At 39.8% G+C, this 72,089-nt stretch overlaps 3 protein-coding genes across 5 annotated transcripts; 1 reads left to right on the top strand and 2 right to left on the bottom strand.

Moving 5' to 3' along the window:
* Positions 1–3,277: 3,277 nt before the first annotated feature.
* Positions 3,278–33,195, bottom strand: septin7b (septin 7b). 3 transcript variants are annotated; one of them, XM_084384991.1, is made up of 14 exons: positions 33,099–33,195; positions 29,280–29,382; positions 25,045–25,151; positions 20,622–20,722; positions 19,904–20,038; positions 13,581–13,698; positions 12,545–12,637; positions 10,391–10,487; positions 9,520–9,571; positions 9,263–9,388; positions 7,126–7,146; positions 6,003–6,138; positions 4,632–4,765; positions 3,278–4,009 (listed from the first exon to the last, which is right to left on the bottom strand). In XM_084384991.1, the coding sequence occupies exons 2-14, from the start codon at positions 29,287–29,289 to the stop codon at positions 3,970–3,972; spliced, it is 1,170 nt and encodes a 389-aa protein (XP_084241117.1). In that variant the 5' UTR covers positions 29,290–29,382; positions 33,099–33,195; the 3' UTR covers positions 3,278–3,969. The 3 variants fall into 3 exon arrangements, with proteins under 3 accessions (XP_084241117.1, XP_084241116.1, XP_084241118.1); XM_084384990.1 differs by lacking the exon at positions 33,099–33,195 and having other exon boundaries at positions 29,280–29,413; XM_084384992.1 differs by lacking the exons at positions 7,126–7,146; positions 33,099–33,195 and having other exon boundaries at positions 29,280–29,413.
* A 1,047-nt stretch (positions 33,196–34,242) lies between these two features.
* On the top strand, positions 34,243–51,441 carry slc25a32b (solute carrier family 25 member 32b). The gene is made up of 8 exons (XM_084385493.1): positions 34,243–34,340; positions 34,481–34,646; positions 39,674–39,824; positions 41,504–41,589; positions 48,029–48,183; positions 49,306–49,419; positions 50,132–50,277; positions 51,031–51,441. Exons 2-8 carry the CDS (start codon positions 34,493–34,495, stop codon positions 51,155–51,157), a joined length of 933 nt encoding a protein of 310 aa, XP_084241619.1. The 5' UTR covers positions 34,243–34,340; positions 34,481–34,492; the 3' UTR covers positions 51,158–51,441.
* A 1,667-nt stretch (positions 51,442–53,108) lies between these two features.
* On the bottom strand, positions 53,109–67,355 carry cthrc1b (collagen triple helix repeat containing 1b). Its single transcript, XM_084385494.1, has 4 exons — positions 67,016–67,355; positions 60,363–60,581; positions 59,682–59,898; positions 53,109–54,206 (listed from the first exon to the last, which is right to left on the bottom strand). The coding sequence occupies exons 1-4, from the start codon at positions 67,130–67,132 to the stop codon at positions 54,058–54,060; spliced, it is 702 nt and encodes a 233-aa protein (XP_084241620.1). The 5' UTR covers positions 67,133–67,355; the 3' UTR covers positions 53,109–54,057.
* Positions 67,356–72,089: the final 4,734 nt, after the last annotated feature.

Here is a 72,089-nt window from a genome sequence, read left to right as displayed (position 1 = left end):
AATGTGATGATGGCTGATTAGTCATGGGCAAAGGATCATGGGAAATGTAGTTTGTGGATGTGTGGGGTTGGAGCGCCCTCTGATGGTTATCCCGGACACTGTCACTGGTGATCCTTACAGTTGTTTTAACCCGATTTTGGGTCAAACATGGACAAACCCAAACGTTGGATTAAAAATGCGATTTAAAAATTCAACCCGACGGCTGGGTTTGTCCATCTTTGACCCAACATTGGGTTAAAACAACCCAGCATAGTCGAACAACAGGATGTGACAAAAGATGCATGTCTGAGTTCACTGCACTCATGAGAAAAGTCCCGGGATGAGCAACTTCCGTGTGGATCCGATGGACACTTTATATCCCATGAGGCCACAGGAGAGGATTTATGCACTTTATATTACAGTGTTACTTGCCTAAAGCACTGGGGAATTTAAGGTACATGAGTTACGGTTAGATTCAGGGTTAGTATCCAGTTTTTACCCGGTTGTTGCAATTACTATAATAAGTACATCATGTACAGTCAAACCAAAAATTATTTAGACACCAGATATCATTTTTTATATTTTTTTACTAGTGTGTGCAGGACACTATAGTTCAGTAATGTAAGTGAGGAGAGCAGAATAAAGTAAACTGTGACATATTATACCCAATAACTCTTCATACAGAGACTACCTGTGGCATTTATAAAAATCTGGAACCAAAAATGATTCAGACTCTGTGACCTGATCATGTTTTGCTGAAGTGTTTTTTCTTACCTTAGCAACCTTCTAGCAACACCATAGCAACCACCCAAAACACCCTAGCAACCATCCAAAATACCCTAGCAACCACCTAGCAACAGCATAGCAATCACCCAGAACACCCTAGCAACCACCCAAGACACCCTAGCAACCACCCAGAATACCCTAGTAACCACCCAGAACACCTTAGCAACCCACTAGAAACACCCTAGCAACCGTGCCAAATTTTTCCACTGCAAGCACCACTCACATTTTCTTCAGGAAATGTACATTCTAGTTGCTAATGCTCTTTTCACACACAGACTGAACACAATGAAGCATTGCTTGGTGATTGGTTGAGCTAAACTGGTATTATCTAATTGTGTAGTTAAATTTAACAGCTGACAGATATTCAACATAATTCATGTGTGAGACAGTCTAACAGAAGGACGGACAAAACCAGTCAGATATCACCTGAGTTCTGCTCATATTTTATTACAGTTTTCTAAACTATAGCGAATAAACTGATGATGTGAGAAAAGTTAAAGGAGTCTGAATACATGTGTGTTTGACTGTATATGGGGAACAGGACTGTACTAAAGAAAATCATAATTATTCCAGACTTTAGTCCGGTTGTGCACGTGTGTGTAACAGTATGCACGCGTGTGTGTGTGTGTGTGTGTGTGTGTGTGTGTGTGTCTGATTGATTCACTGACGTAAGTGCTGGATCACAGTCTCAGAGGTTAAAGGTCAGATCGTTGCTTTCTCCTCACAGCAACACAGATAACATGAAGAGGCCAGTATAAGCTGGAGTTTAGAGAGTTTTTCCTAATCAGATCCATCAGACCTGCAAACTTGGCGTCCAATAATCAATGCATTTCAATAACTGTGACGTTTCTCAAAAAACAAAGTGGCTGAATCACGTATGAATCAAACCTGACCATGTGCATTTATCATATGGGAAACCAGAATGTGGCTGAACCAGGACAGTTTCTCATGCTAAATATTATGATATTCTGTCATAAACTTTCAATATACATTGACATATTTTCCTCTAGGAAAAATGTAAGCGCTGTGAGTCTGTGACTGATGAAGCTTTTCACAAGCAAACCCTTCTGGCCCGAAGAGTCCGGCTCAAACATCTGAAACAGAAATATATGAATAACGTGTCGCCATCTAGTGCTGAAGAATGGTTATAACTACACGCTGTTACACACTCCCATGATCTTTGTGCTCTTGTCCTCATTCGCTCTTTCCTGACAGGAATAAAACACTTTCTCTCTCAGGCTCTTTCACTTTCTAATGAAATGTTCAACAAAAGATGATTTTAAGATATAAAAGTGTGTTTTTAAAAGTTAAGAAATGACAGATGCAATTCTAATTGTAATAATTTGGACAATACTAATTATGAAATAATTAGTCTTTTAAATATGAAACGAACATTATTACATTAAAGCTCAACACTAGTAAAAGACTAGGGTTATTATCTAACCAAAGCTATTAAAAATAACAGTAAAAACATTTGTTAATTGAAATAAAGCGGAAATAAAATAAAATGTAAATATTAGAAACATTGCCTTGACAATAAACTGAAATAAGTTTAATTTGAAGCACTAAAATTATTAACTGGAAATAAATAAAAACTAAAACTGAAATAAAACAATTTAAACCTATAAAAAGCAATATTTAAAAAATAATAAAAATAAACAAAAATTAACATGAAACATAAAAATATAATAATAAAAGATAGTTCTAAATATTAATAAAATGAGAAAAAAACAGCACTAATTCATTTATAATTGTAATGTATACTTTTGCTTTACGCACATATTTTCCCTGACATTACCATATAAAGGTAAACAATATTTAGAAATGAGTTATTACAAATATTAGTAAGATCCATGCAAATGATTATTAATATGAATATGAATATAATAAATATTAAAGGTGACATTTGGCCCTCTAGCGGTAAAAACAAAACTGCATGCCTTCTGCGGAAGAACAATGAGTTCTCTCTCTCTCTCACACACACGCATTTTCTCTCTTTTACACACACACTTTCTCTCTCTCTCACACACACACACACACGCATTTTCTCTTTTACACACACACTTTCTCTCTCACACACACACAAACACACACTTTCTCTCTCCCTCTCTCACACACGGCAAAGCAGCCGGAACAACTTTCCTCGCGGATATGACGAGACACAGGCGAGTGACGCAGGCACGCAATTTCCCGCGAAAACCACCCCGTCTAAAACATAAACACTTATAATAGTCTCACCACAGCGAATCAGGGTCAGACAAAAACAGTGTTTAGAACAATAATTGCTTATGTATTATTTAAAATGTGTTCATTTTGAACAGAAAAGTTAGTCGATTAAAGTATTAAATCATTTACTCCTGAGATGTGAGCTTATGAGATACAGTAGGACAATGTGTGTAATATTAATCCAATATTATGATCTCTGGCTCTTGAACAAAAAGACAGTAGTTATATATTTTGTTTTAGTAGATTAGTAAGTTATAAAGACATATCTAGAGATGACCTCCACCTGTATCATCACAAGTTTATTAAGAGACTGTACAATACAAATGAAAAATAAAATTAAAAATACATAGATGGAGAACATAAGAAAGCAAGACGAGCTTTGGACTGGTTCTGGAAACCCTGTACAGCGACACACATGCTGGACCCAGAGCGCTCGAGTGATGGAGACGAGACACCAGTCTGCGTGTTCTAATAAACATACAAAAAATATTACGGTAGCTGTCTTGGTGTACGTATACATATTTATATATATATATATATATATTAAAAAAAACTGAAATAACATTAATGAAGTTATAGGAGGTGTTCAAGGATATTGACTAGACAGACACTATACTGTGGAGACACTTCTGCAATAAGAGAAAAACTAAATCATGAGCCAAATAAGCAAATAACATGTTTTCCATCCGCTCCAGACGTCGTGTGTGTGTGTGTGTGTGTGTGTGTGTGTGCATTACAGTATGATCTGGCCTCGGTACGCGCGATCCTTCAGGTTTACACATCTTTAACAGGGGAAATTAATAAAGCACAGCCTCGGTCTGTGACGAGGCTCATGTTACTCAGTAAAATAGAGATCTGGAGATCAACATCAGACATCAGCTGCGAGATCGGTGTGTGTTTGGCTTGACGTTCCTGACGGTCCACGAACCGGGAAGAGGATTGGCCAACGAGAACAACCTGGTCATCATCAACACCATCTTAGAAGATCTTCCCTTTCTTCTTATTCTTTTCCAAAGTCCTGTGTGGGAAACAGGATAATGATGTTTACTAGCACTGGGCAACCATTAATCACATCCCATATACATGCTTGTGTTTACATAATATACATATATGTGTGTGTGTGTACTGTATTATTATTTTGTGTTTATAAATACACACATATGCGTGTATACATGTATTTGTGTGAGTGAATGCAGCAGAATCATGAACATAAATGCACAACTTTAAAGGAGATTTCCTCAATGTTTTGATTTTAACACTAGTGTAGACGAACACTGACACCCTGTGGTGAAGTAATGCGTGTGTAATCTCCTCAGATCGGCTCGGGCTCGGGTTAAAACCTCATGTTCTGATGAGTTTGGGAACTTCTGCACACAGTGAACATGTTCTGCACCCTCAGATTCCAGGTTTTCAGATGGTTGTGTCTCGGCCAAATATTGTCATTTATCAACGGAAAACTTATTCATTCAGTTTTCAGATGATGTATAAATCTCAAATAAAAGAAAATGCCCCATGTGACTGGTTTTGTGGTCCAGGGTCACATATCGAAAGGTTAATTTTCCCACTAAACTGCCTCTTTTGGGTCAAACCGGACGTGACTGTAATATGCAGACGCAGTGAAAGCTGTGATGGCGACGTACATTTTCTGCTGCTCCAGGATCCTCTGCTGGGTCTCCCAGGTCGACCTCTCGTCCTCGAACTGGCGTCTCCTCTCCTCCAGCTCCTTGTGCTGAGCCTCCAGGTTCTTCTTCATCTGCTCGTGGCGTCGCTGGAGCTGCGGGTCACAGGAAGGGCTCGTTAGACGGCGCTTTCACAACACAGATCGGCTCAAGAGCAGCGTTACAGTTTTTCAGGGTTCGTATAAATTACAGGACTTTTCCAGCACTACTTTTGGGGTTTTCAAGAATTACAGTCAGAGATGGCACTTATCAAACATCTATAGCATTTTTCTAAGGATTTTTAAAACTCAAATTACAGATATAAGGCATCCAAAATACAACTTACCACGTATTTAACAATATATTAAATACAAATGTTTATAATGGCTATTATTGTTCAATAAATAATATTTTATATCATAATGTTGGGGTACTTCGTATCGAGAAAAGCTCTGATGGGGGTTCATCACACGGGCCGCAGTGTTACTTTGCATGAAAAGATTTCATTTATATATTACAAAAAAAAAGAATTCATATATATTGTATTTAAATAAGTCAAACACTTTAAGGTCATAAATATGGCTGTTCTCAAGGGTTTTCCAGGACTAACATTTCAAAGTCAAATCCAAGCACTTTAAGCACTTTGTACGAACCCTGGTTTTAATTAATATTTTTATATTGCTATTATTATACTATTTTTATTACATCATAAGTTTCAATAATTATGCTTTTTATTTGTTTTTAAATGTCTATAGTTTTTACTTTTTGTTTCAATTATTTTAGTACATTAATTTAAACTAAATGAAAATTAGAATTGTTGCCTTTGCAAACAGCTGAAATAAAAGTTTATTTTTATATTTTAAGTAATACATTTATTTTTTAGTTTTAGTTTACTATAATAACCCTGGTGTGCAAATATGCATTTTAGTGTATATAAAGGAATAAAATAATAAAAACATTAAAAAAAAAAAAAAAAATTGAAATGAAATAAAGTAATAAAAAAAATATATAAAAAAAGTTGATTAAAATTTTTTTAAAAAAATAAATAATAATAAATACATAAATTAAATCCAAGATCAAATATACAGAGTTTATATTATACTATTAAAATATAATACACTGAAAAATATATGGATATAATTAAATTTATAATTAATTAATAAAAATAAAATTTAATTAAACAAATAAACTATTAAATCCAAGAGAAAATATACTGAGTTTATATGATACTATTAAAATATAATATACTGAAAAACATAGGGATATAATTGATCGAGATTGATCACCGGAAGTCCAGGACCCGCTGTGTGTGTGTGTGTGTGTGTGTGTGTGTGTGTGTGTGTGTGTCACTACCTCTGCCTCTGAATCTTTCAGCTTCTGGATCTTCTCCTTGACCTTCATCTCGAAGACCTGCTCCATCTCCATCTCCATCTTCTTCATCTTGGCCACATGCTCTCGCCTCTCCTCCTCCATCTGAGCCAGGGGACTCCTGGGATACACACACACACACAATCAACAATCATCTCCCACAGCTCCCATCTCTGTGTGTGTGTGTGTGTGTGTGTGTGTGGGGGGGGGGGACACCCGTGACCACAGAACATCTCTGCGCTTCAGTCTTGCTCAGGCGGAGGAAAGAGGAGGAAGAACACACACACACACATCTTGATTCCAGAGGAACCTGAGAGCGGTTAAAGGCCGAAGCGCTTGTGCTGATCAGAGTTAGAGAGCGGTGCAGAGAAGCTGCGGAGAGGAGCGTGTGGAACATATCTGATTGAAATGATGATGCATCTCAATTTTTGCCACTCAAAACAATTAGTGGATTTTATTACAGTCCCTCCAGTTTTACGCCATCGCAGAATACAACGCAAAATCAACAAAATGACGCCTTTTTGGTGCGATCCTGCATAATCCGGCATTTCACCGCAAAATAAATAGCAAAAAATCATTTTAATCACAAAAATAAATAATATTATCTAATTGGATTATCCCTAATTTATTCAAAGCTGTAATGCATTATTTTCACGAGGATACAGACGTTGTGCACTTAATATGGTAAATGTGTTATTCTAATTATTAAAAATAAATAGTGCAAAATTGTCACACATTTCTGGAAATTGCGAGTCATTTTGATAAAAAAAAAAATAAAAAAAAATAAAATAAAATAAATTCACAAAATCCTGGAGGGACTGATATTATGAATGAAATATAAGCAGAATGAATTTCTTGTGCAAATTGTTGCATTGAATTGTTTTGCGAATCAAAGTCTGAGAAAGACTTGAGATGCATCAGTCGATCAATCATTCCCCACCCAGAGACTGATCCTGGATCATGTGTTTCACATCAGGAACATGAGGATCGTGATTAATCCCCGGGGAAAAACTGTTGGAAAAGGAGGGATGACGACAGACACTGTTCCCAGAGGAAGAGAGGATCCACACTACACAGGGATTCGGGAAGAATATAAATGACCACTTACATGCCGTCAACCGTGTCATCTCTAAAAAACAAGAACACACACACACTTAGCATGCTGCAAATCTCACACACTGAAGAGCAACATAATGTGTGAACAGAAGCAGACAGAAGTCTAGTCTGGATCAAAACACTTCAGTGTGGTTTCCTGTGAGTTAGATGTGACTGACGCGCGTGAACACACTCATGCATGTGTGTGTGTGTGTGTGTGTGTTAAGAGTTCGACTTCTTAAATTAGGAGTTATCGGCCACAGAAAACTGTGAAGCATCTCAAGCTCAGAGTCCACAAGAGGAACTGCATTTTTCAAGCTATTTAAGAGATCTGGAAAGTAAAAGTCAAAATACATATTATATTACATATTTTAATTTCTTATATTTTTCAAATCACACTTTTTAACTAGCAATTCTTGCTGGCAAATCAAATAAAGGGGAAACTTAACCTTTCTATGAAGCCCATGCTCAGCTCAATACTTATAAGTATTACTATTTTATAAATACAGACTCATTACGACCTATACTGCATTATCAGAACAATTACAGTTCTATTTATATTATTTTTTATCATTATAAGTCATGCATTTGTGTTTAATGCACATGCTCATAATCCATTATACACTGATTTGTAAGTATTAATTAGTCGTATGGTTCCAGTTAAAGCACTTATAAAGATGCAGCCTGCGTTGCTATAATGTTATTATATTATAGTTGCAATGACTTTAGTAATTCAGATTTATTTCTGTCAAATAAGTGAATATATTGTTATTAATATCCGTGTTGTGTTCTTATAAATAGTTATTGTGAGTGATAGTACAGTTACTAGCCTCTATAAATGAGGTACAAAACTGGAATCAAACCTTTTTCAATGTTAATACTAGCAAAACACTGCAACGATATTTCTTAAAGTATAATTTCAAACGGCTATAAGCAATATCACGCATATATGGCTGAGGAGATATAGATTTTAACAAATCATAATTACCATTCATGACCTGTAATGCAAACATTAGCCATTAAAGACATAATTGATAACTAATTTGTACAGGGAACAAGTTTCTCTGGAACTATTTCATATTTGATCATTTATAAATCAGTGTATGGATTATGAGTATGCGCACTGAAAAAACAAATGCATGACTTATAAGTAATTATAAAAAAATAATATAAATGTAACTATAAGTGTTCTTATAATGCAGTATAGGTCTTAAGTCTATATAAATATATTTATAGAATAGTAATACTTATAAGTAAGTATAAATGGGGCTATAAGTCATTCTAAGCTTCACAGAAAGTATTACCAAATATAGTATTGCTCTACATTTCCCCCTGAATGAATAATATCCGGTTCGACTTGTAAACGGCATGTTGATTTCCAGAACAGAAGTAGGTCGGCCACAGATGTGAGTATGGCGGTTTACAGTTTCTCTCCGCTCTATCAGGCAACAGGAAATGATGCAACATTAAATCTTACAATGCTGTTAGCCAACTGAGCATCACTTACATAAACCGATCTTAAACCTTAATAAAAATACACAAATGCAGGGAAATGAAGGGTCTCCATCAAAAAGCATGTGTCTCCCACTTTATAAATGTTCAGTTCATTAAAGTTAATACGGTAATATTGGGGTTATTTTCAGGCTTGACGCTTGCTTTTTTTTCCAGATTTTTTTTTTATATATTTTGAAAAATGTAGGAGCGCAATGAAAATGTACTAAATCATTTTAAATACAGAGAGTCATTTACTAGCATAATTACTTAATTTATTTGAATACAAAAACTACACCGGTTTTAAATATTTCTACTCCAAACTGTATTTATGTAATAATTATGTTTATTCTAAACATTGAATTAAATGCTACATAAATATTATTTTGTAATAATCATAACCAGAACAAAAAATAAATAAATTCTGCATAATGCAGGACTTTTAATTATCAAAAAGCCCAAAATACACCGGGACTCTTATTTTGAAATGTCTTCACTGCTTCCAGCTGCTCATTCTCACACACACGAGGGAGCTAAAATATGCTCTTACAACCATCTGAAATACAAACACCAAGGTGTACTAAACCATGTGCATGTTCTCGTATCAAACAGACACTGAGAACTGCTTAATTTCAGTGATATAGTATTGCTGAACTCACTTGGTGAGCTGGCCTTTGGTCCTGTTGTTCTCGATGCCGTTGCAGGTGACGGCCGCCAGCTTTCTGCTTCTGTAGTTCTCATAATGGACGTTATTCGTCACGTCCTTCAGGTCCTGCATGTGGGTTCTGACACAAACACATGGTTACTGCAAAACGCCTCATACTTTAAAACAGGAACATGACGCCACAGAGTATAAAGACAGTCCAGTCATGCGTGTCATTACTTTAGATACATGAAAGACATGTAAAGTTTGTACCTGATGAGCATATTCCTCACGAGTGTGAAATCACAGTGGTCTCCATTCTCAACTGGGCAGAAACAAACAAGAACCAAGTTTTAAACGCATCGAGATATTATTCAAATATTATTCATTTATAGTTGTTGACTGATGGCCAGATCGACCTCACAAACAGCAGTTTCAGCATATAATCATATCCAGGAAAAACACTAGCCTTCAAAAGTTTAGGGTCAGTACGGTTTTAATGCATTTATTAAAAAATAACAGTAAAATTTTTTAATGTAAATCATCTGTTGTCTATGTGAATATACAGTAAAGTGTAATTTATTCCTGTGATCAAAGCTGAACTGTCAGCATCATTACTCCAGTCTTCAGTGTCACATCATCCTTCAGGAATCACTCTAATATGAGGATTTGATGCTCAAGAAACATTTATGATTATTATCAGTGTTGGAAACAGTTCAGACTTTTTTTCTTTTTCTTTGATGAATCAAAAGAACAGCATTTATTTGAAACAGATTTTGAAATAGTCTTTACTGTGACCTTCGATCAATATAATGCATACTTGCTATAAAAAAAGTATTCATTTCTTTAGAATAAAAAAAAAAAAAAAAAAATTCATTCCCTGATTGGTGGAGTATATTCACTACGGGAACTCCAATGACTAAGATTATATATCCAGGAATTATTTCCTAATATTTACAGGTTTTCCATGGCCGTCGGAGCAGTTCCTCAAAATGAACTGATTCTTCACAAAAAGCAAAATTACAATTCATAGTTTTTTATGTATTTTCTTTTAACGTAACCTCCTGAACCGAGACGATTATTTTAATGTAACCTCTGAACCGAGACGATTGCACATTTGAGATTAAAACTGAAAGTCATGTACCTTCTGCCACTCCCCACGGGTACTGCCGTCCTCTAACCTTCTTCCCGTTCGCCTCGATGATAGTGTTGCTCCCAACCACAGCCAGGGGCAACCGATCCTGTGTGTGTGTGTGTGTGTGTGTGTGTGTGTGTGTGTGAGAGAGTGAGTGTGTGTGAGAGAGTGAGTGTGTGTGTGTGTGTGTGTGTGTGAGAGAGAGAGTGAGTGTGTGTGAGAGAGCGAGTGTGTGAGTGAGTGAGTGAGAGAGAGAGAGTGAGAGAGAGAGAGAGCGAGTGTGTGTGAGAGTGAGTGTGTGAGTGAGTGAGTGAGTGTGTGTGTGTGAGAGTGAGTGAGTGAGAGTGAGAGAGAGAGTGAGTGAGTGAGAGTGAGAGAGTGAGTGAGTGAGAGAGTGAGTGAGTGAGTGAGTGAGTGAGAGAGTGAGTGAGAGAGAGTGTGAGAGTGAGTGAGTGTGTGTGAGAGAGCGAGTGTGTGAGTGAGTGAGTGTGAGAGAGCGAGTGTGTGAGTGAGTGAGTGAGAGAGCGAGTGTGTGTGAGAGTGAGTGTGTGAGTGAGTGTGTGAGTGAGTGAGTGAGAGTGAGTGAGTGAGAGTGAGTGAGTGTGAGTGATTGAGTGAGTGAGAGAGAGAGAGAGAGTGAGTGAGAGTGAGAGAGAGTGAGTGAGTGAGAGTGTGTGAGTGAGTGAGTGAGAGTGAGTGAGAGAGTGTGTGAGTGAGTGAGTGTGTGAGTGAGTGAGAGTGAGAGAGAGAGTGAGAGAGAGAGAGTGAGTGAGAGAGTGAGTGAGAGTGAGAGAGTGAGTGAGTGAGAGAGAGAGTGAGAGAGTGAGTGAGAGTGAGAGAGAGAGTGAGAGAGTGAGAGAGAGAGAGTGAGTGCCTCATTACAACACCAAATACCTTCAGAAGTGATAAGATCATCCACATGTTTGTGATAAGCATAATCAATCAATATTCTTGCTTGCAACATGTTTGAAAACACAGAAACTACATTCTGCTCAAAAGTTTGTTCAACTTTCTCTTTCCTACTTCTATAAAGAGCCCATTCTGCTCGGCCTAAACCAGAATCCAACAACTGACATACAAATCTTTTTTTCAACACATTTAAAACCAGAAATAAATTACACCGTAGAAAAAGTGTCATTACACCTCTGAGTGTTACACCTCTGACAAACACTTCCTAAAGACAGAAATAAAGGCTCTAATCGAGCGCAATTTACAAATGCATGAAAATGGGAACTTTTCTCTCAGTGCCATTAACTTTATTTTTGGTTAAAATGAGTGACACAACACTTACACAAAGCTTTCCCAGCACTAGAAACACGTCTAGAGAGAGAGAGAGACTCATGGATGGCTGTACACAAGGAATCCGTGTGCTAAAGCAACACAAGCCTGGCAGCCTTTCAACGTTCAGATTCAGATCTTCACCACGATCACATTCGAGGACACACTTTATCCTGCTATTCCAACAGCATTTCAAGGGGACAGAAAACTGAATATTTCTTATTTTTCTTCTGAAATAAGTGTGTTTGATGTACAGAGTACAACACGGGACTCCTCCTTCCGCACATTTAATGAAACTAAGCCGCAAAAACAATGTTTAGAACTGATTTTGTTTATGATTTCACAAACATTTGAACATCAGCATGTTCCAGATACTGAATTAAATGCCAGATAAAGTTACTTTTTAGCTGAAAAACTAATAATAACCAAGAAAAAAATTAAATGTCTGGTCTCTTACAACCATCTGAAACATATTCCAATACAAACACCAAGAACATAATTTCATATTTGATGCAAGTCATAATTCATCAACAGTGGATCATTAATAAATTGGCATTAATGCGCGGTGATTATTGATTGTGAACTGCTCTTCGACTATGAATGTGCAGCGCTCATATTTATTATATGAAATCATCGCCAATAATCACATTTGGCTGAATCGTGACTTAAATATTTAAGTTTATGATCTTACTTTTTTTTACTTTTTAATTCACACACGTACTCCTAAACACATTTTACAGTTCACACACATCTATTTTTATTCTCAAATGAGTGTGAAATGCTTGCACTGTCTCGTCCTGATTACACACATGTTGTCAAAAGACTTCAATTATGATTGATTGTTTTCTTTGGGAAAGCATGCTTGCACAAGCGTGGAGCTCTTACTTTGATTTTCTTCACAATCTTGTTTTCTTCCTCATCATCCGTCTCTGGAAACTCGTAGATTTTGATCTTGTGCTCCAGGATTTCTCGCATAATCTAGAGAAACATAAAAACGTCACACAGTCTTTCAGAGGATCGCCAGGAGCGAGTGTTTAGGGTCGAGGAACATCCTCTGTTTATTTGTTGGTGCTCAAATCTGTTCATCTGATCTTTCCCGTCTGGGCGGCACTTCTGTGCTCCTGTTCCTGGTTCCTGCTGAGATAATGCCTCTGACAGATGGCAAAACACTCAAGACACACACACACACACACACACCCGGAGGCCTGAACTCCTGCTGTCTCTTCTTGCCTTTTCCTTAAAGGGATAGTTCTCCCAAAAATTTAAATTAGCCCATGATTTGTTCACCCTGAAGTTGTCCTAGGTGTGTATGAGATTCTTCTTTCAGACGAACACAATCTGAGTTATAGAAAAAAATGTCCTGGCTCTTCTAAGCTTTATAATGGCAGTGAATGGCCGTTTCGGTTTTTAAGTCCATAAAAGTTTATCTGTCATCACAAAAGTGCATCTGTCCATCATAAAAGTGCATCTGTCCATCATAAAAGTGCATCTATCCAATAAACTTAAGCTTAATAAAGGTCTTCTATATTGAATCGATGTGTTCGTGTAAGAAAAATATCCATATTTAAAACTTTATCGACTAAAATAACCAGCATCCGGCAGACGGCCTACGCAAGTCGACTTACGCCATAAGAGTAACACTTGAACTTGACGCACGACGTAATGACGAGCGCGGCTGCCCTGTGTGTTTGAACCGCGAGACGTCAAAGCTCACACTCCTACATCTACGTCTCACATCGTCAAGTGTTACTCTTGTGGCGTAAGGAGACTAGACTACTCGACTAGAGATAATACCCTGACAGATGGCAACACTCAAGACACATACACACACACACACACGGTGGCGGAGGAACTCCTGCTGGCTCTTCTTGCCTTTTCCTTAATCAGGAGTTTAGAGGACATGACTGGGCGGCCGACTGACCTGTTTCTTGAACTGTTGGCACTCTTCGGGGGTCAGAGTATCTGCTTTGGCAATCAGTGGGATGATGTTGACCTTCTCATGCAACCGTTTCATAAACTCGATGTCCAAAGGTTTCAGTCTGGAGTAAAAACATACAACACAACAGCATGATAATGATGACAGTTCACTCAGTGTCTTTAGTGGTGTTAAAGACTAATGCCAGAATCACTGAAACTACAGTGGGCAGAAGTGACGACATCATTCTTTAGTCAAATATTATAAAAAAATATATATTTAAGTCCCCCTGTAGTCAATAATTTGCGATTCATCCAAGTCTATAAGCAGGATCACAGTGAAAACTCTGATTTGCGTTAAGCGCTGCCGCTGATCCACAGAGAGCAGATGTCATGTACATTAATTCAGATTAAATCACAGAATGGCTGGGATAAAAGGTTATAGTTCAGATATAAACTAGAACAAATCAAAGTAGAGCAAATCGAACTGATGCTTCAGGTAAAGATTGTATCAAATGCATTGTTACACCTATAGGTGGCGACAAGTGACTTGTGTTTGTCATTGAATCATTCATTCAAGAGATTTGTTCAGAAACACAGATTCATCCAGTAATGAAACAAATGAAGAGTTTACGAGTGAGTCATTGAATCATTCAAGAGATTTGTTCAGAAACGCTGATTCATCCAGTAATGAAACAAGTGAAGACTTTACGAGTGAGTCATTGAATCATTCATTCAAGAGATTTGTTCAGAAACGCTGATTCATCCAGTAATGAAACAAATGAAGACTTTACGAGTGAGTCATTGAATCATTCAAGAGATTTGTTCAAAAATGCTGATTCATCCAGTAATGAAACAAATTAAGACTTTACGAGTGAGTCATTGAATCATTCAAGAGATTTGTTCAAAAATGCTGATTCATCCAGTAATGAAACAAATGAAGACTTTACGAGTGAGTCATTGAATCATTCAAGAGATTTGTTCAAAAATGCTGATTCATCCAGTAATGAAACAAATTAAGACTTTACGAGTGAGTCATTGAATCATTCAAGAGATTTGTTCAAAAATGCTGATTCATCCAGTAATGAAACAAATGAAGACTTTACGAGTGAGTCATTGAATCATTCAAGAGATTTGTTCAGAAACGCTGATTCATCCAGTAATGAAACAAGTGAAGACTTTACGAGTGAGTCATTGAATCATTCATTCAAGAGATTTGTTCAGAAACGCTGATTCATCCAGTAATGAAACAAATGAAGACTTTACGAGTGAGTCATTGAATCATTCAAGAGATTTGTTCAAAAATGCTGATTCATCCAGTAATGAAACAAATTAAGACTTTACGAGTGAGTCATTGAATCATTCAAGAGATTTGTTCAAAAATGCTGATTCATCCAGTAATGAAACAAATGAAGACTTTACGAGTGAGTCATTGAATCATTCAAGAGATTTGTTCAAAAATGCTGATTCATCCAGTAATGAAACAAATTAAGACTTTACGAGTGAGTCATTGAATCATTCAAGAGATTTGTTCAAAAATGCTGATTCATCCAGTAATGAAACAAATGAAGACTTTACGAGTGAGTCATTGAATCATTCAAGAGATTTGTTCAAAAATGCTGATTCATCCAGTAATGAAACAAATTAAGACTTTACGAGTGAGTCATTGAATCATTCAAGAGATTTGTTCAAAAATGCTGATTCATCCAGTAATGAAACAAATTAAGACTTTACGAGTGAGTCATTGAATCATTCAAGAGATTTGTTCAAAAATGCTGATTCATCCAGTAATGAAACAAATTAAGACTTTACGAGTGAGTCATTGAATCATTCAAGAGATTTGTTCAAAAATGCTGATTCATTCAGTAATGAAACAAATGAAGACTTTACGAGTGAGTCATTGAATCATTCAAGAGATTTGTTCAAAAATGCTGATTCATCCAGTAATGAAACAAATGAAGACTTTACGAGTGAGTCATTGAATCATTCAAGAGATTTGTTCAAAAATGCTGATTCATCCAGTAATGAAACAAATGAAGACTTTACGAGTGAGTCATTGAATCATTCAAGAGATTTGTTCAAAAATGCTGATTCATCCAGTAATGAAACAAATGAAGACTTTACGAGTGAGTCATTGAATCATTCAAGAGATTTGTTCAAAAATGCTGATTCATCCAGTAATGAAACAAATTAAGACTTTACGAGTGAGTCATTGAATCATTCAAGAGATTTGTTCAAAAATGCTGATTCATCCAGTAATGAAACAAATGAAGACTTTACGAGTGAGTCATTGAATCATTCAAGAGATTTGTTCAAAAATGCTGATTCATCCAGTAATGAAACAAATTAAGACTTTACGAGTGAGTCATTGAATCATTCAAGAGATTTGTTCAGAAACGCTGATTCATCCAGTAATGAAACAAATGAAGACTTTACGAGTGAGTCATTGAATCATTCAAGAGATTTGTTCAAAAATGCTGATTCATCCAGTAATGAAACAAATTAAGACTTTACGAGTGAGTCATTGAATCATTCAAGAGATTTGTTCAAAAATGCTGATTCATCCAGTAATTAAACAAGTGAAGACTTTACGAGTGAGTCATTGAATCATTCAAGAGATTTGTTCAAAAATGCTGATTCATCCAGTAATGAAACAAATTAAGACTTTACGAGTGAGTCATTGAATCATTCAAGAGATTTGTTCAAAAATGCTGATTCATCCAGTAATTAAACAAGTGAAGACTTTACGAGTGAGTCATTGAATCATTCAAGAGATGTTCAAAAATGCTGATTCATCCAGTAATTAAACAAGTGAAGACTTTACGAGTGAGTCATTGAATCATTCAAGAGATTTGTTCAAAAATGCTGATTCATCCAGTAATGAAACAAATGAAGACTTTACGAGTGAGTCATTGAATCATTCAAGAGATTTGTTCAGAAACGCTGATTCATCCAGTAATGAAACAAGTGTCATTGAATCATTCACAAAAAATGAGTAGTTCAAAGTAATCAAAAAGCACTTTTTTTTTTAATGGACTGTTTTGTCAGAACCTCCAGTAAATTACATGTTATTTTATTTAGTGGTTTATTCAGAATCATGGGAGAATCGTGACCTCTAATTTAAACGAATTTTTTTTGATTTTCAATGTATACAGAATCGAGCAGCTTTAACGCAATAAAACATGCTAAACTGTGCTGGCATAAAAAGCTACTAGTGGTTGTGTGTTATAGAGCTTTAACAGTTCAATTGGTTTCCGTTTTGAATCATGGTTAACAACACCCATCAAGATATTGACTGTGTGCCACACTTCAGCTCTGATCATCATCAGGCTTGTGCTCCTGTGTCTTCACTGCATCGGCGCACAGATCCGCTACTGTCTGAGGACAGCTGTGACAGTCATTCTCCTGTTTTCTCTGACTAAGAGGAGAATCACAGCTACATGAAACCCATTTTAAATCCTCTAAACAGAAAAAAAAAAAACCCTGACAAACATAAGGGGAAAGAATAAACAGAGGTATACTACACATGCATCTCTTCTGCTCACCGAGGCTGCATTTATTTGATCTAAAACACAGTAAAATTTTTGAAATATTATTCTAATGTAAAATATCTGTTTTCTATATGAATATATAGTAGAGTGTAATTTATTCCTGTGATTTTCAGCATCATTACTCCAGTCTTCGGTGTCACATGATCCACATAATATGATGATTTGATGCACAGGAAACATTTATGATTATTATTAATGTTGAAAACAGTTTCATATTTATGTGGATATTTATGAATAAACTCAGTATTACACTTAATTAATGATGCTCAGTTGGAAGTCTACATATCACTGGTCATGTTTTTCTTCCTATTATCAAAGAGGACATACTCTGTGTGTAATGCTGTGTGATCATGAAGAAGCTCCAGTTCTTCTCTATATCAGAGTCAGTGTTCCTGAACTCCTGAAACGCCTCCACTGTAGTCTTGAGTTTCTCCCGGGAACGAACACGTCACAATATTCCTCATTATAATAATTCATACGCAGAATAAAGGGGCGGGGCCTGGTTGAGTTAGTTAGTAGTGTGTTAAACTGGCGGTTATGGTAAGGGGCGGGACATTTCCCAAACACGCTCGACCAATCACAACACACTGATCCAGCCGACCAATCAGAGCACAGTGTGCTTTTCAGAAGGAGGAGCTTTATCAGGGTACCCCCAGGATCCTCCAACTTAAATTCAAGGCTTTTTAAGACCTTTTTAATACCATTTCAAATGAAATTCAATGCCAACTTCGTACCAATTCCGACAGAAGTATGAGGGGAAAATGTAAAATCTGTATACATTTTAAACCCTAAAAAAATAATTATGTACAAGTAGACTATTTCAATTAAATAAAACATTTTATTTAAATTATCAGTCATATTTAATACATATGCCTTTCATAGTTTTAGTTGACGAAATGTGTTTGCATTTTTTGTCAACGTTTAGTCATTACTTTTAGTCAAACTGCAGTTACTTTAATTTTGGTAACTATTTTATATGTAGTCTTTAGACAGAAAATGTCATAATTATTCTCTCTAGGCCAATTCGATTAAGCTTGTGAGAAATTAAAATTAAGCTAACAGGCTGTATTGACATTGCACTCTTTAGCAGTAGCACTTGTGCAATTCTACATATCCCTTTTCCTTAGTTCTCCAATTTTTTAGAGTGCCGTACCCCCTCTCTTCCACGACTGCAGTCACATCTTTCCATTAAGGGACAATATTTGCCCCATTTAATCGATTTTTCCATTTCATTTTTCACCTTTATAATACTTTTAAAAATAAATAATGCTTTAAATAAAACAATGTTCAATAAATATTCAATGTTAAAAAACGTTTATTATTAATAAAAATATGATATTAAAATCGCCAGTAGGTGGCGGTAACTCATTGTCTTTGTCAAAGCCACAGATTTTGTTGCAAAATAGAGCAATAAGCCTGTTTAAAATTTAGTACATCACTTAATGTTACCCTTTTTTTTTTAACTTTTTTTTTTTACTGTTGTATAAAATCAATGTCACATTTGAAATCGTGTGGATAGTTGGGAAACATTGCATTCTTGCTCGCATAATGATCAACATTAAAAACACTGCTGTATATCAGCCTGCATTTTGATCGCAGATTTAGTCGCACAAACAGCGCAAGCAGCTCGTGACAGATATTCTCAAATGAAGATCGCTGAACTCCAGATTGTTTGTGTTTTCAGATCATCCGCGCTTCTTCAACAATGTAGAGAGAGCGCGCGTGGATGGTTGTGGCCAGATACTACTGAAAAGACCGGGTAGAAAACATGCTCTTTTAACAGAAAAGCTCTGATTAGTAACCATCGTAACGGGTGCGCGCGCTTTGCGCGACCTTTCGCGTGAAGCGCGAGGTGCACTCAACGTTACGCGACTAATTTTTAATTAGTCTACATTAGTAACAGCTAATTTTGTTACAGTTTGAATTTAATCATAGAAAAGGCAAACAAAAATTAAGACCTTTGTAACGAAATTCAAGACTTTGTATACCAAATTCAAGGCTTTTAAGGCCTTAATTTGAGATTATCAAATTTAAGACTTTTTCAATGCTTTTAAGACCCCGCGGGTACCCTGTTTATAGAGACAGAAAGTAAACAGAGCGTTACTGACAGACTGGGAAGAGAGGAGCCGCAACAATGGAGAATATGGGGAAAATAATGCATTCAAACCATAGACTGTAAATAAATATGAGCGTAGTGTGCGTGACGTCACCCGTAGTGCTTCTGAAGAGCATTTCTGAGGCCGAAAGTGGGCGGAGCCAGCGGTCGCCATCTTGGCAGCGTGTCACTCCCGGATAAACGAAAATGTGCGCTGAGGTGACGTGACGCTAACACACAGCAGACAAACGGCTAGTAGTGACATCAGCGGAAATCCACCTGTCACTCAAGTGGCCACGCCCTTAATTATGCACAACTTTCAGGCTTAACATAATTTAAACGGATGAGAAAAATATTCACCCCCCTCACAGTCGTCATGAAGGGCAACATTAGCTATATAGACCAAAACCACTTTTTGCACCAGACTGTAAACATGTATTTTTTTCTGCTGTAAAGTTGGGCATTTTAACATGAGGGTTTATGGGTAATGACTCTCTTCTGCAGCCGGCCTCTAGTGGCCAGTGGATGAACTGCAGTTTAATCACTTCAGTGTTAGATTCAAGAGAGAGACAGGAAGGTGTCAGCTTGATTCAAACCCATTAAAAACAAAAACAAAACCTTGTAAAAGGGCATCACAGGTCCTCTTTAAGAGTAATAAAGATCATTAGGTCTCTGATCCCTCACCCATGTCCTGACGGAGCGATGAAGTACAGGCAACAGTGAACTCTGCTGTCCGGCATCTGCCGTCTGTTCACACGGGACTCGGCGTTCAGGTAATCCTCAAACTTACTGTCGATGTGATCAATGACCGGCTGCCAGCTGGAGCAGAACACAGAGATTCAGGTCACGCTTTAGGTTCACAGGAACACCATCTAATTATATCAAGCAAACTGACATTAGGGCTGCACTATACATCGATATTATCGAAATATCGCAAATGTATATATCGGCTTACAATAACTGAACAGTAGACAGAAAATCACTCACTTCTCTTGGCTGAATAACTTTTGAATCAGTATATATTTAATTCATACAGTGAAAACTAAGCAGTGTTTATTTTTACATTTGTTTGTGTTGTTAAATAACCCTAATGTAGGATAACCTGACCCCTGACCCCCGTGGTTTACACTGATGTTAAAATAACACTTCTTATATACAGTAAAACACTGATGTTCACTGCCAGAAGCTGTAGGGATGTTTTCTTGTCACAAAAAGAATGTGAAACACGTATGTAGGTTATATCATTTTAAATATATTTTACAGATCATTTAAGTTTATTTTACACACTTTAAGCGCTATCGTATCGCATATCGAATATGGCATTTTTCTTCAATATTGTGCAGCCCTACATTAAACCATGCGGAGATAATAATATCTGGCACTCGACCGGAGTCGCTCTCACCAGTTGCTGTTGTCCACGGCGTCTCCAAACCCAGGCGTGTCCACTATGGTGAAGAGCAGCTGGACGCCGCCCTCCTTCATCAGCACCTTCGAGTGCTCCACCTGCGGTCACAGAGCATCTGAGTGACCTCACGAACGGCTGATGCGAACGCTAGGTGTCTGACACACACTGGCTATCAGTGGCGCGCGATCAAGGTCAGGAATCGACACTTGTTATAAAATAAAAATTTTCGATTCCACATCGATTCCTTTGTGAGCATTTCGATATGACTTCAAACAATTGAAGACACAGGCAGACAGACAGGGTGTGAGACAAGTAGAGAGAGAGACAGGGAGTGTGACAGGTATAGGGAGAGACAGGGTGTGAGACAAGTAGAGAGAGAGACAGGGAGTGAGACAGGTATAGGGAGAGACAGGGAGTGAGACAGGTATAGGGAGAGACAGGGTGTGAGACAGGTATATGGAGAGACAGGGAGTGAGACAAGTAGAGAGAGAGACAGGGAGTGAGACAGGTATAGGGAGAGACAGGGTGTGAGACAAGTAGAGAGAGAGACAGGGAGTGAGACAGGTATAGGGAGAGACAGGGTGTGAGACAGGTATAGGGAGAGACAGGGTGTGAGACAAGTAGAGAGAGAGACAGGGAGTGAGACAGGTATAGGGAGAGACAGGGTGTGAGACAAGTAGAGAGAGAGACAGGGAGTGAGACAGGTATAGGGAGAGACAGGGAGTGAGACAGGTATAGGGAGAGACAGGGTGTGAGACAAGTAGAGAGAGAGACAGGGAGTGAGACAGGTATAGGGAGAGACAGGGAGTGAGACAGGTATAGGGAGACAGGGTGTGAGACAAGTAGAGAGAGAGACAGGGAGAGAGACAGGTAAAGAGAGAGACAGACAGACAGGGAGTGAGACAGGTATAGAGAGAGACAGACAGACAGACAGGGAGAGAGACAGGTAAAGAGAGAGACAGACAGACAGGGAGAGAGACAGGTAAAGAGAGAGACAGACAGGGAGTGAGACAGGTATAGAGACAGACAGACAGACAGGGAGTGAGACAGGTATAGAGAGAGACAGGGTGTGAGACAAGTAGAGAGAGAGACAGGGAGAGAGACAGGTAAAGAGAGAGACAGACAGACAGGGAGTGAGACAGGTATAGAGAGAGACAGACAGACAGACAGGGAGAGGGACAGGTAAAGAGAGAGACAGACAGACAGGGAGAGAGACAGGTAAAGAGAGAGACAGACAGGGAGTGAGACAGGTATAGAGAGAGACAGACAGACAGACAGGGAGAGGGACAGGTAAAGAGAGAGACAGACAGACAGGGAGAGAGACAGGTAAAGAGAGAGACAGACAGGGAGTGAGACAGGTATAGAGAGAGACAGACAGACAGGGAGTGAGACAGGTATAGAGAGAGACAGGGTGTGAGACAAGTAGAGAGAGAGACAGGGAGTGAGACCGTTAAAGAGAGAGAGAGACAGACAGACAGGGAGTGAGACAGGTAGAGAGAGAGAGAGAGACAGACAGACAGGGAGAGAGACAGGTATAGAGAGAGACAGGGTGTGAGACAAGTAGAGAGAGAGACAGGGAGTGAGACCAGTAAAGAGAGAGACAGACAGACAGGGAGTGAGACAGGTATAGAGAGAGACAGACAGGGAGTGAGACAGGTATAGAGAGAGACAGACAGGGAGAGAGACAGGTAAAGAGAGAGACAGACAGGGAGTGAGACAGGTATAGAGAGAGACAGACAGACAGACAGGGAGTGAGACAGGTATAGAGAGAGACAGACAGGGAGAGAGACAGATATAGAGAGAGACAGACAGGGAGAGAGACAGGTAAAGAGAGAGACAGACAGGGAGTGAGACAGGTATAGAGAGAGACAGACAGACAGGGAGTGAGACAGGTATAGAGAGAGACAGACAGACAGGGAGTGAGACAGGTATAGAGAGAGACAGACAGACAGGGAGTGAGACAGGTATAGAGAGAGACAGGGTGTGAGACAAGTAGAGAGAGAGACAGGGAGTGAGACCGGTAAAGAGAGAGACAGACAGGTAGAGAGTGAGACAGGTAGAGAGTGAGACAGGTAGAGAGTGAGACAGGTATCAGTGGCGTGTGATGCAGAGAAACTCCTCATGAAGCTGTAATGCTGAGAGAGGCTCTAAAGCTGCAGGTTCAGACATGCAGGAGCACAGCTGTTACTGGAGGAGGACGGAGGAATGCTGGAGAACTGCACGAGTTATGATCTTATCAAGGCCTTCTCATAACCTTTATAGCTTGTTTCCACTGAGCAGTACAGTACAGTACAGTATGCAATTATTTCCATTTCCACTGTCAAACGTTGTAAATGGTACCAAAATGCCGAACCGTACCGTACTCACTGCAGAACACTGATTGGTTGACAGAGTATCATCACTTGAGCGTGCTACAGTGGGAATGACAACATAAGCGCCATTTTTTAATATACAGTTGAAATATAATACTACTGTTATTGTGTCACGAAATGTAGTTTTAAGAGTTTTTCAGGCGAGAATGTAATTGTTTAAAGCTCAAATCTGTGGTTTATTTATAAAGATTTCTGAATGTTTGATCCAGGCGATCACCGGGCGCTCGGCGCTCACGTACCCGGCCTGGGGCAGCCTGTCCTCGGCTAGTCCTTCTGACTCTGACGTCTCAGCAGTGGTTAAACATGAGATATAATTCATCTTGTGTAGATCTAACGGGCGACATTTGGTCTCGTGAATCTATAATTTGTTCCCTGGCCAATGGTTTAGGCTGAGGGCTTAGTGAAGTTTCATAACGCTATATATTTAAGCCATTTAACTTCACCGTTGTAAGGTTAGACAAGAGCGCTGACTTTGTATGTTTGACTGAATTGTTTGCTTCTTGTACCTTTTACTTATACTTTTATAAATGGCTAATATTGATAAAACTGAAATTTAACAAAAAGAGACTGGGTTGAGTTTTGTCATTTTTAATTGTATTACAGTGAAGATGATCACTAATGTTGTTTACTGCAACATCTGTTGTTTAGTACAAATGCACATATTGCCATATTAAAATGTTTAATATTTTTATATTATATTTAAACGAAAAGAGGCAGGGTTGAGTTTTACATTTCGTTTTGTTATAAATAGGCTAACGTTATGCATGCAGTGAATATAATATACGTAGCCTGAACCACATTTGTGTGGCTATAATGTTTAAGGCGTTTGAAAACGTATATTTGTCTCTCGGTTCTGGCCTTCTGTGTGGACACCAGGGCTCGAGACTAACTAAAGTTAACTTAACTAAATTAAACTAACTAACTAAAGTTAGTCTGGAGCCCTGGTGGACACACTGAGACGGCGGTTTATTAATGAAAACAAAGCTTTATGAGAACGCTCTCCAAAGCGGATGCATTTGCAAACGCTGTTTTCGCGTTAAACCGGAGGGATTTAAAAACGATGACGTAAATTTAGTCATGTGACGCATATTGTACCAATAGATATTCATGTTTATACCAGTATGCACACTCTTCATATCACAGTCCTGCAGAGGTGACAGAACTTACTCACATCTGCTGTCCTGCGGCGCGACGAGAGCAGGCGCGTTCCAGACCAAACAGTGAATCGTGAGATATTTTTCTAAATAAAATGATCCTGTCAGAAGAATTGCGCGATAACTTCATTATTTATTTATTTCCCATCTGAATCATCTCAGTGATCTTTTGTGGGTTTTTACGCATGCGCAAGTAAAGGTGCATTTAGCGTTTTCAGGCGTTTTTCAAAAGTTTCTCATCCGCACTGAAACGTCCGAGAACGCCTGGAAACGCTCGCGTGGACGGAGAGCGTTTATAAACGAAAACACCGTTCTCAAATGTATCCCGATTAATGTAGACGCAGCCTAAGATTTCTTTAAATGAAAATGAAAAGAGGCAGTGTGGTGTTTTATAACATATTTCGGTTTATTGTTGCCTAAAATATACACACAGAGATAAGCGGAGTAGCAGAGCGAGCTGAGTGGCGCTTTCAAGAACGCGCTGTTGCATTTGCAGAATTACCGGACTCGCGTCCTCGGGAGTCATTCTCCTCAGTCCCAACTTTGCGTACTTGGTATTGAGAAACGCCTACTGTCGGCGCTTGTCTTCTTGTGACAAACAGTCACATGTCGAGAAGCAAGAACAAGATCTGCTGTATGTCATCCATTGTTGTTTATGTCGCTTTCTTCTTCGCGCGAAAATGACGTCGAACGCTTCTTTCCGGCAGAGGCTACACCACGCCTATCAAGTAAGGGCACTGTTGGCAGTGGGAACGCAAGCCGGATCAGGGTTTACCGTCCCGAACCGCACCGTACCGCACCGCTCAGTGGAAACGAGTCGTTATGTAGATATTTCCCAGTGCACAACTGATGAGAAACAAGCAGCATCTTAGCAGACAGAACTGGGCTTTATACCTGAACTGTTTTCTTGATTCTGTGCGAAGGCCCGGGGTATTCTCCGGAGTACAGATCCGTCAGGAACAGAGAGTTGATCAGCGTGGACTTTCCCAACCCTGACTCTCCTGGAGAAACGACAGACAATAGAGAGAGACGTGAGGCTAATATTCAGTGCAACATCCTATAAAAACTGTAAGAAACACCAGTGCTTGAAAGAGAGCAAAAGAGTTTTAGATGAGCTTTGGTTTTATATAAAGATTTCGTATTTATAGTAAGATTTTTTTATTTGAAACAAATGAATACTTTATTCAGGAAGGATGCTTTCAAAACGGGTTAAAAAGTGACAGTAAAAACGTTTATAATGTTAAAAAAGATTTCTCTTTCAAATGTTCAATTCATCAAAACGTTTCACTGTTTCCCCCAAAAATATAAGCCGCAGATCAGCTGTTTTCAACATTGTTAATAATTAAAGCATATTAAAAACACCACATGCACAAATAAACAACATTAAAAGCTTGATTTTCACCACAGGGGGATTTTAAACAAACAAAATGGGGATCCTCAATGTCTCCAGAATCGTAACCGCTTCGAAACGTCAAACATGACCGACTCGATGTGGTGATGCATTATCAGGTATTTAGCATTAAAGTGTGAACGCAGAGCAGGAGCAGCGGGACTAAACCAGGGAGACCGGATGAGCGCTGATGAAGGCTAGAGCTAATAGAGCGTGGCACATTCATGCGCACGCTCTCACGCAGAGTTCAACACATTCACTACAGTGAATCGCCTCTGGCAGGGCGAGCGTTTGGCCTCGTTACAGACCTGGCCCTGGTCCAAACCCAAACGCTAATGCAAGAACAACTGGGTAAAGTCCACCTGCCCGGCCAATTTGTATTACAGATCAGCAAGAGACGTTATTAATGACGGAAAACCAGTTAAATATTGCAGGGCTCGACATTAACTCTCTTCATGTGCTTCAAAGTAAACCAGTCATTCACTTGGACGAGTAAAAAATTAGCTTGTTTAGGAAAAAAAAAAAAGACTTTTTCGTGTGTGTGTGTGTGTTGTAAATATAATTTATTCTGAAGCAATATTCTCATCAGTGTTCAGTCAGCGCTGACACATTTAAATCTGCATATTTATGATATTTTAACCTTTATAAATGACATTTCTTCCCCTAATCGGTTTAAATATATGCTTCATCTTATATTTTAAATTCTTAAATTTTATCAATTAAATTAGAATAATAAGACACTAAAGGTCTGTTACCAATCAATTTACACTGAAAATTTAGAACTGCATTAAATAATGTTATGAGATTGTTTTAAATATTTTTTGAATATACAAATAAGAAATGTTGGAAAGAATGATAATTTTAACCGAGACTAAACCACCGGTAGGTGGCGGCAGGGGACCGTCTTAATGAGCGAGTCATTGAGTCATTCATTCAAACGATTCGTTCACACAACTGATTCATTCAGGAATGAGGCAGTTGTCTCTGAATGAGTCATTGAATCTTTGACTCAACCGATTCATTCAAACAACTGATTCGTTCAGGAATGAGGTAGTTGTTTATGAATGAGTCACTGAGTCTTTGACTCAACCGATTTGTTCACACAACTGATTCATTCAGGAATGAGGCAGTTGTTTATGAATGAGTCACTGAGTCTTTGACTCAACCGATTCGTTCAAACAACTGATTCGTTCAGGAATGAGGCAGTTGTTTATGAATGAGTCACTGAGTCTTTGACTCAACCGATTCTTTCACACAACTGATTCATTCAGGAATGAAAACACATTTCCTGTGAGATGCGTTTATGGTTCTGCTATGATCTTTCTTTGGAACTATTTTCGCTGCTGAAATAGAACAAAAACATTCAATACTGCGTCTAAAATGTAAGTGACTTAATATGAATTACTTGTTTATTGAACTGTCATGAAATCAGTGTCACATTTTCAATCGTGATGGTATTCTGCACTCCTGTTCGTGTGATGTTGCTTAACTTTATCAAATGTTATAAATATATAAACTGCACATTTTTAATGTTTACCGCAGTGATGTTCACAGTGTCTTTGTGTGAGCTGCACTCATTTGTTTCCATTTCTGCGTGAGCCTCAACAGCACAACCTTGTTACCATCAGTACATTACATGTGACTCTGGACCACAAAACCACATGGGTCATTTTTTTACATTTTGAAAGCAGAATAAACAAGCTTTCCATTGATGTGTGGTTTGTTAGGATAGGACAATATTTGGCTGAAACACAACTATTGTAAATCTGGAATCTGAGGGTGCAAAAAAGTCAAAACATTGAGAAAATCTCCTTTAAAGTTGTGCATTTATGTTGGCGATTGTGCTGCATTCACTCTCAATAATACATGTTTTATATATTTACGGTAGGAAATTCACTAAATATCTTCATGGAACATGATCTTTACTTAATATCCTCATGATTTTTGGCATAAAAGAAAAATCGTTAATTTTGACCCATATAATGTACTGTTGGCTATTGCCACAGATATACCCGTGTGACTCGAGACTGGTTTACTGATCCAGGGTCACATATTATTATTCACTATCAATCGCCACCTACACTAATGAATGAATGAATGCAGAATCATTCTCACGTTTGGTGATTCCTAGGGCTGGGTATTGACACAAATTTCACAATTCGATTCGATTTTGATTCGATTTGATTCAATATTGATTATTTTGGATATCAGGTGCAACACATGGCAAATTTTCTCAAGGAAAACAAATCTCTTCACTAATGCTGTAAACTGTGGGAGTCAGTTGTAGCCTATAGGCTTCATTAGCCTACTATAATATTGAAGGTAAAAATGAACGGATTTGTCTACAAACACTTAAAATACACTTTTATTTATTTTAATAATAATAAAGTTATATGAAATTATATAAAAATTGAAATGGTGGCTGTCATAAAAAACTTTCCAGATTTATTCAAACATGCATTAAATATTGAAGAACATTAAAAATTATAATGAATGCATAATATGGTGCATATATTTAGCAAAATGCTCCTCTCTAGAGTTAATTATTCTCGCTGACTAACGAGTTTATGGCCACTGGATATGGTTTTTCTGAGGTAAATGTGACGTTACATGACATTGTTTTCTAACTTCTTTCCACGGTTGAAACACTGAGCGACTCCATGTCACATGATACGGACTTCGATAAGTTGTACTCCATCTTTTAACACACTTTCAGAAGCTCATTCATGTTTATCTCGCGCTGTAACTGGTGTCATTAAGGCGGAAGAGAAGATCATGTGCTTCTCTAGAGCTGAGCCAGAGCGATCTCACGCCACTGCGACAAAACGCTATTTATGTTTTTGAATTTCGTAAGAAAATGGACGTAATTTGAAATCTGAGACTTTGTTTCATATCAATAGTAACAAAGCACAAAGATTATTGTGATTTATTGGATGGGATGCGCTACAATGTTACATTCATTCATCAGCTGAAAACAGGACTAATCGATTCTTGGGATTTAAGAATCGATATCGGTTCACAAAAATGAGAATCGATTAAAACTCAGCCCTAGTGATTCACTCGTTATTTTTTTGTTATTGATGTTTTAATCAGGTTACAAGTAAAATTCTCTTTCACTTGCCCCTTCAAAAAGCCCACTTGTCCCACTTGTCCTTGTCGATCCCTGTTTTGGGATATTATGTGATGAACAAGTCTAGCGGCTCTGCTCATAGACCGTTATATAAATATTTTGCAGCTGAAAAGACCACAAATAATGCCTTTCACTTGTGGGAATAACTCAGCCACGAGTCCTCGGGTCAGGGGATGTCGTCTACAAAAACCACAGCTCGCACGCAAGGCCAAAGAAAACACCGTCCCGTACGCTTTCAGACTAATCTTATAAAAATAACAGCACAGATCCTGTATCACTTGTAAAAGAATTACCTTCAAACCTACACTCACTTTCTAAACCGTCAGTGCTCTTCACTGCACAGCCCTTGCATTTTTCAAGATGAACAGGATGTGAAATCACTGCCATTCCACCCTAGCTTCCTGTGTGGTTTTCCCAACAGCATTCAGACCAAATGTCAAGAATGTAGTCTCAACCTGGCAAGCGTTCAAAACTCGACCGGAAGCTTCTCGAGTGGTCATTATGACTGGAGCGCACAGCGAGTCCACCGCGAAGTGCTGCTAACTTCATTAGTGTGTGGTTCTGTAGATGAAGATTGAAATCAATACATTCAACAAATGTGTTTCTTACCCACAACCATCAGCGTGAACTCAAAGCCCCGCTTCACAGACTTTCTGTACACTTGGTTCGGGAGGCTGGCGAAGCCCACGTATCCCTCCAGGTTCTTCTGCTGCTGAACACACACACACACACACACACACACACACACACACACACACACACACACACACACACAGACAGACGTTTGATAAGGGAGAGTTGCACCGTAAATAATACAATCTTTACTCTTGAATAAGCCAATAGAAGGTGTTTACTGTGCATGAAAATGAACTGGTCATACTTACAGCTGTGTGTTTGGATTATAAGATGAAACATGGAGATTCAGGGAAGGTCAGCAACGAACAGCATTTTGGGATGAGAAGGGAGAGAAGAAAAAAAAAAAAGAGAGACAGAAATTTATGACACGCACAGAGTTATAACTATTTATACACACCCCAAAATTCATGCCAAATGCTTAAGATTGAAACAGAGATTAGCTGGTAGCTTTAATAGGAACAGAAACAAGGTTTAAACCAAATTGGTAAGTCAAATCAAACATGCACAAACAGTTTAGAGAAAAAAAAAAAAAAAAAAAGTGTTAAAAAAATTGTATTAATAAAATAAAATAAAAATAATATAATTTTTATTTTTATTTAAATAAGATATTTATAAATACATTTAACATTACTGTACTAAATTAAGTAGAAAAAACACGCATATAATATTACATTTCGCAATATAAATTGGGTCTTTGTTTGTATATTGAAATATTTAGCTGCCTTTAAATATTAAAATGCTCCAGGATAATGATCATATTTGGCATGTAAAAATTGATACAGGATGTTTGAATGGATGCCTTTCCCCCTTTAAAACTCCACGTGGAATATTCCTCACAATAACTCACCAAACAAAAATATAAATCACAACATTTCCATGAAAGGCTCAGTGTGTTTCATCCAACGCTGCGAACTCAACTTATGTGCAGAACTGGAATATTGCATTAGACCATATTCCACGTCTTCAAGAGTCAAAATCATCACGTGGGAAATTGATGCAAAATATCAGTAATAAACTAAGTTTCTGCAACGTGGCTCATCATAAACGAGTGTGTCTCGAGCGTCAGACGTTCTCTGGTGTTCGGGAACACACTCGTCTCGTGTGTGTGTGAGACGCTTCTGGAGGGAAATACACCAGATCATTCTGATCACACACTTCGACTCCGCCGTTTCAGAAACACCAAACCAACATTAGAGACGCTGCGACGCCATTGGTCCACTGGTTACTCCAGCTATCCAATCACAGCCGACGCTGAGGGAAAGTCACATGAGGTTTGAGGGATTTATTCAGTAAATGTGTTTCCGTCGTAGTTTTAGCGCGTCTTCTTATCAGATTAAACATTTATCCACCGCAATTAAAGCGCATACGGTTCTTTCTGTGCAGTTTCATCATTTACATGCATCTTAGTGTTTCAAGCCAGCATTTTTTAATGCGATATCCCACAATGCACTTACAAATAGGTGGATGGAGACTGAAATCAAGTCTCTCTCTCTACCTGTCTCTCTCTCTCTCTACTTGTCTCACACCCTGTCTCTCTCTCTCTCTACCTCTCACACCCTGTCTCTCTCTCTACCTGTCTCTCTCTATCTACTTGTCTCACACCATGTCTCTCTCTCTCTACTTGTCTCACACCGTCTCTGTCTGTCTCTACCTACCTGTCTCACTCCCTGTCTCACTCCCTGTCTCTCTCTCTACCTGTCTCTCTCTATCTACTTGTCTCACACCATGTCTCTCTCTCTCTACTTGTCTCACACCGTCTCTGTCTGTCTCTACCTACCTGTCTCACTCCCTGTCTCTCTCTATCTACTTGTCTCACACCATGTCTCTCTCTCTCTACTTGTCTCACACCGTCTCTGTCTGTCTCTCTCTACCTGTCTCACACCCTGTCTCTCTCTCTACCTGTCTCACTCCCTGTCTCTCTCTCTACCTGTCTCTCTCTATCTACTTGTCTCACACCCTGTCTCTCTCTCTCTACTTGTCTCACACTGTCTCTGTCTGTCTCTCTCTACCTGTCTCACACCCTGTCTCTCTCTCTACCTGTCTCACTCCCTGTCTCTCTCTCTCTACCTCTCACACCCTGTCTCTCTCTCTACCTGTCTCTCTCTACTTGTCTCACACCCTGTCTCTGTCTGTCTCTACCTACTTGTCTCACACCCTGTCTCTCTCTCTCTACTTGTCTCACACCCTGTCTCTGTCTGTCTCTACCTACTTGTCTCACACCCTGTCTCTCTCTCTCTACTCGTCTCACACCCTGTCTCTACCTGTCTCTCTCTCTACTTGTCTCACACCCTGTCTGTCTGTCTCTACCTGTCTCTCTCTCTCTACCTCTCACACCCTGTCTCTCTCTCTACCTGTCTCACACCCTGTCTGTCTGTCTCTCTACCTGTCTCACTCCCTGTCTGTCTCTCTCTACCTGTCTCACACCCTGTCTGTCTGTCTCTCTACCTGTCTCACTCCCTGTCTGTCTCTCTCTACCTGTCTCACACCCTGTCTGTCTGTCTCTCTACCTGTCTCACTCCCTGTCTCTTTCTCTACTTGAAATGAGTTTGTGCCTACATATGAATTATGTTATGAATTCTAGCTTTGATTTGAGAGCAAAATGTGAAACGATTCAGCTAAATTCTCTTTCATTTGGATATAAAGTCAAATAAAAGCAGTCAAGACGCTCTAAAGTGTGTGACCGAACTGTGTTTGTGATCACTGGTGCTGGCAGCACAATCACAGACCCCTTTAATGTCACAGCATCATTTATTCTGCATGATTCTTTTAGCAATCCATCTCATGATCGCCCTTTACAGTGTTGCTTTAATGAGTCTCTGAGGCTCTCAAAATATGCAACGAGAAGCCGAGACTAAAGTAAAGCCAAATACTAAAGCCACACATTAACTAAACTACACAAACCTGGTGTCAAACTGGGTGAAGTGTGCAGTGTTTAACACAGATCTGAGTACAGGATGTGAGAGCCTGACCGCAAACTGAATGACATACACAATCTGCTTTCATCTGAAGGAATTAACTGAGGAAAATAGCATTTAATAGCAGATTATGTCTGCTTTTATCCACCAAATATACTGTATTCAACAAATAGATGGAAACAAAAACATTATTTGAGCTTTATCCATCCCTAAATCCTAACATCAGCAGGTATGAGTGGCATTTGGAGTGATAGAAATGACTAATTTAATGTAAACAGCTTTTAAGATTACCGTTAGATTATTATGGCGATTATAAAAACAAACTGTAGAGCAACACTGAATGTTCAGTTTTCAAACCGGTAACTTTATCTATCCACCCTAAATATCATCTCTGCACGACATTCTTTACTTTCGTTATAACTAATAAAACATCTATTTAACAAGTAAGTTAAACATAACACAGAAATTGAACAGCTGCGTTAATTCAGCAGTTGTGTGATTAGCTGCTAACCAACATTAGCTTGCTTATGTTCTAAAAATATATATAAGTGACGTTATTTCTGCAAAGTATGTGGGTGTGATGTTTAAGAATTGTGAAAACTTGGGTGTATTTGGTTAATTTTGACTCATTAAATTAAATACTTATTTGGTTCATTAAATTCTAACGAACGTTACGCCGTTTTTCGTTCGAGAGGAAAAAACCTGACAGGAAATGCCTCGCGCGCTCTCACTAACCGAACGTTAAATTACACTAAAAGCAAACGCGCCAGTCGCGAGCGTCGATTTAAACTACCGAAACGCTCCCGATAAACGTTACCGATCCTCAAACGGCGATGTTTTTGGTAGATGGTATATCGTAAAAGTGATCAGAACTTACCCATGATGTTGATGTTCAAATACCGCTTTAGAAACCGATCGTTCTTTGGCAGCCCTACATTCCCCTTGTTACCACTTCCGCGAAACTCTGCTACGCCATTGGCGTAGAAACCGGTCACATGAGTGGAGTTTGATTACGCAAAATACGTGCCTCGACTTTGGTGAATAGCCCAATAGCCAGGAAAATCAATAAATCTCGCGATATTAAGTGCGCATTCACACCTCCCTGAGGCAGATCCCTATGGGCCGACCAGAAAGACAAGAAGATAATTTTGTAAAATATTTTTTTCCCCTTATTACTCAAATATATAATTTCTAAAGTGATGGTAGGCTATGAATACTAATTAATAATCATCGAATGCTTATGAATATAAATAAATATTTATTCACGGTTTGCTTGTAGTACTACTTGTACTACAAGCATACAATGATTAAATATTTATTATAATTTATTTTTTAAAAAGTATATAATAGTATGAAAGTTCTTTTACTATTTGCTATTTTAAAATGAATCGTACTTTTAATTTCTTTTTGTATTACATCATATGTAAAATAAACTATAGAATAAACTTAACTAAATGTCTTTTAAACGTTTTAAACCAAAACACTGTTACCAGTAAAATTGCAGTTTTATCTTAGTAGCATTAATAGCGTTTCACAAAAGTAAAAATAAATAAATAAATGACTCAATCAATACAATTATGTGGTTGTTTTATTGATAGAATAAAGTAATTATACATCAATATTTAGGTTTAAATGGAGAGATTACTTATCTATAATTGGTTAGAAATTATGAGCTTATAAAATAAATAAAATTTCCTACAAAATCTCCTATAAAATAATAAATGTTCTATTCACAGTATACTTTAAAATCAATGGCTCCCAATGTTATAGTTTTCATCACGAAACTTTTTTTTTAACTCAGAGAACAACATATAGATAATAAAAGAGAAAAAAGTCATGAAAGAAAAATACACAAAATGAATGAGTTATATACTGTCAACTGCCATTATACATGTGATTAGTGCCACAAAAAAAAAAAAAAAAAAATTTTTGTATATATATATATATATTAAACCTTTTTTAATATGATTTCTGCTACAATAAGTGCTCGTCAAAGACTCTTATTCTGAAATCCAAATGTTGCACATGCGCAGTTGGTGCTGTGTACAGCGGCGTGTTCCAGTTTCAGCATGTTTCCGAATCATCGCTGCTGTCACTGTACATGATCTGACATTAACCGGTAAGGTCACGGACACCATTGATTTTTACTGAAAGCAGCTGTGATAGCAGATCCCATAAACATATTTACTAGTAGAACCGGTTTGAAATGATCGAGGAATGTATTGAATACAGTATGTGATTTAGTGTGTTGAACCGCAGCATCGGAGGGTCATGAGCTCCAGTCCCGTATCGGGTTCGGGTTCTCCGGGCCCGAGGAGTCTCTTCAGTCACGGGAAGCTCGAGAACCTCCTCGCGGGTCTGAGCGGAGGCGTGGCGTCCACACTCGTGCTTCACCCCCTGGATCTGGTCAAGATCAGGTTTGCAGGTATGATTTCAAAACCAAAACTTACAGCTAATGACATGTTGATCAGTTTTAAAGGGATAGTTCACCCAAAAATAAAAATCAGCCCATGATTTACTCACCCTGAAGTCATCCTAGGTGTGTATGACATTCTTCTCTCAGATGAACACAATCAGAGTTATGGTAAAAAATGTCCTGGCTCTTCCGAGCTTTATAATGGCAGTGAATTGCTTTTTCTGTTTTGAAGTCGATAAAAGTGCATCTATTCATCATTAAAGCCAGGGGGGCAGCGTTTCATATTATGTTGAAGCTTCCCCGGGCGCCGCCATTGGCTATCAGACCATCACCTGCTGTTAGCATCCCATTGACTCCCATTCATTTTGCCGTCACTTTGACAGCGAATAACTTTACATCTGAGGCGTTTAAAGACTCCATTTGTCCATTATTTATTTCTAAAGAAACACGAAAATGTATAAAAGGCTCCATTACCTTGTATCTTACATTATGGCCCCGTAGAAGCAGTTTTTGTAAAACTAGGCTAACGATTGCGTCATAACCACGCGACTCTCTGTCGCACAGTAGAGAGATTACCGTATGGACAGGAGGAGAAGCTCGCGTGCAATCGGGGGGACGTGGAGGCAAAATGGCAAAGTAATTAATCAGAATACTTAGCAAAAGTTTCTCCTGCTCCTAGCTCATGGACACCTCCTACTCACACTCTCCGTCTCTGCAAGTTTCGGAAGGGAATGATTCAGATTTCGCTTGGCACAGCTACTAGAAGACAGACGGGTTGCTCACGTCACATCTACGTCGTCAAGCTCAGTGTGAGTCTGCGCAGTACGCTCGACCATCAGGAAGTTAGTGCTTCTAATTGACTTCACTTGCCTCCGTTGAATCCAATGGGGTCGCTGTGTCCAGTTTATATACTGTCTATGATTAAAGCGCATCTGTCCATCATTAAAGCGCATCTGTCCATCATTAAAGCGCATCTGTCCATCATAAAAGCGCATCTATCCATCATAAAAGCGCATCTATCCATCATTAAAGGGACACTTCACCCATGGGAACATTGATCTTTATTGAAAGTGGGTCATATATGTAGTCGAAATGTAAAATTAATTTTGAATTTGGTGCCTTCTTGGCCGAGGAAAGAAAGAAAGTAACTTCAGGACGCATTTGTATGAAAGACACCAACTCCCACAATGCACCACATTGCACAGCTGCGCAAGCCACTCCCACTAATCCAGAAAGCGCATATCTGCCTAAGAGAAATAACTCTTCCGTCTACAAGGCTAGCTACCACCAGAGCTTGAAATTAATTTCACACAAAATGTCTAGTTAGTTGGCGAACTCATTAGTGAATTACTCTTCATTTGTATTTCTTTCGAAGTGGTGAATTATTGCATTGTAACGTTACCTGGATGTTCAGTCAGATGCGGTGCGAAACTAGGATAGTTCACAACACAAACGTCCGTGTCCTCGTCTGATTCACAACACAAACGTCCGTGTCCTCGTCTGATTCAGAGATTTCATCCAGGAGAAGTTGTCATTGTTGAAATTCTTTGCCACAGTCGGACTCTATCTCTGTGTTCGTAGCGGTTCGTAGTTGCATAGTGAGATCACCGGCGCCACCAGTCCGCCCTAACCCGAGCCAGTCCGGGCTCCTCGTCCGCGGCAGGCAGGTCTTCTGCCTCGGCTGCTCTTCGCTATAATGCGGCTTGTAAAGGTAGCCACAAACACCTGATTCAAGCATCAGACTTCTGAAATCCTCTTCCTCTATATCATATTGAGCACTCTCCTCCGCTATTGTCATAACTTTACATCTGTCTCCACAGCGCCTGTTAGCTTAGCTTCCAAACAAGATGGAGGATATTGCTTTTAGTTTTCAGAAAGTCAAGTCCCACCCACTGATCTGTAATAGGCCTGTAGCGTGAGCGGTTCCCGCCCCCTGGGAAAGATGAGGAACGAGTGTCTGTAGTCTCTACACTTTTCAATGAAATGTGACTTCCTGCTTATTATGACGCAAAATGATGATTTTTACGTCATAATAAGCAGGAAGTAAAACACTTAAATCCTTATTTCTCCCATCTCAGGGAAAAATGGATGAAAAATCCACATTTATTATAATATATGACTGGGTTTCTAACAATACAAAGCTTAATGCAAATGGGTGAAGTGTCCCTTTAAAGCGCATCTATCCATCATAAAAGCGCATCTGTCCATCATAAAAGCGCATCTATCCATCATAAAAGCGCATCTGTCCATCATTAAAGCGCATCTGTCCATCATTAAAGCGCATCTGTCCATCATTAAAGCGCATCTGTCCATCATAAAAGCGCATCTGTCCATCATAAAAGCGCATCTGTCCATCATTAAAGCGCATCTGTCCATCATAAAAGCGCATCTGTCCATCATAAAAGTGCATCTATCCATCATAAAAGTGCATCTGTCCATCATTAAAGCGCATCTGTCCATCATTAAAGCGCATCTGTCCATCATTAAAGCGCATCTGTCCATCATTAAAGCGCATCTGTCCATCATTAAAGCGCATCTGTCCATCATTAAAGCGCATCTGTCCATCATTAAAGCGCATCTGTCCATCATTAAAGCGCATCTGTCCATCATTAAAGCGCATCTGTCCATCATTAAAGCGCATCTGTCCATCATTAAAGCGCATCTGTCCATCATTAAAGCGCATCTGTCCATCATTAAAGCGCATCTGTCCATCATAAAAGCGCATCTGTCCATCATAAAAGCGCATCTGTCCATCATTAAAGCGCATCTGTCCATCATTAAAGCGCATCTGTCCATCATTAAAGCGCATCTGTCCATCATTAAAGCGCATCTGTCCATCATTAAAGCGCATCTGTCCATCATTAAAGCGCATCTGTCCATCATTAAAGCGCATCTGTCCATCATTAAAGCGCATCTGTCCATCATTAAAGCGCATCTGTCCATCATTAAAGCGCATCTGTCCATCATTAAAGCGCATCTGTCCATCATTAAAGCGCATCTGTCCATCATTAAAGCGCATCTGTCCATCATTAAAGCGCATCTGTCCATCATTAAAGCGCATCTGTCCATCATTAAAGCGCATCTGTCCATCATAAAAGCGCATCTATCATCATAAAAGCGCATCTGTCCATCATAAAAGAAAAGCGCATCTGTCCATCATAAAAGAAAAGCGCATCTGTCCATCATAAAAGAAAAGTGCATCTATCATCATAAAAGCGCATCTGTCCATCATTAAAGCGCATCTGTCCATCATAAAAGAAAAGTGCATCTGTCCATCATAAAAGCGCATCTATCATCATAAAAGCGCATCTGTCCATCATAAAAGTGCATCTGTCCATCATAAAAGCGCATCTGTCCATCATTAAAGCGCATCTGTCCATCATAAAAGCGCATCTGTCCATCATAAAAGTGCATCTATCATCATAAAAGCGCATCTGTCCATCATTAAAGCGCATCTGTCCATCATAAAAGAAAAGTGCATCTATCATCATAAAAGCGCATCTATCATCATAAAAGCGCATCTATCATCATAAAAGCGCATCTGTCCATCATAAAAGTGCATCTGTCCATCATAAAAGTGCATCTGTCCATCATTAAAGCGCATCTGTCCATCATAAAAGCGCATCTGTCCATCATAAAAGCGCATCTGTCCATCATAAAAGCGCATCTGTCCATCATAAAAGTGCATCTGTCCATCATTAAAGCGCATCTGTCCATCATAAAAGAAAAGCGCATCTGTCCATCATAAAAGAAAAGTGCATCTATCATCATAAAAGCGCATCTATCATCATAAAAGCGCATCTGTCCATCATTAAAGCGCATCTGTCCATCATAAAAGAAAAGTGCATCTATCATCATAAAAGCGCATCTATCATCATTAAAGCGCATCTGTCCATCATAAAAGAAAAGCGCATCTGTCCATCATAAAAGAAAAGTGCATCTATCATCATAAAAGCGCATCTGTCCATCATTAAAGCGCATCTGTCCATCATTAAAGCGCATCTGTCCATCATAAAAGAAAAGCGCATCTGTCCATCATAAAAGAAAAGTGCATCTATCATCATAAAAGCGCATCTGTCCATCATTAAAGCGCATCTGTCCATCATTAAAGCGCATCTGTCCATCATAAAAGAAAAGCGCATCTGTCCATCATAAAAGAAAAGTGCATCTATCATCATAAAAGCGCATCTGTCCATCATAAAAGAAAAGTGCATCTATCATCATAAAAGCGCATCTGTCCATCATTAAAGCGCATCTGTCCATCATAAAAGAAAAGTGCATCTATCATCATAAAAGTGCATCTGTCCATCATAAAAGTGCATCTGTCATCATAAAAGCGCATCTGTCCGTCATAAAAGCGCATCTGTCATCATAAAAGTGCATCTGTCATCATAAAAGTGCATCTGTCCATCATAAAAGCGCATCTGTCCATCATAAAAGCGCATCTGTCATCATAAAAGTGCATCTGTCATCATAAAAGCGCATCTGTCCGTCATAAAAGCGCATCTGTCATCATAAAAGTGCATCTGTCATCATAAAAGTGCATCTGTCCATCATAAAAGCGCATCTGTCCATCATAAAAGCGCATCTGTCCATCATAAAAGTGCATCTGTCATCATAAAAGCGCATCTGTCCGTCATAAAAGCGCATCTGTCATCATAAAAGTGCATCTGTCATCATAAAAGTGCATCTGTCCATCATAAAAGTGCATCTGTCCATCATAAAAGCACATCTGTCCATCATAAAAGCGCATCTGTCCATCATAAAAGCGCATCTGTCCATCTATCTTGCACTTTTTTTTATAAAGGCCTTCTGAAGCAAGTGGTTTGTGTAAGAAAAATGTCCAGCCATTCACTGCCATTATAAAGCTCAGAAGAGCCAGGACAGGTCAGATTGTGTTCGTCTGAGAGAAGAATGTCATGTACACTAGGATGAGTTCAGGGTGAGTAAATCATGGGCTAATGTTCAGTTTTGGGAGAACTATCCCTTTAAATCGAACACTTTTACACGACGGTTCCGTATGTTCCCCACTGCAGTGAGTGATGGGCTGGACGTGAGACCCAAATACACCGGCATCCTGCACTGCATGAGGAGCATCTACCTCCAGGAGGGGCTCCGGGGCCTTTATCAGGGGGTCACCCCCAACATCTGGGGTGCTGGAGCATCATGGGGGCTTTACTTTTTCTTGTATGTATTTATTCTGCATGCATTCATCTTTCATGTGTGTATTTATCTCGTATGTATTTTAAAACATTGTAATTGTGTCATATTAAGTGGTCTATTACCAAATCAGTTTAAAGGGGTCGTGACATGAGAAATCTAATTTGCCTGAATCTTTTGTAGTGCTGGGCAACGATTAATCACATCCAAAATAAAAGTTTGTGTTTACATAAAATATGTGTGTGTACTGTATAATTATTTTATATATATATATATATATATATATATATATATATATATATATATATATATATATATATATATATATATATATATATATACACACACACATATGCATGTTTATTTTTAAGAAATATTTGCATGTATATACTGTATATATATTTATATATAATTTATATTATATAAATATACATATTTTATATATAAATAAAAAAAAATCTTTAATTTATACATGCAAATGTGTGTGTGTATATATATATATATATATATATATATATATATATATATATACAAAATAATTGACAAGCCTTAAAGAAGCCTTAAAACTGATAATTTCAGACAGAGACTCAGAATGAAGGTTGAAAATAATTGTTTTTATGCATATATATATTTGCTTTTTTGTGCAAAAAACTGTATTAAAGGGTTAGTTCACCCAAAAATGAAAATTCTGTCAGTAATTACTCACCCTCATGTTGTTCCAACCATGTAAGTCTTTCGTTCATCTTCGGAACACAAATTAAGATATTTTTGATGAAATCTGACAGAATTTTGACTCCTCCATAGGCTTCCAGTGTGACCGAAACTCACCGGCCCAGAATAGTTATTAAAACATCGTTAAAATAGTCCAAGTGACTACAGTGGCACTACATTAAGTTTATCATGCGACGAGAATACTTTTTGTGCGCAAAAACAAACAAAAATAACGACTTTATTCCACTTTTCATTTCCTTCTCTCTGGGCCTCGTAGTGTTTTTGCGCTGCGCGTCTGTGTTGCACGTCATCACGCAACACACACATGACTGGCGTCGGCCAATAGTGAGCCTACGTGGTGACGTGTAACACAGACGCGCTGCGCAAAAACACTACGCAAACCAACTAGACATCCAGAGAGAAGGAAATGAATAGTGGAATAAAGTCGTTATTTTTGTTTGTTTTTGCGCACAAAAAGTATTCTCGTCGCTTGATATACTTAAGATTGAGCCACTGGAGTCACTTGGACTATATTAACGATCTCTTTAATAACTTTTCTGGGCCAGCAAGTTTCGGTCACACTGGAAGCCTATGGAGGAGTGAAACATGGCTCAGATTTCATCAAAAATATCTTAATTTGTGTTCCGAAGATGAACGAAGGTCTTACGCGGTTGGAACAACATGAGGGTGAGTAATTACTGACAGAATTTAAATTTTTGGGTGAACTAACCCTTTAACATATTAATAGAATATAATTAACAAGAAATATTAAAATAATTGTAAAAAACCATGTTGTTAATGTTATGAATTATTATTCCAGCTTTTTACACTAAATGATTTCAGTTAAAATTAATTTCAAGTGAAAGTTTTTTTAATGGTTTTATTTTTAGTTCATTATAATAACCCTGGTCTGGTATACATACATATATATTTATATATATAATATACTGTTAGATATATCTCTTAAGTAATATAACTTATTCTTATATTCGTAGTTACAATGCGATTAAGGCGTACACCAGAGAGCGGAGACAGAAGGAGCTGAGCGCCACTGAACACTTGCTGTCGGCCGCTGGAGCAGGTCAGGCTCACTCTCACATTCTCATGTGCTTAAATCGTAACACTGTACATATACGTATGTATGTATGTATTCACACAAAGTTATGTCAGTAATGCCTGTCTCAGCGAGTGTCCTAGTAAACACTGTTGGTTATGTCTTGAATGAATGTAAACAGTTGAGAAAGGAAACATGTGTATCAGTATGTTAGATCCGTGCATTCGGTCTTAAAGTGACAGCAGCCTAATAATGCTACTGCTACTGTCTGTCACACACACACACTCACTCACTCACTCACTCACTCACTCACTCACTCGCACACTCACTCACTCTCTCTCACACACACGGATCCGACGTTTTCGGAGACTGAAACCGCTATTTTTTTTACCCGGGTCCCAAGGTGGATAAATCTGAAAACGCCACCCTTGCGTTTTCGTGTGTACGGCCAATCCGTACATTTTGAGAAACGATGATGTCATCACACCAAGTGTCAACTAGTCAGACACCGCTAAGTCACAGCAACAATTGCCGACTACATGCTTGTGTTCGTGCTGCAGAAGCTACTGAGCCTCTTTTATTTATTTATTTATTTATTTATTTATTTATTATTTACTTGAATGTATTTTTCTTTATTTTTTATTTTATTTTTTTTTACTTCTTTATTTAGGCCTATTTATATTTTCTTTCTTATGCTATGATGCTTGTCTTTTGTCTGATTAAGACATTTCATATTTTGTAGGGATGGGCGTTTCAAGCAAAAATTATATTTGACGACTGCTGGGAATTATTTGATTATTATTCAAAAAACGCACCCCTGCCCCACATGATCACCGGTAAAACGGCGTTCGCTCAAATAAATGTCTCTGTACTGTAGGCCTACATGTTGTAGCCATTAAAGAAAATGTATTTAGTTTCATATTTATGTGTAAATAATATGTTATTTTTTTATTTGATCTATGTTGATTATATGAAAAGTGAACAGCGTGAGTAATCATAAGAAGCGCAATATATCTGGAGACATAATTTTGACTACATTAAGTTTTGTTTTGTATAAAGCCTGTCTTTAAAGTGAATTTCGTTTTGTATAAATTGTATCTTAATTTTAATCAATGTTTCATCAACCATTTGCCTGGATTTAATAAATATAGCAGACAATTTAATCAGGACATGGAGGCGCAGGCGCGATATAACTTGCATTGCTCGTGAACTGAGCTCGTCTCATAAATGAACCGAAACTCAGAAATATATCTATAGAAAGCTTGAAATGTCCACTTTTAAACAAAACAATTCAAACCGAAAAGAAACAAGCAACTCTCTTATGTAATCCGTATGAAATGTGCATTTCTCTCTTTAGGCACGTTCACAATACTGCGAAGATGGCGAGTCAGCATCGTCAACATCTTTAGCTGTGACTGACACAGAAAACACTAGTTTATTAATAAACAATTAAAATGTCTCCTTGCTATATTTGACATATTCATAATGATTACTTTTGCCGGTTCTTTGTGGCAAGCTTTATGCGTCCGCTAACTCTCGAATATCGATTCGTGACTCATATTTTGTACCAGGCCATTTATGGTTGTTCATATTTTTCAATAAAGTTCTTGAGAAGCTACTGTGCCTAATATTATTGTTGTATACAGTGCGCAAGGTTTATGCGCATGCTTTAAGTCGTCTTCTCCGTTTTTAGTGTATGTCTGTGGCACAATTACAGCGCCACATACTGATTTGGCATATATACTACATCGTTTTGAGTCGGTTTCAGTGGTTTCGTGTGTACGCAGATATTTCTTGAGATGATGCCGTGTTTACGGATAAAAAAATAAAATAAAATAAAAATCGGATAGGGAAAGCTCTGGCTTCGTGTGGATGTGGCCTCACTCACTCACTCACTCACTCACACACACATATAAATACTCACAAACACATACAAGTATACTTGCATATATATATATATATATAAAACAAACATTTTTGTTTAGGTTCAGGTATCTATATTAAAAAACTCTAATCTTCAGTATAGTACAGGAACACAAGTAGAGTTTAACAACACCAGATTAGAATCACACAGAGTTGCTGAAATGAAATGAACTCTTATATTAATGGGCGTGTGATTATCAGAGCGATCATCAGTCCAGCAGTCTCTCATCTGAGATCAACCAGCGGATACAGCACCACTCGTCCATTAATATCAGAAAGAGCTTTCCGTGACACGAGCAGGGTGCAAATCGATCTGGAGGACGGTATAACATCTAAACATCAAGAGTGTGTGTGTGTGTGTGTGTGTCACGGGTTCCTCTAATTGAATTAGACACATCCTTCATTTAAACGAGTCGCTGTGAGACAGCAATGACTCTCTTCATGTGGATTTTGGCTTTACAACCCTAAAACTTTATCCCTAAAATGTGCTTAAACCCCGGAACACGATTTATAGATCATCATGACAGAATATGCTAATCAATGACACATAAGCACATAAATTCATCAACTAACTGTTCAGAAATGTTGTTACATGTTGTCACTTCTTCTTGAGTCTCTCCATCATTGTCTGACTCCGGTTTGAACATAAAAGGCTAAAAGTTGTAGAAATTTTCAGTGTGTGTCTGTGTGAGTTTATCGGAGCTGCTAACACACACACACACACACGCTCCACCCTCTGTGCCGGGAGCAGCAGCTCATTTGCATTTAAAGGAACACACAAAAAAAGGTGTGTGTTTGCAAATTTTAACATGTGATATAAAAATATCTGTGAGGTATTTTGAGCTGAAACTTCACACACACACTCCGGGGACAGACTCAGAGACTCATTTTACATCTTGTGAAAAGGCCATTATATCAGAATCAGAATCAGAATCAGAAAGAGCTTTATTGCCAAGTGTGCTTGCACCCACAAGGAATTTTTCTTGGTACTGAAGCTTCCAGTGCACATATACAAATACAAATACAAATACAACAAGAACATAGTAATACAAATTCTAAGAATGAAAATATATAAAAAATAAATAAAAATAGTATAAAAGTAAAAAAGTAGGGTCACAGTTGGGTTTAGTCTGAATAAACATTTACAGATTATGAACATATTTACAGTATTTTGAGTAGTATGAATAATATAAATATCACCTGAATTAGAGAATATTACACTAGACAGTGGGAGTCTAGCGCATGTTACAGATTATAAACATATTTACAGTATTTTGAGTAGTATGAATAATATAGATATAAATATCACCTGAGTTTATTGCACTAGACAGTGGGAGTATTGCACTTACAGGCATATGCTTTGGGGGGCATGTTAAGTGTTCAGAAGGGAAATGGCCTGTGGAAAGAAACTGTTCCTGTGCCTGGAAGTTCTTGTGGCCAGTGATCTGTGTCGCCGTCCTGACGGTAACAGTTCAAACAGGGGATGTCCAGGGTGAGTGGAGTCTGTGATGATTTTACCTGCTCTCTTCCTCACTCTGGAAGAGTACAGGTCCTGGAGGGTTGGCAGGGGGGCACCAATAATCCTCTCTGCAGTCCGGACTGTCCGTTGTAGTCTCCTGATGTCCGATTTGGTAGCTGAACCAAACCAGACAGTGATGGAAGTGCTTAAAACAGACTCAATGACGGCTGAGTAGAACTGGATCAGCAGCTCCTGTGGCAGATTGAACTTCTTCAGCTGGCGATGGAAGTACAGTCTCTGCTGGGCCTTTTTCACAATGGAGTCAATGTGATTTGCCCACTTCAGGTCCTGGGAGATGGTAGAGCCCAGGAACCTGAATGACTCCACTGCTTCCACAGTGCTGTTCATGATGGTGAGAGGAGGGAGTGCTGGGGGTTTTCTCCTGAAGTCCACGATCATCTCCACTGTTTTGAGTGTGTTCAGCTCAAGGTTGTTATAACTGCACCAGACAGCCAGCTGTTCAACCCCCAGTCTGTAAGCAGACTCGTCACCATTTTGGATGAGACCGATGACAGTGGTGTCGTCTGCAAATTTCAGGAGCTTGACAGAGGGGTCTTTAGAAGTGCAGTCATTAGTGTACAGGGAGAAGAGCAGTGGGGAGAGAACGCACCCTTGGGGGGCACCAGTGCTGATGGTGAGGGTCCTGGATGTGAGTTTCCCCAGTCTCACTAGCTGCTGCCGGTCCGTCAGGAAGCTGGAGATCCACTGACAGATTGTGGATGGCATGGAGAGCTGAGTCAGTTTGGCTGTGAGAAGATCAGGGATGATGGTATTGAAGGCCGAACTGAAGTCCACAAATAAGATCCGTGCATAAGTCCCAGGTCTGTCAAGATGTTGCAGGATATAGTGCAGTCCCATGTTGACTGCATCATCCACAGACCTGTTTGCTCTGTAAGCAAACTGAAGGGGATCCATCAGGGGTCCGGTGATGTCCTTCAGATAGGCCAACACCAGTCTTTCAAACGACTTCATGACCACAGACGTGAGAGCGACAGGTCTGTAGTCATTAAGTCCAGTGATTTTTGTTTTTTTGGGAACCGGAATGATAGTGGAGCGTTTGAAGCAGCAGGGAACTTCACACTGCTCCAATGATCTGTTGAAGATCTGCGTGAAGACTGGGGCCAGTTGGTCAGCACAGGCTTTTAGACAAGCAGATGAGATGCCGTCTGGGCCTGAAGCTTTCCTAGTCTTCTGTTTTTTGAAGACTCTGCTCACGTCCTCCACACAGACCTTAAGCTCAGGTTGGATGGCAGAAGGGGGGAGGAGAGGGGTTGCAGGAGGTGATGGTGGATGTGTGAAGTGCACATCAGGGCGGGTGTGAGGTGTGAGTCTGGGCTTCTCAAACCTGCAATAGAATGCATTGAGAGTGTCAGCCAGTTGTTGATTCTCCACAGATGGGGGGGATGGTGACTTGTAGTTGGTGATGTTCCTCAGGCCTCTCCAGACTGATGCCGGGTCGTTGGCTGAAAACTGTTTTTTCAGCTTTTCAGAGTAGCTTCTTTTAGCAACTCTGATCTCCTTTGTCAGTTTGTTTCTGGCCTGGTTATACAAGATTTTATCCCCACTTCTGTAAGCATCCTCTTTGGCATGACGAAGCTGTTTGAGTTTCCCAGTAAACCATGGTTTATCATTAGTGAATGATAAGAATGTCCTGGTAGGAATGCATGTATCCTCACAGAAACTGATATATGATGTTACAGTATCTGTGAGCTCATCCAGATCGGTGGCTGCAGCTTCAAAAACAGTCCAATCAGTGCAATCGAAGCAGGCCTGTAGATCCTGCTCTGCTTCGTTGGTCCATCTTTTTACAGTCCTTAATACAGGTTTAGCTGATTTCAGTTTCTGCCTGTAGGTCGGTATAAGATGAACCAAACAGTGATCAGAGAGCCCCAAAGCTGCCCGTGGGACGGAGTGATACGCATTCTTTATCGTGGTGTAACAGTGGTCCAATATATTACTGTCTCTGGTAGGACATGTAACATGCTGTCTGTATTTTGGCAGTTCACGGGAGAGATTTGCTTTGTTAAAATCCCCAAGAATGATTAAAAGAGAGTCTGGGTACCTTTGTTCCATTTCAGCTATATGTTCAGCCAGCTGTTGTAGCGCCGCGCTCACACACGCATCTGGAGGAATGTAAACATTCGCGAGAATGAATGAGGAAAACTCCCGCGGCGAGTAGAAAGGTTTACAGTTTATGAAATGCGCCTCTAAATTAGGAGAGCACATCTTCTTCAGTGTTGTTACATCTGAACACCAACTTTCGTTAATGTAGAAACACAATCCACCACCTCTCGTTTTCCCCGTTAGTTCCGCGATGCGATCCGCTCGGAACAGCTGGAAGCCCGGCAGATGTAGTGCGTTGTCCGGTATGGCTTCACTCAGCCAGGTTTCAGTGAAGCACAGAGCAGCGGAGTTTAAAAAGTCCTTAATAGTGCGGGTGAGGAGAAGAAGTTCGTCCATTTTGTTAGGAAGAGATCGGAGATTCGCAAGATGAATACTGGGTAGTGCAGTGCGGAGGCCGCGCTCGCGGAGTTTAACCAGCGCGCCGGCGCGCTTCCCGCGTTTGCGTCTGACCGCGCGTTTGAACAACACCGCTGCCCCTCCAACGAGAATGTCCAGTAAAACGTCTGAGTAATCAAAATCTGTAAAAAACTTGTCTGGTGTGTGTTTCCTAATGTCCAGAAGTTCGTCTTTGGTGAAACTGATAGGAAAAGAATGACTAAACGCAGAACAAACGAACAAAAACAACACAATGACTGGAGAGCTCCACACCGAGGCAGCCATCCGCGGCGCCATCTTGATCGTGTATTGATCACACCTTTAATATCAAAAGCTTTTCATGACACGGTTCAAATCGATCTGGAGGATGGTATAAAATCTAAACATCAAGAGTGTGTGTGTGTGTGTCACGGGTTCCTCTAATTGAATTAGACACATCCTTCATTTAAACGAGTCGCTGTGAGCCAGCAGTGATTTTACAACATCTGTCCTTCATTTACTTTATATCCTGTGCGTCTCTGTTAGGGGCGATGACGCTGTGCCTGACCAATCCCATCTGGGTCACCAAGACCCGGCTGGTTCTGCAGTACAGCGCCGACCCGTCCGGGAAGCAGTACGCCGGGATGATGGATGCGCTGAGGAAAATATACCGGCACGAAGGGATCGCAGGACTCTATCGGGTACCACTCTCTCACAGGCTTTCTATACCAGATACAAGGGAAAAGATGTTCAATTACACGAGAACATACATTTCAAATTATGTGGATTTTCTTTTCTTAACCTTTTTTGTTGTTGTTTATGTTTGTTTGTTTTTTCTTTGTTTATTGTTATTATTGTTTCTCTGCGTTTTATTTTTATTTTTTTGTCGATATGTGTATTTTGTACAATTTTAAGTATGTATTCCTGCAATAAAAAAAGAAAAAAGAAGTAAAGAAAGGGTTTCTAAAGCCCTATTCGGACACTAATTGTTTCTCATGATACACGTATCGGAATTTTCAACATTTAGTCGGTGATTATATTGCCGTCCGAATCCACATCTCTGAGTTTACAAGAAGAGATCACTTTAAAATTCACCGTTTAAGTCCTTTTAGATCACTGCAGGGCACTGTACGAAAACTGTTGCATTTGCAACTAATTCAAATGCATTTTAAAGATCTAGCGTAGGCTATTACTGAAGGCTGGAGAGTATTTACAAGAGCAATATTTCATCACCGCTCAAAAGATTAAGAGAAGAAAAGCACGTAAACATTTGAAATGGGCCGTTATTATGACAGCAATTATATAGCCTACATTAAAAAAAAATAAACCAAGCAGCTTTGTGTTTACCTAATGTTAATAAGAGGCTGTATTAACTTATTTCCACATTTTTAAAATGACATCCATCATTTTGAGAGAAATTACAATACAGACAATTATTATAGTGCGTAGCCGCTAAATTTATTAAGTTAAATATGAATTTATTCTTATTATTCCAAGCAATATGACATTATTTACAGAGACAATCATCTGTTTGATCACGTGACCAGTGGGATCACAAAACTATAGTAAATCTCCATCCGAATGCATGAGTTTTATCACTGAGGTGCCATGCAGATTTATTATTACGGATGAGAAACAAGCGTCTGAATAGGGCTTTTGGCAGCGTGCAGGATGATGATCCACTCTCTGCCACTAGGAGGAGCCGTTGCATCAGGAACTCAGAGGGAAGCATGGGAATATTTCTGACTGTGCTTCAGTGCACTTCATGCTGTGGGGTTTGTTTGTTTGTTTCATCTAGCCGAGTTAACGCTTGTGATCCCTAGGGGTTTGTTCCGGGTTTGTTTGGGACCTCCCATGGTGCACTGCAGTTCATGGCGTACGAAGAGCTGAAGAGAGATTATAATAAATATAGAAACATGCACTCAGATGCTAAACTGGTTAGTATAAGCAATGCACACAAACATCACATTATACAACAATAAACAGTTCAAACTGTTGCTACATTGTCACATGACCTTATCATTTTAAAGAGCAGCTATGATGCTTTTTTTTTCATGTTCATCTTTCTTTAGTGTGTATTGTTAATGTATGAGCATGAAAACGTCCATTTATATCAGAGTCAGTGTTTCTGAACTCCTGAAACGCCTCCAGTGTAGTCTTGAGTTTCTTCCGGGAACGAACACGTCACAATATTCCTCATTATAATAATTAATATGCAGAATAAAGGGGCGGGGCCTGGTTGAGTTAGTTAATAGTGTGTTAAACTGGCGGTTATGGTAAGGGGCGGGACATTTCCCAAACATACTCGAAGCGCTCGACCAATCACAACACACTGCTCCAGCCGACCAATCAGAGCACAGTGTGCTTTTCAGAAGGAGGGGCTTCATAGAGACAGGAACTAAACAGAGCGTTACTGACAGACTGGGAAGAGAGGAGCCGCAACAATAGAGAATATGAGGAAAATAATGTTGTTTGAACATTCAAGCATGAAAACATGTTCTAGTAGAGCCTGAGAACAACATCAAGAGTTAGTAAAAGGCATAATAGATCCCCTTTAAGTGGTGTTATGCTAAACAGCCACATTTATCAGTGCAGTAATGGGGTTTGTAGAAACTACACACTGTATTTTGTGCTCTATTTTCTCTCCAGAATCCATTAGAATACATTACTATGGCAGCTTTGTCCAAAATATTCGCAGTGGCGACGACGTACCCGTATCAGGTGGTGCGAGCGCGTCTGCAGGATCAGCACAACACGTATGATGGACTGGTGGATGTCGTCCGGAGAACCTGGAGGTAAAGCCTGGGATTCACATGCACTCGAGCACAACACAAGCAAACCAAATAATGGGGATATAAATGACTAAAAGAAAATGACAAAACTTCACATTTATGCTTTTGAACTACATTAACACAATCGGTATCACTTTACAATAAGGTTCGTTAGTTAACATTAGTTAACTACCTTAGTTAACGTGAACTAAGAATGAACAATACTTCTACAGCATTTATCAACCTTAGTTAATATTAATTTCAACATTTACTAATACGTTATTACAATCAAAGGTAACATTAGTTAATGCACTGTGAACTAACATGAACAAACAATGAACAGATGTATTTTTATTAACTAACTTTAACAAAGATTAATAAATACTATAACAAATGGATTGCTCATTGTTAGTACTAATGTTAACTAATGAACATTTTTGTAAAGTGTTACCACACAATTTATACATCACAGTTTTTATGTCTTCAAAAATAGTCTCTTCGGCAGCATTTATTTGATCAAAAAATACAGTAAAAACAGTGAAATATTATTCTAATGTAAATCAGCTGTTTTCTATGTGAATATATAGTTAAGTGTAATTTATTCCTGTGATCAAAGCTGAATTTTCAGCATCATTACTCCAGTCTTCAGTGTCACATGATCCTTCAGAAATCATTCTAATATGATGATTTGATGCTCAGACTGATCAGTTTGGGGAAGTTTGACATCTGTTCTCTGGTAGAATGTAGTTTTCCTGTAATATGTGTGTGTTTGCTCAGAAACGAGGGTGTGTTGGGCTTCTACAAAGGCATGGTGCCAAACCTGATCCGGGTCACTCCGGCCTGCTGCATAACCTTTGTGGTTTATGAGAACGTTTCCCGATTCCTCCTGGACCGGCACCAGTGAACGACCGGACCTGAACCGGACCCGAACCAGACGCCCCGTCAGCGACAGTGTTTGGCGTCCACAGACATAAAGAAATAAATAAAACAACCAGAAAAACCTCTCTGGAAAACTGAACTGCATGATGCCACAGAGTTCGAAGTGTAACATGTGTCGTCACTCCTCCAGAAACTGCAGCTGGTGTGACATTATGCTGAATATGGACATGACAGATTGATTATGTACGTTTTTTTTAAGTGGCTGTAAGTTATATTCTCTTAAAGGTTGTTTATTTCATCTAATTAAAAGGTGTAAAAAACAAACCAGGTTTAAACTTTTTAATCAGGAGATAATGATTGTGGCAAATATAGGGCTGGACATTATATGAAATATTCATCACATATTCGTAAAAAATACAATAAGCGATTAATGCATGAAAATTCTTACATATACACACACAAAAAAACTCCAGTGTTAAATTAACAGTCCTTAGTTTATTTGAGTCCACACTTAAGAGTGTTAAAATTAACTCTAAAGCAGTGTTAGTTGTTAGTGATTAATTGAGTGATGATTGAGCATTAGTGATGAACACCTGATGTTAACAAGCAGAATCACTGAAGGAACGAGTCACCATTATGATGATCAGTGTTTAGTTGGGCTCTTGTCTAGAAAAAAGCACTTTAAAGGGGTGGTTGATTATGATTAAACTTTTCTAACTTTAGTTAGTGTGTAATGTTGCTGTTTGATCATAAACAACATCTGCAAAGTTACAACGCTCAAAGTTCAAAGCAAAGGGATATATTTCCTTTTAAAGAAATCGCTTTTTAAGGACTACAACAAACGGCTGGTAGAGACTACACCACATTCCTCCCGGGTTAGTGACATCACCAGCCCTACAATTTACATAAACCCCGCCCCCGGAACACGATTTATAGATTATCATGACAGACTATGCTAATCAATGGCTAGACGATAACTCCACATAATCTACATAAATTCATCAACTAACCATTCAGAAATGTCCTGTTGCTTCTACATGTTGTCACTTCTTCTTGAGTCTCTCCATCATTGTCTGACTCCGGTTTGAACATAAACATTGACATTTTCAGTGTGTGTGTGTGAGGTAAAAGGACACAAGGTGTTGAAGCTCCTCCCCCTGTGCCGGGAGCAGCAGCTCATTTGCATTTAAAGGGACAGACACAAAAACTGTGTTTTTGCTCACCCTCAAAAAGTGACAATTTTAACATGCGATATAAAAATATCTGTGGGGTATTTTGAGCTAAAACTTCACACACACACTCTGGGGACATCAGAGACTTATTTTACATCTTGTGAAAATGCCATTATACCACCCCTTTAAACATTTTAAAGTCAAGGGTAAAGAGTCAAACTAAAGCAAACACTGATCACCATAATGGTGACTCTTTCCTTCAGTGATTCTGCTTATTATTATCAGGTGTCTTCACTAATGGTCAATCATCACTCAATCACTTAATTATCTCAGTATCTTTAACACTGCTTCAGATTTATCACTCTTGACTGTGGCGTTAACTAAACACGTTTTAATTTAACACTGGGTTTTTTGCTGTATAGCCCCTTTAATATGCTTTATCTTTTTTACAGTTTCACAATTAATATCTGTGAATCAATTCAAGCTGTTTCAAAGAATCAAGCCATTTCAGAGCAAATATGTATTGAGAATAGTGCTGAGAAGCCGAGACATTACAGTTTGGTCATATTGCCCAGTCCTGATGGTAATTCATCAGTGAACATCAATGTTTTATGTGTAAATCTGTTCCATCATTGTTGTATTGTTGGCCAAACCTCAGGCTTCATTCCTCAAACCACAAGCGCACAGATTTACTGAATCTGACATTTTCTGGCTCATTCCTGACATTTCTGTTAATGAGCGCAAATTCATGGCCTTAAAATGTGCTCATAGGTTAATAACCAGCGCTCTCTGAAGAACACGCACCCAAAGTTAGGAATTCTTTAAAAACTTTATTTTATTTTAATTATCTTATTTTATTGACATTTAAAAAATTATCCAACACAATGTGTTCAGAGTTTAGCAGTGCCTGTCCAGACTCAGACTGTTCATTACGAGACTCGCATCAGTTGGTTTTAAGAGTCTGGGCCTCATTTATGAAACGTGCAGGTTCGAGTAAAGCAATCGGACGTCGATTGGTGCTTTTCTTAATATATGTTAATGACATTAATTAGATCGGAGACACTTCAGCTGCACAATTTCATTTCAAGAAGATAATTTGCACTTTATAGATGTGACATCTGGAAGATGTTTTCTGTCCGTATCGTTCTGCGAATCACAGGTACACACATTTGAGGATTGATTTTCGATGCAACGCTTTATAAACGAGGCCGAGATGATGTGATTGTGTGAATGTCACTGCAATTATCAAACAAAATATCAAACCATGTGACGTCTGCAGAACTGATGCAGGAGCGTTTCACAGAAAGCCACAGTCGTTCAGTAGATGTTTGGTTGGATGTCATTCAGATATTGTGAGAAACAGTAAAGAGTTTGAAGACGGACAGAAGACGCAGTAATGCTGATGATGATGATGAAGAGTTTCAGACACTCAGAGGAAGCTCTTCTATGATCACTCGAGACACTGATGTGTTTGTGTGTGTGTGATGATGATGATGAAGGGTTTCAGATGCTCAGAGGAAGCTCTTCTATGATCACTCGAGACAGATGTGTGTGTGATGATGATGATGAAGGGTTTCAGACGCTCAGAGGAAGCTCTTCTGTTATCACTCGAGACACAGGTGTGTGTGTGTGTATGTGATGATGATGATGATGAAGAGTTTCAGACACTCAGTGGAAGCTCTTCTATGATCACTCGAGACACTGGTGTGTGTGTGTGTGTGTGTGTGTGTGATGATGATGATGAGGAAGAGTTTCAGACGCTCAGAGGAAGCTCTTCTATGATCACTCGAGACACAGAGTTCCACCCAGTAGAAGCGTCTCCGTGAGGATAATCTCCACACGTTCCCACCCACACCGCAACATCCACCAGGCCTTTCCCGACTCCTCCACACACACCTTCCACTGAAACCAGCACACACAGTTGAGTTAGACTGGGACGCTGATGACCAGGACTTTATATTAATACTGTCAATAGACAGAAATTATGACATATTCACCATGTTCTTAGGGGTAAAATGTTGTATGAATTGTCATCCTTCCCTTGCATTTTGTAACACATCTTTCCTTCGCGGGTCAAAATGACCCGAAGCCCAAAAATTATACTTTTTTTTTAAATAATTTGGTTTTGTTTCATTTTGATAATATATATTTTTTTATTTTTAATGCAATTTTTTGGAGATTTTTTTATATTTATTTTTAATTATCTTTAAATTACAAGATTTGATCAATAAATAATAAATAAATAGTAATTTAAGCACATTCCTCACATTCTTTCAACTTAACTTCAAAATAACTCACAATTTCATGCCTAAACCTTTTAATTCAGCTCTAAATATCTTACATTGTGTGTCTTTGCTGAACTCTTGTGGAAAATAATAATATAAGATGATATTTCATGACTCTAGATGGCCTTATAGCTCTATATGAGTAAATGAGCTGTTCCGCTGGGTCCTAAAGTCAGTTTCTCTTCACTGTGCATTCAGATACACATGTAGACATTATAAAATAATTTTTCGGTAAAGTTTTAGCATTTTTAGTAAGAATTTTTAGCATTTTTATGTTTTTCTCTGTATACTGAAGCATTCCTTGCATTCCATTCATTCCTAAGGGGTCAAATTGACCCGTGAGTGAAGGATGTGTTACTTTTTTAAATTTCAACCACAAAACTCCTCGAATCCATTAAAACATTTATTTTTTGTGTATTAGTGGTTCATGTGCGACAAAAGTCCTGGGGTCTTTGACCCCTCTGATGAACGCTCAATAAAAAAACAATTACCTAAAATATTTTCCGGGTCAAAATGACCCGAGGGAGGGATGAGGTTAAAGTAAGACACTAAACAGAGATAAAGGAGAGGTTTCCAGATACCTGCTGTTATTAATCCATACAGAGCCATAAAACCCTTTCACTGAGTGTTTTATTTATCATGCATCACTCTTATGGGCTGAACTTTATATTACGCGGCTCATTCTACACAAGGCTTCGTGTTCCTCTTTAACGCAATGTCATTATCGCGAAATAAACCCAAACTTCTCGTATCATCCTGGTCCTGAAGAGCTCCAGGGATGACCTCATCACATATTTAAAATATTATTTTACAAATATAAATAAACCTTGCAACCCAAGGCAAACAGGTCCTAGGCGACGGGTCAGACTAAGAGCGGTTCAGAAACCCCTTATGAAGAAGTTAAATCCAAGGACCGTGACATCGCCCGGTATGGCGCAGCCGGGGCCCCACCCAGGAGCCAGGCCCGGGGTTGGGGCTCGTATGCGAGCGCCTGGTGGTCGGGCCTCCCCCCACGGGGTCTGGCCAGGCTCAGCCCGAAGGAGCGACGTGGGGCCGCCTTCCCATGGGCTCACCACCTACAGGAGGGACCGTAAGGTGCCGGTGCTTAGAGGATCGGGCGGCAGTCGAAGGCGGGGGCCTCGACAGCCCGATCCCTGGACACGGAAACTAGCTCTAGGGACGTGGAACGTCACCTCGCTGGCGGGGAAGGAGCCTGAGATTGTGCGTGAGGTTGAGAGGTTCCGAGTAGAGATAGTCGGGATCACCTCTACGCACAGCTTGGGCTCTGGAACCACACTCCTCGAGAGAGGATGGACTCTTCACCACTCTGGAGTTGCCCATGGTGAGAGGCGGCGGGCTGGTGTGGGTTTGCTTATAGCCCCCCAGCTCAGCCGCCATGTGTTGGAGTTCACCCCGGTGAACGAGAGGGTCGCTTCCCTGCGCCTCCGAGTCGGGGATAGGTCTCTCACTGTCGTTTGTGCCTATGCGCCAAACGGCAGTGCAGAGTACCCGGCCTTCTTGGAGTCTCTGGGAGGGGTGCTGGAAAGTGCTCCAACTGGGGACTCCGTCGTTTTACTGGGGGACTTCAACGCCCACGTGGGCAACGACAGTGACACCTGGAGGGGCGTGATTGGGAGGAACGGCCCCCCTGATCTGAACCCGAGCGGTGTTCAGTTATTGGACTTCTGTGCTAGTTACAGCTTGTCCATAACGAACACCATATTCAAGCATAAGGGTTTCCATCAGTGCACGTGGCACCAGGACACCCTAGGGCCGTAGGTCGATGATCGACTTTGTGGTCGACCTCCGGCCGTATGTCTTGGACACTCGAAAGAGAGGGGCGGAGCTGTCAACTGATCACCACCTGGTGGTGAGTTGGATCCGATGGCGGGGGAGGAAGCTGGACAGACTCGGCAGACCCAAGCGTACTGTAAGGGTCTGCTGGTAACGTTTGGCCGAGTCTTCTGTCAGAGAGATCTTCAACTCCCACCTCCGGCGGAGCTTCGACCGGATCCCGAGGGAGGCTGGAGATATTGAGTCCGAGTGGACCATGTTCTCCACCTCCATTGTCGAAGCGGCCGCTCGGAGCTGTGGCCGTAAGGTCTCCGGTGCCTGTCGAGGCGGCAATCCCCGAACCCGGTGGTGAACACCGGAAGTAAGGGATGCCGTCAAGCTGAAGAAGGAGTCCTATCGGGCCTGGTTGGCTTGTTGGCTTGTGCAAAAACTCGGCCCTGGGAGGAGTTCGGTGAGGCCATGGAGAAGGACTATCGGCTGGCCTCGAAGAAATTCTGGCAAACCGTCCGGTGCCTCAGGAGGGGGAAGCAGTGCCCTACCAACGCTGTCTACAGTGGAGGTGGGCAGCTGTTGACCTCAACTGGGGATGTCGTTGGACGGTGGAAGGAATACTTCGAGGATCTCCTCAATCCCGCCGTCACGTCTTCCATTGAGGAAGCAGAGGCTGAGGGCTCAGAGGTGGACTCGTCCATCACCCGGGCTGAAGTCACTGAGGTAGTCAAGAAACTCCTCGGTGGCAAGGCCCCCAGGGGGTGGATGAGATCCGCCCTGAGTACCTCAAGTCTCTGGATGCTGTGGGGCTGTCTTGGCTAACACGCCTCTGCAACATCGCGTGGCGGTCGGGGACAGTGCCTTTGGACTGGCAGACCGGGGTGGTGGTCCCTCTTTTTAAGAAGGGGGACCGGAGGGTATGTTCCAACTACAGGGGGATCACACTTCTCAGCCTCCCTGGGAAAGTCTATGCCAGGTTACTGGAGAGGAGAATACGGCCGATAGTAGAACCTCAGATTCAGGAGGAACAGTGCGTTTTTCGTCCAGGCCGTGGAACACTGGACCAGCTCTATACCCTCTACAGGGTGCTGGAGGGTTCATGGGAGTTTGCCCAACCAATCCACATGTGCTTTGTGGATTTGGAGAAGGCATTCGACTGTGTCCCTCGTGGCGTCCTGTGGAGCGTGCTCCGGGAGTATGGGGTCCGGGGTCCTTTGCTAAGGGCTGTCTGGTATGTCCCTGTATGACCAGAGCAGGAGCTTGGTTCGCATTGCCAGCAGTAAGTCAGACTTCTTCCCGGTGCATGTTGGACTCCGGCAGGGCTGCCCTTTGTCGCCGGTTCTGTTCATAATTTTTATGGACAGAATTTCTAGGCGCGTGTCAGGGTGTCAGGTTTGGGGACAACACGATTTCGTCTCTGCTCTTTGCGGATGATGTTGCTGGCCCCATCGGACCAGGACCTTCAGCATGCACTGGGACGGTTTGCAGCCGAGTGTGAAGCGGCTGGGATGGGAATCAGCACCTCCAAATCCGAGGCCATGGTCCTCAGTCGGAAAAGGGTGGCTTGCTCACTTCAGGTTGGTGGAGAGTTCCTGCCTCAAGTGGAGGAGTTTAAGTATCTTGGGGTTTTGTTCACGAGTGAGGGAAGGATGGAACGGGAGATTGACAGACGGATCGGTGCAGCTTCTGCAGTAATGCGGTCGATGTACCGGTCTGTCGTGGTGAAGAAAGAGTTGAGCCGCAAGGCGAAGCTCTCGATTTACCGGTCAATCTACGTTCCTACTCGCACCTATGGTCATGAGCTGTGGGTCATGACCGAAAGGACAAGATCCCGGATACAGGCGGCCGAAATGAGCTTTCTCCGCAGGGTGGCTGGGCGATCCCTTAGAGATAGGGTGAGAAGCTCGGTCACTCAGGAGGAGCTCAGAGTAGAGCCGCTGCTCCTCCACATCGAGAGGGGTCAGCTGAGGTGGCTCGGGCATCTTTTCCAGATGCCTCCTGGACGCCTTCCCGGGAAGGTGTTCCGGGCGCGTCCCACTGGGAGCAGACCCCGGGGAAGACCTAGGACACGCTGGAGGGACTATGTCTCCCGGCTGGCCTGGGAACGCCTCGGTGTCCCCCCGGAAGAGCTGGAGGAAGTGTCTAGGGAGAGGGAGGACTGGGCATCTCTGCTTAGACTGCTGCCACCGCGACCTGGCCCCGGATAAGCGGAAGAAGATGGATGGATGGAAATAAACCTCAGTGGCTCAAACAGATTAAACTGCATTTCACCACAATATTAGAATTTAGATCTTATTAATGTAAATAATTCATATTCAATATTTAATTAAGAACATTTAAGTCCTGACAATTGCTGTAAAAAAATAATACTCTATACAATAAATTATATAGTATTGTTTTTTTCACATTATACAAAAAATAAATAAAAAACTGTCAAGTAAATAATGTGCAGAAAGATTTAATTCTAGATGATAGACATTTTCTCCATTCAAAATATAATTTCATCTTTATCTCTTTTTATTTTAATACTGTACTTGACAGGCTTAAATCAGGCTCCTATTATGTCTTTATTCAACACATTTATCCATTATAAAAAATAAAATAAAAAAGGTTTCCCCAGATTATGCATCACTCTTATTACAAAGATTTGATTAATTTCCCGCCTACTAAAAGTAAAGGATTTCAGAAATCTCTCAAAAGGACAAGCAGAAGTAAATGTCTTGTTTTTTTCAGCACAATATTAATCTACGCAATTAATCTATCTAATGTGTCTGATCAAATCTTACAAATCTTGCAAAAATGTACTTTAAAAATCCACAATTTTGCAGAATATTATAACAGATCTTTCACACCAAAAATGATAACTATAACGATAACTATATTAGTGCCCACACATATCGTTCTGGGTACACTTTATTTTAAGGTGTCATTGTTACAGTGTAATTATATATTTAAGTACTGAGTAATATTAATCAACTACATGTATTTACTATAGAGTTAGGGTAGGATTAGGGTTTGTTTGAGGGTTAATTGCATGTAATTATACATAATTTACTGTTATTACTATGGTAAGTACATGTAACGTAACAAAGACACTTTAAAATAAAGTGAAACCTCGTTCTGTTTGTTATATATTTTTACAATCCTGCTTTAAAGAGCTTGAACATTTAAGCACCATTGCTGACAACATCAATTCTGATTGGCTGTCAGTTATAATTGTTAATCAGCAGGAAAATATCGTTCTGAAAGTGATTCCAACCACATTTTTAGACCGTTATGGTTATGGTGGGGTTCAGAGGTCACTGACCTGACGTGGTTCTGTGGATGTTGATGGTGCTGTTGAACTCTGGGCTTCCCTGATCCAGGTAAATGATGGACTCCACAGGTAATGGAGACACACATTCGGCCCCGTTGAAGGTGAAGTACCAGCGCTGGCAACACGCCGTCTTACACTTGAGCCTGAGCGAACCGCTGAACAACACACGCAGAGCGCTGGTCACTCGCTGCTTCGTGAACGTGCACTCCTGAGGAGGAAGAGGAGGATGAAGATACCAGACAAATGCTGGAGAAAACACTCCTGAAGAGGAAGAGGAGGATGAAGATACCAGACAAATACTGGAGAAAACACTCCTGAAGAGGAAGAGGAGGATGAAGATACCAGACAAATACTGGAGAAAACACTCCTGAAGAGGAAGAGGAGGATGAAGAAACCAGACATATACTGGAGAAAACACTCCTGAGGAGGAAGAGGAGGATGAAGAAACCAGACATATACTGGAGAAAACACTCCTGAGGAGGAAGAGGAGGATGAAGAAACCAGACATATACTGGAGAAAACACTCCTGAGGAGGAAGAGGAGGATGAGGAGGATGAAGAAACCAGACATATACTGGAGAAAACACTCCTGAGGAGGAAGAGGAGGATGAAGATACCAGACATATACTGGAGAAAACACTCCTGAGGAGGAAGAGGAGGTCGGATCTCTTACTGTGATTTTCCCCAGGTCGATGCCGTAGTTGAGTGCGTTCCAGGCGCACTGCTTATAGTTGGGTTTCCACGGCTCCTCGAACCTCTCCGTCACACACTCCCCCTTCTGTCCTCTCGCCCCGTCTCGCCCCGGGACACCCGGAGTGCCTGGGATCCCGTTCACTCCCGGATTCCCATCTCTTCCCGGGGGGCCGGTGGGACCCTGGTGGCAGCTGGAGAACTGCAACACACAGGATTCAACAGCTGAACTCCAGTCAGTGTAAAGTGTCAGGAGTGAGTCTCTGTGACTGATGAGAAAAACATGCAGTGGCTGAAACTCTTTTGCACAGTGTTACTAAAGAGCATGCAGAGGAAACTGGAGCATAAAGACACACTCATTCATACATTCAGGCTGTAAAATACACGTTAATTCATGCTAGCAACATGCTAACATGCTAATTCATGCTAACAATGTGTTAAAACATGCTAGCAACATGCTAATTCATGCTAGCAACATGGTAAAACATGTTAACATGCTAATTCATGTTAACATGCTAGTTCATTCTGACAATGTGTTAAAACATGCTAGCAACATGCTAAAACGTTAACATGCTAATTCTTGTTAACATGCTAATTCATGCTAGCAATCCGTTAAAACTTGTTAACAAAATGCTAAAACATGTTGACATGCTTATTCATGCTGACAATGTGTTAAAACATGTTAGCAAACATGCTAATTCATGTTAGCAAACATGCTAATTCATGTTAGCAACATGGTAAAACATGTTAACATGCTAATTATTGCTAGCAATGTGTTAAAACATGCTGGCAACTTGCTAATTAATGCTAGGATCATGTTAGCAACATGCTAATTTGTGCTATAAACAGGCTAGCAAAAGCCTAATTCATGCTAGCAATGTGCTAAAACATGTTAGCAACATGTTAGCAACATGTTCAAAAATGTTAAGATCATATTAGCAACATTATAAAACATGCTAGCAATGTGTTAAAACATGCTAAGATTATGTTAGCAACATGATAAAACATGGTATGATCATGATAGCAATGTACTTGTAACATGTTAACATGGTTATTCATTGTGGAAAAGTTAAATATGTTAGCAAAACATGCTTTTATGTTAAAAAATGCTATCAACATGCTTCTTCATGCCAGCAAATGCTAAATAATGTTAACAAAATGCTAATCCATGCTAGCACAATGCTAAATCAAGCCATGTTGTGGCTTTATTTCGTTGTGTTGTGGCTTTCGTTGTGTTGTGGCTTTATTTCGTTGTGTTGTGGCTTTCGTTGTGTTGTGGCTTTATTTCGTTGTGTTGTGACTTTATTTCGTTGTGTTGTGGCTAGTTTCCGTTGTGTTGTGAACTTATGTTTGCTTTTTAAATGTTGTTGTGCACTACTGGGCCACCGTAGGATGGGCTGGTTTAGTCACGCAGACCTGGCAACCCTCATTCAACAGTTTAATAGCTAAAAGCCACTGACACTCAAAATATAGGCTATAATATGATGTTATGCATGCAACGTTTGATCTTCAATACCAAAAAACGACTTGTGTGCAAAAAAAAAAAGAAGCATTTTAATGAAGAGTCGCTCAGGCGGTGTAGACTAATGCAAATGCCACCGATCGATAAGAAAACTATAGCCGAAATGCAAAGTGGAACAACCAGCGCTCTCTGAACAACCATGCAGAAAATAACAATAAGAACATTGTAATAAACGCATGCATAATTGGCTCTTTAGAGTCTTGTGCAAATGTTGGTGCATTAGCGAGGCAGTGACGAACCACACATTTACATGTGAAGGCAAGACTCGAATATGAAGCGCTGTGATCGTGCCAGGAGCGCAGGAGGTCTGCTGTCACCTGAGTCTCTCTGCAAGAGTAATCAGTGTGCCTGCGAGCGGGGAGCCGTGGAAATAAGGGCCCTTAAACAGGCAATAAATCTCCCGATACAGGCCACGGGCCAGCCACCGAGAATATTCATATTCATAAGCTTGCAGTGCCAGGCCACGTTCAGCGCGTTTGGCTCCGCTGTGTTTTATTGACGGAACACACCTGAGCTTTCCACACACACACACAGAATGAGAAACTCACCCTCCGTATAATCTACCCACCGCTCCGTGTTTCATTACAGTGATGAATCGAGAGGGATGTTATCGCTGATACTATCATTTACAATAAAGCACAGTTTGGTGATCGAGTCGCTCTGATCCAGGAGGGAAGAGCTTCCCCAGTTCGTGATCAATAGTTGTGCTTGGAGTCGATTGTTTTATCTCTGATAATAACGCAATGAAACATGACAAATTGTGCGACATCATTTTTGGCCAGAAATCATGAACACATGCAAAAACAAGAGCTCCGCTGAAATATTAATAACTGATTATGTGTAGTCAACGTACAGTAAGCTTTTATGCAGCTTTGTGCAATAAAACCTGTCGCTGCAGTTTGCCAAATCATTTTGTCAGATGAATACCATCATCAAGTTTAGTGTTCTGTTCAACACTCATATTTAAAATATTAAAAAATACAGACCCTTTCCAAAAAATTTGAATATTACATGAAATCACACAGTAATTACACAGTGATACCATGGTCATTGAACCAGGCTTTGGTTCTTCTGGCAGTGTGGGCAGGTGCAAATCCTGCTGGGAAATGAAGGAAGCATGAAGTGTTCTGAAGATGTCCTGGTAGACGGCTGCGCTGACTCTGGATTTAATAAAGCAGTGGACCAAAGTCCTCTTTTCTGATGAGAGCAAATTTTGCATCTCATTTGGAAACCAAGGTCCCAGACTCTGGAGGAAGAATGGAGAGGCACACAATCCAAGATGCTTGAAGTCCAGTGTGAAGTTTCCACAGTCTGTGTTGGTCATCGGCTGGTGCTGGTCCACTGTGCTGTCCACTCAACGCAGCCGTATACCAGGACATGTCCAGAGCACTTCATGCTTCCTTCAGCAGACAAGCTTTATGGAGATGCTGACTTCATTTTCCAGCAGGATTTGCACCTGCCCACACTGCCAAAAGAACCAAAGCCTGGTTCAGTGACCATGGTATTACTGTGTAATTACTGTGTGATTTCATATAATATTCTAATTTTTTTAAATCCTGTTTTCGTGGGTTTTATGAGCTGGACGCCCAAATTATGTACAAATAAACATCTAAATACTTGAACTCATTTCAGTTGTGGGCCCTGCATCTATAATCTATGGAAGTTTAACGTTTTGAATGGATTTATGGAAATAAATAAACTTTTCCATGATATTCAAATTTTTTGGAAAGGGTCTGTATATCAAATATAGTCCTCATATTTTGACGGTTTGATCAAACTTGTATAGGTCATTAAAAACGAATATCTAAAATATCTTATCTCTTTCTAATTTCTTATAATATCTTAAAGGGTTAGTTCACCCAAAAATTCTGTCAGTAATGACTCTCCCTCATGTTGTTCAACCCAGTAAGACCTTCGTTCATCTTCGGAACACAAATTAAGATATTTTTGATTAAATCTGAGAGCTGGATCACTCCTCCATAGGCTTCTAAGGGAATGAAACTGGCTGGCCCAGAAAATGTATTAAAGAGATTGTTAATATAGTCCAAGTGACTCCAGTGGCTCAATCTTAAGTTTATCAAGCGACGAGAATACTTTTTGTGCGCAAAAACTAACAAAAATAACGACTTTATTCCACTATTCATTTCCTTCTCTCTGGGCCTCGAGTGAGTTCAGGTAGTGTTTTTGCGTAGCGCGTCTGTGTTACACGTCACCATGTAGGCTCACTATTGGCCGACGCTGGTCATGTGTGTGATGCGTGTGACGTGCAACACAGAAGCGCTGCGCTTAAACACTACGTGAACTCACTCGAGGCCCAGAGAGAAGGAAATGAATAGTGGAATAAAGTCGTTATTTTTGTTAGTTTTTGCGCACAAAAAGTATTCTCGTCGCTTGATAAACTTAAGATTGAGCCACTGGAGTCACTTGGACTATATTAACGATCTCTTTAATAACTTTTCTGGGCCAGCAAGTGGAGGAGTGAGCCAGCTCTCAGATTTCATCAAAAATATCTTAATTTGTGTTCCGAAGATGAACGAAGGTCTTACGGGGTTGGAACAACATGAGGGAGAGTCATTACTGACAGAATTTTCATTTTTGGGTGAACTAACCCTTTAAAACTAAAATATATAATTAATAAATACTATAATAGTATATGAATTATATTAAAATAACACAGAAACAGACTTTATGCAATCAGCGATGTGAATGCTTGCCCAGAGTTTTGCAAGTCAACATGAAATGCCATAAAAGTGGAGAAAGTTGTTATATTTTCCTAAAGTACACTTTTAGTACACTAAAGTTTTTTATTTTTTATAATACTTTATAATATATTATTTTCTTTGGAATAATGTGAACAGATAAATAATTCACAATAACACCAAGAACTTGCATTAAAAACGAAATTAATATAAATACACAATTACTTAAAGAACTTCTATTCTGCTTTTTCCATGTTTCCATGTAGTCGTGAGTTTCTTCTGGGAACGAACACGTCACAATATTCCTCATTTAAATAATGAATGCGCAGAATAAAGGGGCGGGGCCTGGTTGAGTTAGTTAGTAGTGTGTTAAACTGGTGGTTATGGTTTGGGGCGGGGCATTTCCCAAACACACTCGAAGCGCTCGACCAATCACAACACACTGATCCAGCCGACCAATCAGAGCACAGTGTGCTTTAAGAAGGAGGGGCTTCATAGAGACAGGAGTGCCAGCGTCTAGAATTAATATATATACTTGCATTCTGTTATGAATTGTAGTTAGACATATTCTGCATCTCAACAAAGCATGAAATACTTGGATAGCGTATGTTTCAGGCCTTCGTTTAATCAGTCTTAAACGAGTAACTGTGTGTCCTCTGAGTCTGTTGTAGTTTGAGAACTGGGATATCAGAAACACACTGGTTATATCTGGACTATTCAAAGTTCAACTTTGTTACTTGCTAATAAAAATGCAGATGGTTCCACTGGCAAGATTGTTGAATTAAATTATGCAAAAGATGAATATCAAATTTGTCTTGAATTGTACCTCGGGAGATTTAGAAGCAATCAAGGGATGAAATGAGGAGAAGAATTTTTAGCAGATAACAGCTGTAGATTTAGCAGACTTTGATGATGATGATGTCTATGGAATACTAGTGTACTGCATATTCAAAAATATTATGTGAAACTAAACGTATTATGCAGTGATAACCACTTCAGTATGCTGCTTTTGTCACATGAACTCATCATATTAGCATTTTGGTGCATTTGTAAATCAAATTAAGTACTAAAAAACCTTAAACGTATACATAAAACTTTAGTTAGAGTCGGCATGAAACAGAAGTTTCTCTATATCGAGTGAAACGCTTCTGGAACAAGAACAAATGTGGGCGGGGCTTGATTGGATGGTTGTGGTTTGTTATTGGCTGATCTCATGTGAGTGACAGGTTATAGCCCCGCCCTCGTCATCAGAGAAGAGAAGAGATGCTGCAAGAGGAACTTATTCTGATTCAAGATCACCAGAAACATGCATTTAACACGATAATGATGATGTGCACCTATAAATCATTTAGAGCAAACAACACAATGCATTGTGGGATTCAATACTCCACGCTGGACCCTACACTGGCAAATGTAGATCATATTATGTGTGCATACAGAACATTTGAACTATATGCAAAGTTTCCAGTATGCATATTTCAGAAACACACTGGTTTCGGTCGATGAACACTGAGTTTCCCACTGGAGAGTTTCCATCACGTCATTAGTTTAAAGCGGTTTAAACTGCGTTTTCACATCGTTCTTCAGGAATCAATGCACTGTCAGCGCTTGGTTAACGGCTCTCTGCGACTCGATTCTTCTCGCATCTGCAAAAATGAGTCTGGCATAGTTCAATATTGGCAAAGGCTTTAGTCAATAAGAAAAACTTGCACTGTCTGCAGGAAATCAGCTCTAATATAGATTCCTTAAAGAGAGAATCCGGTAATTATCTTACAGTCACTCAGACTTACACTGAAGATCTGATGATCTGATGAACTCTGTCAGTCAATGAAGCCAAGATAAACTCAAACACTTTACTTAAAGCCTTTAAGCACGATAAAAGTATTTTAATGCATTAATTATGCCTCGTAATGCACCTATGAATAATTGTAACCACAGTTATAATATCTATAGTATAATGCATTAAAACAAACAACCAGTTTCAGATGCAACAATAATGCATTTTAACTTTGGTTACAATTATGAAAAGATATAATGCATTGTATATGTATATGTTTATACATAAAGGCTTGAAGTAAAGTGTTACTGATAAACATTATTTGTAAGAAAAAGCACAGATGAGATCTCTTTATCTAATTGGTTTGTCTTAGAAAATGGAGAGAAACTTGAGAAATCTCAGGTTTCTCCTCTAGAGGTTGAGAATATCTTAAACTGTGCAAATCAAGTGTGCAGTCTAAAGTCAGTGATCTCAAACTTTTTCCCAAGAACGAAAGATCCGAGCTGACAAACATCCGGAGAGAAACCTGTGAGTTTCCTTTGGGTTTAACTGCATTACACAAATACACACAAAAAAGAACTTATTTTGCCCATGTTTTACAAGCAATTAATACTCAAAATAAATCCTTAAAGTCTTACTTTCTCTATGTAGTCGACATCCTTCTGGCGCAGACCTCTGGATTTTAATTTCTCTGCTTCGTAACACGTAAATAATAAGAAGGAGACGATCAATACTGGAGTGATGAAGAGTCCCATATCTGAGCGCTTACAGACGGTTTCTCACATTCTCACATCTGTAGAGCTCAGGACTGAGAGAGAGAGAGAGAGAGAGAGAGAGAGAGAGAGAGAGAGAGGGTTTCTCACATCTGTAGAGCTCAGGACTGAGAGAGAGAGAGAGACTGGGAGAGAGAGAGAGAGAGAGAGAGAGAGAGAGACTGGGAGAGAGAGAGGGTTTCTCACATCTGTAGAGCTCAGGACTGAGAGAGAGAGAGAGAGAGAGAGAGAGGGTTTCTCACATCTGTAGAGCTCAGGACTGAGAGAGAGAGAGAGACTGGGAGAGAGAGAGAGAGAGAGAGAGAGAGAGAGAGACTGGGAGAGAGAGAGGGTTTCTAACATCTGTAGAGCTCAGGACTGAGAGAGAGAGAGAGAGAGAGAGAGAGAGGGTTTCTCACATCTGTAGAGCTCAGGACTGAGAGAGAGAGAGAGAGAGAGAGAGAGAGAGGGTTTCTCACATCTGTAGAGCTCAGGACTGAGAGAGAGAGAGAGAGAGAGAGAGAGAGAGAGGGTTTCTCACATCTGTAGAGCTCAGGACTGAGAGAGAGAGAGAGAGAGAGAGAGAGAGAGAGAGACTGGGAGAGAGAGAGGGTTTCTAACATCTGTAGAGCTCAGGACTGAGAGAGAGAGAGAGAGAGAGAGAGAGAGAGAGAGAGAGAGAGAGAGGGTTTCTCACATCTGTAGAGCTCAGGACTGAGAGAGAGAGAGAGACTGGGAGAGAGAGAGAGAGAGAGACTGGGAGAGAGAGAGGGTTTCTCACATCTGTAGAGCTCAGGACTGAGAGAGAGAGAGAGAGAGAGACTGGGAGAGAGAGAGGGTTTCTCACATCTGTAGAGCTCAGGACTGAGAGAGAGAGAGAGAGAGAGAGAGAGAGAGAGAGAGAGAGAGAGAGAGAGAGAGAGAGAGAGAGAGAGAGAGGGTTTCTCACATCTGTAGAGCTCAGGACTGAGTGAGTGAGAGAGGGAGAGAGAGAGAGAGAGAGAGAGACTGGGATAGAGAGAGGGTTTCTCACATCTGTAGAGCTCAGGATTGAGAGAGAGAGAGAGAGAGAGAGAGAGAGAGAGAGAGAGAGAGAGAGAGAGAGGGTTTCTCACATCTGTAGAGCTCAGGACTGAGAGAGAGAGAGAGAGAGAGAGACTGGGAGAGAGAGAGAGAGAGAGAGAGAGAGAGAGAGAGACACTGATGTGTCTCTCCAGGGAGCAATTATTCCCAGACCGCCGGTGAAACTTCACTCTACATGTACAATTGTAATATAATGGGTTATGATCTGACATAAAACAAGAATCAATATTTCTGATGGTCTTATCAGCGGAGCCAACTGACCTTTGACCTTTTCTCCCTCATCCAATTATGATGTAACAAAGACTTTTTGTTAGCAATACAATGTCTCGTCTCAGCTAAACCTGTGCAGCACTTAAAGGGACAGTTCACCCACAGACGGGCGTTTCACACTTGAACTAGTTAACCCTGGGTCAAACAGAACCCTGGGTCAAACAGAACCCTGGGTTATCTTCACTTTGCTCACAATAATCCTAGCCATTCATAAGATGCTGTTTCACACTCACTCCTGAACACTTCTGAACGTGAAGAGAGAAACGTTCCCTAATCCCGGCGGTTAAAGCAGGAAAGCCCTTCTGTCCTCATTTACTCACTTACTTAAAGGAATAATTCACCCCCAAAACAACATTTAACTTGCAAATTTGCAATCGCATACACTCAAATATGCAAATGAGGTTGAAGAACTTTAGTTGGAGTTTCTGGATGAATTATTCCTTCATTCTAATTTATTTTTGCAGGATGATTTTTTTTATGTATGCCGAGGGTCTCTGATGCGGCGCTCACAACATTACCGCTTTAACATTCATATTTTATCATCAGATATTGGTATTAAAATAACTTCGGATGTTCTCCCAAGATAGTCTAATCTCCTCTGATAATCGAGCAGGAAAAAGATCCGGCGCTGGGAGTGTTCAAAACCTCTCAAGGAATAGATCAGTGCTCCCAAAAATAAAATATCAGCCTCCAAACCGGAGTTTCTTTCTTTCTGTGGACACTTTTGAATTCTTTAAGGCATTATTCATACATTTTTTAAAATATGTACTTGGGATGACAGTCCATATTGTTTAAAAGGACTAAAAAAACATATATAATATTATATATGTTTTTTTAGTCCTTTTAAACAATATGGACTGTCATTAAATGAAAAAGAGTTGCGTAAAGTGATTAAAGCGTGAGTAAATAATGACAGAATTCCCATTTCTGGGAATGTGTATTACAAAAATAACTGGCTTTTTAAAGGGGAAAGTCTTGATGTTGTTCAGGCTCTACTAGAACAGGTTTTCCTGCTTGAATGTTGATTATTTTCCTCATATTCTCCATTGTTGCGGCTCCTCTCTTCCCAGTCTGTCAGTAACGCTCTGTTTACTTCCTGTCTCTACGAAGCTCCTCCTTCTGAAAAGCACACTGTGCTCTGATTGGTCGGCTGGAGCAGTGTGTTGTGATTGGTCGAGTGTGTTTGGGAAATGTCCCGCCCCTTACCATAACCGCCAGTTTGACACACTACTAACTAACTCAACCAGGCCCCGCCCCTTTATTCTGCGCATTAATTATTATAATGAGGAATATTGTGACGTGTTCGTTCCCGGAAGAAACTCAAGACTACACTGGAGGCGTTTCAGGAGTTCAGGAACAGTAGCTGCGTTTCCATTACTCTTCAAATTGCTCAAATTGAAAATACGCCCAATGGAAACACGTCAAATTCTCAAAAACTCCCATATATCGCAAAAAAGTTTTGACACTCGCATGAGGAGGTTTTTCAGGCAATTCGACAAAGGAATATTTCGCAAAACTGCAATGAAAGCGTTTTTTTTCGCATTTACAGTCACCTGACGTAGACGACGCAGTGTCATTGGACGGAAGACGAGACCGAGTTCTTTATTAAACTCATAAAAGACAAAAGTATTACAGGAATACTGGATTCTAAACCACAAAGAAATGCTTCCATTGATCAAGATCTTGAGGGAGAAACACCCAGAAACTCCTCAAACGAGCCGCTCACAGAATAAGAGGATTTCATTACCATTAATGCTGTGATAACACACATACGTCTCCTTCGATTGAGAATAATGGCTAGTGCGGTGTCTGGGATATACGTAAAGCTACCAACATCCGTCGCCATGATGTTTGACGTATCGCGAGAGGAAATATGACGTTTTAGTCGCATAACATCGGTTAATGGAAACGCTGTCATTTTGCAATACTTTTTTATCAACATTTAGAAAGGTTTTGCGCAAATCTGTAACGGAAACAGGGGTAGTGACACTAATATAGAGAATAACTGACCTTTTAATGTTCAAACAGCAACACTACAGAAAGATGAACATGGAAAAAGCCTAATAAGACTCCTTTAATATCAAACTTCTAGGCTTAAACCTCCAGCCAATGCTGCATGTACAAGAAAACAAGTTCTCCTTTCAGTATTCCCGTTTCCCTTCATTTTTCCTGAAGGAAAGGCCTGGCGACATCCCAAGGTCGTATCTGTGTGTTTACTGTACTCTCTCTCTCTCTGCTGAATCGGCTCTTTCTTCTCGCTTCACAGACGTCCATTCATCGCCCTGTCGAGGCACTGTAAATATGAACAGTTTTGTGTTTTTCGAGTCCTGGATTTGATCTGTGAGGTAAAGTAAACTTCTGCTCCGTGACTGTAACGGTGTCTGAGCTTCACTGCTGGATGTGTGTGTGGTTTACAGTGATGAAGAGACGTTCAATGAACTCAATGAACAATGAAGTCGTCGTCGTCGTCAGAGAACCGGTCCGGGCTGGAAAGCTAAAGGTCGCAGGTCAAATCAAGGGTCACTTATTTATTAGTGGACAGACAGAATCGATGCACACACTGTAAAAAACAAAATACGGTAAATTTACGGTAAAAAAAAAAAAAAAGGCAGCTGTGGTTGCCAGATATTTACCGTAAAAAATACGGTAGCAACATTTTAGGTTTTACAGACTTAACTTCAATTTACAGTAAAATAACAACGTATTTGATACTCTGATATAATGTTAATTTACCGAACAAAGCTTTTCCACAAGCTGAGAAAGTTAATATTAGTATACAGAAGCTGCACAGTGTCATTCACACACACACTGAACACCATCATGGTGACACACATGCCATTTTAAAAATGCAATAAACATTAATTTAACAACATTAATTGTAACATAAAACCCTAATGTACATAACTGATAAAAAATAAAAAAATAAAATCTATGAAGAAACACAAAAATACATTAAATGTGAAGTGTCACGCAGGGAATTGTGGGTTTTTTACTGTAAATTATACAACGACTTGTTCTTTTTCACTTCTAAAAACTCTATTTTACTGTAAAATTACATTAAATGTACGGATCAATCTTATCAGTTATTCACCGTATAAAGTACGGAAACTTTCTGTTGACCAATTAACAGTTTTTCACCGTAGCATTTCTACAGTATTTTACCGTTAAAATCACGATCATTTTTTCCAGTGCCGTCTGAGAGTTTTTCAAACCCTTAAACACACAGCCTGAGAAAAGCGCTGACCTTGAGAGGGAAATGTTCATATATTTTCCATTTCCATTTTACTCTCTCTGTGTCTGATGTGTTTCATGCCGACTTCAAGAGACTAAAAGGGTTTGCTAAACTCCTCTTCTGCGCTTGTTCTGCAAACGGCGTCTCCATCAGAATAATGCATGATATATTTCCAGACAGATTATGCACACCATACATCACTTCCACACGGGTCACTGAATGCGGATGGAAAAGAAATGATATCCGTCCCCATGGTTACCAATTTATGGCGACACGTCCTAATAGAGACACTGAAAGAGAGGAAGAAATATTGACATCTGCACTTTCCCATCACTCTGTGGAGAGAAAGTTTACAGTCAGCGGACACAGACTGTG

The sequence above is a fragment of the Rutilus rutilus genome (assembly GCF_951802725.1).
Source record: "Rutilus rutilus genome assembly, chromosome: 17".
Lineage (NCBI taxonomy): Eukaryota > Metazoa > Chordata > Actinopteri > Cypriniformes > Leuciscidae > Rutilus > Rutilus rutilus.
Note: the sequence above shows the minus strand (reverse complement) of the source record. Positions and strands in the feature narration are given on the sequence as shown.

Excerpts from the sequence above, each read along its gene's own strand:
- septin7b (XM_084384991.1), bottom strand. Across the intron at positions 13,699-19,903 it reads ATCGCTCCGTCAGGACATGG|ACTGAAACCTTTGGACATCG; the intron begins GTGAGGGATCAG and ends TTTTTACTCCAG. Across the intron at positions 12,638-13,580 it reads GCCAACAGTTCAAGAAACAG|ATTATGCGAGAAATCCTGGA; the intron begins GTCAGTCGGCCG and ends ATGTTTCTCTAG.
- slc25a32b (XM_084385493.1), top strand. The coding sequence starts at position 34,493 with ATGAGCTCCAGTCCCGTATCGGGTTCGGGTTCTCCGGGCCCGAGGAGT. Across the intron at positions 34,647-39,673 it reads GGTCAAGATCAGGTTTGCAG|TGAGTGATGGGCTGGACGTG; the intron begins GTATGATTTCAA and ends TCCCCACTGCAG. Across the intron at positions 48,184-49,305 it reads GGATCGCAGGACTCTATCGG|GGGTTTGTTCCGGGTTTGTT; the intron begins GTACCACTCTCT and ends TGTGATCCCTAG.
- cthrc1b (XM_084385494.1), bottom strand. The coding sequence starts at position 67,132 with ATGGGACTCTTCATCACTCCAGTATTGATCGTCTCCTTCTTATTATTT. Across the intron at positions 60,582-67,015 it reads ATGTCGACTACATAGAGAAA|TTCTCCAGCTGCCACCAGGG; the intron begins GTAAGACTTTAA and ends TGTGTGTTGCAG. Across the intron at positions 54,207-59,681 it reads CATCCACAGAACCACGTCAG|TGGAAGGTGTGTGTGGAGGA; the intron begins GTCAGTGACCTC and ends TGCTGGTTTCAG.